General features: G+C 39.6%; 2 protein-coding genes across 2 annotated transcripts; both read left to right on the forward strand.

The window, feature by feature from the left end:
* Positions 1-36,806: 36,806 nt before the first annotated feature.
* Positions 36,807-41,544, forward strand: LOC134292131 (uncharacterized). The gene is made up of 2 exons (XM_062860895.1): positions 36,807-39,878; positions 39,997-41,544. The coding sequence occupies exons 1-2, from the start codon at positions 36,807-36,809 to the stop codon at positions 41,542-41,544; spliced, it is 4,620 nt and encodes a 1,539-aa protein (XP_062716879.1).
* A 1,633-nt stretch (positions 41,545-43,177) lies between these two features.
* LOC134292134 (uncharacterized) lies at positions 43,178-44,506 on the forward strand. The gene has a single exon (XM_062860904.1). The coding sequence runs from the start codon at positions 43,178-43,180 to the stop codon at positions 44,504-44,506; it is 1,329 nt and encodes a 442-aa protein (XP_062716888.1).
* The last annotated feature ends 27,583 nt before the right edge of the window (positions 44,507-72,089 follow it).

Consider the following 72,089-nt stretch of genomic DNA (forward strand, 5'->3'; position numbering starts at 1 on the left):
CTACCCGCGCGCCGATGGTGGCTGCTGCTGCCTGCTTCATCTACCTTTTTTTATGGTCCTGGCGTGGTAACGCAACAGCACCGGCGTTGTCATAAAGAATTTAAAAATGTGTCCGCATAATCACATAAATTAATATTATATTGATTTAATTATTTTTTGCGGTGTGGGGCTGTAGTTTGTGGTCTCTGCAGAGCGTTTCGGTGTGTGTTTTTTACCAGCGGTTCTCAACGTGTAAATTATAAAAAAAAAATAAAAAAAAAATAAAAAAATATAAAATTAAAATGAAAAATTGAAAATGACCATGAATTTAACGCAGTGGCCGTCTGCATATGTGTCATGCGTCAGTATATTTGGCTAAACAACCAACAAATTGAAATTGCAGTTGAAAATTATTCACAAAAATACCAGAATAACTAGGGAGAAGAACTACATTATTGATGACAATACACAAACAATGTAGAAACACTCAGATTTAAGAATCCCTGTCCATCGGACTTTCACAGCTAAAACCGACTGCTCGACGTCCCATAGCAGGACGTGCCCCTGTGACAAAGTAGGAGTCTCACAAGGGTTACACCGAAATGACGCCCAGTGCATGCATAATCAAAACACAGACAACGTTATCGCGTTTGGGGTGAATTTGTGGGGAAGAACCCAAAGCGGCCATAATGATTATTAGTTAGGGTTCCTGTTTGCGATCGTCGAGTCGGAGATGGGGACGTTGACAGTCGTTGTTGTTGGGACGGAATGTTAGTGTGGGAAAAATTAAATGCGCACCGAAACGGGGATGGAATGGCAAAGTAGAAGCAGAAGAGATTTTTTTGGACTGCAGCATACGTAGGCAGGGTTTAAACATTCGACCAAATGTTGTTGCGATATTTGAATTACCACTAAATAATTTATTGGAATGAATGTAATTGCATATACGCACAAATTAATACATCGAACAAGATTATATTAGTAGATATTTGTAATATGGGGTGCGTAAAAAAAAAAGAAAAAAGAAAATAAAAAAAATGCGATATTGAACTGAAATGTTACACCAAAAACACATTAAGTCATGTCTTAAAGTAAAAGGAGAGATTATGGAACATTTAGTTTATCTTCTGTTTGAAAAAAGTTTAGTTGTGTTACATAAACTCTCCGGGACCAGCCAACTGGTTCAAAAGTGGTGATTTTTTAAACATTTTAGTTTTGAAAAACTTAGATTTTTTGAACCATATATTTTTAATATTGGTTACCCTGATGACGGAATTCAAAACAAAAACGAGTCTAATCGTTTTCTATGAACTATAAACCCATCATGTATCACGACATTTGGACATCTACTACATTGATGTTCCATGGTATGGCTGAATAAAAAATAAATAAATATAAGAAAAAATAGTTTCCGCTGCATTCTATGGACGCTCTGAATATACTCCCAGAAACTAGTTTGTTTAGTGTCTGATCTAATAGAACGAGAAGCGAGTGAGAGAGCACCACAAGTAGAGGAGCCTGGTACGCAAAAATGAAAAGGGTAAGCTTGGGGATGACGGCACGAGGTTAGGATATGTTCGAGCGTACCCACATTGTATGTACGTAATGTTATTAATGCGACAAAAAGGATGGGACTGCTGGCGCTGTGACCCTCTGGATTGCAACCCAGTCGGTTGGGATTGCAGTTGTCATAGATATTTGTGTTCGAGATCTGTGTATGCTGCGAAACATTATTCGGTGAAAAGTGGAAGATTTATTTCGAAAGGGATTAGGAAAAAAGAAAAAAAAGGTAATGAATTAGTGCATATACTGGAAGAAAAAACCGCTTCTTTCTCGTGTTTGAATAAGTATTGATGGTCCAGTGCATTTTCGTGATATAGAAGGATGGGAAGGAGTGTAAATTGATTCAAGTTATTATTATAAATTTACTAAAAACTATTGTTGTAGAAGATTTGAACATTTACGATGCAGAAAATTGAATTTTAATTTTTTAATATCTCTTTCGAAAAATTTACACTTTGCCAATGCGAGGATAACTAGAAGTTCTGCGGTAAATGCTGTGGAGTTTTGAATTTTGAAAATGGAGCTACACAAGCCTTTTACCATTTTACAGTAATGTATGACAATTATCAAAAAAAAAAAAAAAAAATACTGTCACTAAAAAATTGAAATTTGCACAAAGTTGTTTCGCATCATCCACGCTGTAGAGCTGCGTGGAGGTATGAAGTTTGTAGATGTCGATCGAGATGCGTAGCAATTTTGTTAAGGATTGACAAAATTGCAGAGAAATTCGTGCTATAACTACTGTTTAGCATTTCCTGTGATAAAATAAGTATGAACATATTTTTAAACAAAGATAAATAAGCCTTAGAGGTTCAATGTTACGGCCCAACACTGATAAGTGGCCGGTACTTCTTTTAGATTTTCCCCAAGAATGGGTTTGCTGGAATTTCTGGGCTTCCTGCTGGATGTCCTCTAGGATTTCCTCCTGGTGCCTTCAGAGATTTTTCCAAGGATCCCTTCAGGATTTTTTCTTGTAATTTATCTAACAATTCCTCTCAGATTACGTCTATTGATTCCTTCCTGGCACTTCTCCAATTATTTTTTATGAGATTCATCCAACAATGCCACTTTTCTACGGATACATCACCCAGTGATTTTTTTGGGGTTTCTTCCAGAATTCCTCTTGGAATTCTTCGTATTGTTACTGGAAAATCCCAGATTCCTTTGAGAAATTCTGTTGACATTACTCCTGGAATGCTGGTGAGGTTTCTCCAAGAGTTCCTGAAGGACTCCTAAGAGCAATAAATGCTGAAATGATGGAAATGCTTGGGCAAATCTTTTGGTTGGAGTTCCTAAAGAACAAAAGGCAAACATTTCTGGGCGATTCCGAGAGTAACTCCTGAAGGAATCTTTGCAAAAAATCTCTACATGAATCATCTGGCGGAATCCTTGGAAAAATACACGGAGGAACCCCAGACAGCAGAAATTTTCAACAAAAACCTGTCATGCGTTCCTGAGTGAATTCAACGTGGATTTATCAAAAGATTTCGCCAGCAATTTCTCTTGAAATTTTTCTTAGGATGCCTGTAGGGGTTCCTCCGAATATTGCTTCTAGGATTCCATCAGGATTCACTTCTGGGGCCTTCTCAAGGGCGTTCTCTTGAAGTTCTTCCACAAATTCATTCTATGATTCCTTCATAGATTTCTTCAAGAATTTCTCTGGAATTTTTTCTTTTAATTCATCCAGTAATTACTGCTGGAATTCCTACAGGAATTCATACTAGAAATTCGTCTAGAATTCTACAGGATTTGCTGCAGGAATATCTGCAATCATTGCCATTGAGAGCCCTCCAGAAATTCCTGGATGATTCCTTGAAGGTTTCACATGGGAAGCCCACAAAAAAAAATCCTGGAGGATTCCTGCCAGAAACGTCTAGAGAAATCCCAGCAGTAGCTCCTAAATTAATCTCAAGAGGATTCCCAGTGGGAATACCGAATTTCTTTAGAATTCCATAAATAAATAACAGCGATAATTGCTGGAGCAATCCTAGCAAGAATTTTTTGTGGTGATGTCAGAAGATTCCTGCAGAAATTTCTAGAGGAATCCCAAGAAGAATTCCTGGATGAGTCCTTGGAAAAAATCTATGACGGAGAAATTTCTAGAAAAAACATTTGAGGTATTTCGAGAATAATTTCTGACGCGATCCCAGCAGGCATTGCTGGAAAATATCTGAAAGTTTCCTTGGATTAATTTTTAGAGAAATTATTACGGAAAGTTTTGGCAAAATCCTTGAAATAATTCATAAAGAACTTTGTGGATAAGTTCCTGGACGAATCACAGGAGGGATTTATGGAAGAACAACAAGTGGACTCCCCAGAAGAATTCAAGGGAAATTTCCTGGAGGATCCTTGAAGATATGTTTTTCTTCTGAAGAAATCCAAGTTCGAAATTTTTGAAAATCCAATCAGGCATTTCTGGAGGCGTTCGTAGAGAAGTCTTTGGAAAAACCTTTTTAAAATTCCTCCACAAATGCCTGATCAAGGAATCCAAACATTCTGGTTGGGATTGCTACAGGTTCAGAGGTTTCTTTATGATTTTTATTAGCAATTTATTTTAAAGTGTCAGCAGATATTTCTACTATGACTACATACTAAGAATTCCTGGTTCTTGTTGGGATTTCTCAAGCATTTTCAGCTGGGATTTAATCAGCAGTTGCTTATGGGAGTCTAACGATAATTCCTGGAGGATTTCCAGTAGGGATTGCCTGAGGAATCCCGGCAATAATTCTTGATGGTGAATTCTACCAGAAATTCTGAATAAATCACAGCAGCATTCCAGTGAGAACTTTTAAAGGAATCGCAAGTGGATTTGAAACTGGAATTTCTGATATTGAAATACGACTGTATGGTTGACTCTCTTGGTTAACGGCTACGCAGTCTTGGGATTTGAAAAACGAGTTGTTTTATTTACCCGACGTTTCTTAAAAAAAAAAAAAAAATTCAGAATCATTTTTAGTACAACGGTTTTTTGTTTTGTTGTTATTTTCCCCCTGATGAAGACACTACCCTCGTGCCAAAACGTTAACCGTTAACCAAGAAAAACTGGAATTATTGGAAAAATTGCTGAAGCAATCCTTGTAGAAATCTCAGAAGGAATCACAGCAAGAATTTTCGGAGGAATCTCAGCTGTTTTTACTAGCGTAGGCAGCTTTTCCTCGTGTGAAGAACAAAGTTTAGATTAATATTTACCAAAGGAAAAAAACAACAATTTCTTGTTTCTTACTCAATATCACTTAAGGAACCACTCATAAATGGTAGTGGTTCCTTAAAGCTAAAAGGTATAAAAGGGTGTGCACATTTCCATCGTATCGCTGCTTAATGCAGCTAAGTAAGACTCCACTTGCATTTCATGGAATTCTCCCCCAGCAGCCTACAGCACAGAAATAATCCTTTAAAATGTGCTGCTCTCGAGTAAGTATCAGCATATGCAGCATGCACACCTGTACTGAAAGCTAATGACGACGGGACGGGATGGTGCAATTCGCGCTTGAAAAGGTCAGCCAAATGGAACCCGTAGTCGGTTCGGTTCAGTTCGCTAAGTGCTGCTACCGCGATGAAACGTTCCGGAAATGATTTACGCGAAATGTGCGCTGGCCTGACTGGATGCAACGGAATCGCTGCCCCAATTACGAAAACCCGTGTGCCATACCAAATTGTTGACTGACCGACGACAGCCAGAAAACATGGGTTGCACTTTTGGAGAAAAATGTTGCGGAAATATTCGACCTCGTAACATTTTTCTCCACAAAAGTTCATCGGAAATTCCATTGGCTGGGGTTTTTTTTTACGCCGAATCGAAAATCACAAACACGTGTCTGTACTCTCTCGAAACGCCTATAAAAAACCTAGCAGCGCAAAACAAAAATATCAACCAGCAATGCAATGTCTCAGAATGTCTAATTAATTGGTAATTAATACCATCTCAATTTGTTCTGCTCCGACTTCGTGCCCCGCCAGCATGCCAGCAGCCAGCGCAGTGCAGAGCGGTCTCCAGGTCGGCAATGACACACGGCTTGGATGGAATTTCTCAGAGCCGCCGCACAGTAGGGCGATGCACTGTGGGGCGGTGAACGGGACGATGTGATGGCGCACCAAATCTGCGATTCTAAAACTCGACTCCACCGCTTCGCTCATGTTAATGACGCGGTGGTACACAGTGGGTCCACTGTGGAGAAAGACGGTCAAAACTTCCAGAAACCATAAGATGACATTTTTGCATATATATGTCTTAACCTTAGTAAGGTCTTGGGGTCTTTTTTGACCTTTTCCGAATTTCAATTCGCTATAGCTTTTGTTTCGAAAGGCCTAGAAATGTGAAATTTTCAGACAATTATTTTTTTGTGGAAAACTAGCATTTCCATTCATCCAAAACATTGGACGACCCCTAGGGGAGCTCCCATAAAAAAAGTTACAAATAAGACCCTGGGGTCATTTTTGACCCCAAACTTTGAACGGCTCTCAAAAATCAGTGGCAGGGCCGATTTTGATTTTCTTTGGCCCAAATGAAAGCCACACATGTCTAGTTTTCAAAACCCCCGGAGAGTTCCGGATTTGGTCACTGTGGCCACCGGGAACCTGCTTCAACTGAAAAATGCCGCTTTAGAGACCCTAACTTTGGCAAGCTATAACTTTGCAACCAAACAAGAAATCAGGACCGTTCAAGAATCGTTGGAAAGGTATTCACGTGGACTTTGATTAAAGACATTAATATTGACTAATTCTTAAGAACCGGTTCCGGAAATCCGGAACATCCGGAAAGTAATGTTTTTCACGATAATGTGCTAGAAAGCACATTCATATTATTTACAGGATAGAAGTTTTTGCATCAAACTTCTTTAGGCCATAATACAATCTGTCGAGAACTATTTCTGTATGTTTCTGGTTATGTCCCGTCCTTCTGGAACCGGTTCCAGGGATCCCACAAGATGGCCAACGAGTTGACTGTAACGAAATTGAACGGTTTTCCGCGCTAAACACATCTGCGTTGGTTAACTCATGATGAAATCTCAATAATTTTACATGCTCCATATTGTTGTGATATGTAAAAATATTGTTGGACATTGTGGTCTTATGTGGCCACCGGAGTGACCACCGGAGAAACCCGTATTGAGGGACTTCCATGTTTTTGCAACAAAGATAGGCATTCGACGGCTCTAACTTCATGATTTTTCATGGCCATGTGGCTTCTGCCATTAAATAGAAGAATTGACCATTCTGGTCTGTTTTGGCTACCGGAGTGACCACCGGAGAAATCCGTATTGAGGGAGTTTCATGTTTTTGCAACAAAGATAGGTATTCGACGGCTTTAACTTCATGATTTTTCATGGCCATGTGGCTTCTGGCATTGAAAAGAAGAATTGACCACAATGGTCTGTTTTGGCCACCGGAGTGACCACCGGAGAAACTCGTATTGGGGGAGTTTCATGTTTTTGCAACAAAGATAGTCATTCGAAGGCTCTAACTTCATGATTTTTCATGGACATGTTGCTTCTGGTATTAAAAAGAACAATTGAATATTCTGGTTCGCTTTGGCCACCGGAGTGACCACTGGTGAAATCCGTATTGAAGGAGTTTCATGTTTTTGCAACAAATATAGGCATTCGACGGCTCTAACTTCATGATTTTTCATGGCCATGTGGCTTCTGGCATTAAAAAGAAGAATTGACCATTCTGGTCCGTTTTGGCCAGCGGAGTGACCACCGGAAAAAATCGCATTGAGGGACTTCCATGTTTTTGCAACAAAGATGGGCATTCGACGGCTATAACTTCATGATTGTGTACTATTTTGACTATTCTGGTCTGCTTTGACTCCGATGGCCACCTGGAGAAACATACTAGGGAACTCCTATGTTTATTTTTAAACGCTCATATTATCTAGATTTATCACCAGAAGCAGTCTTTCGATAGCTCAATTTTCATGCTTCGACACGCGACATATTATCTTTATGCTCAGTCGTTATTCTTATTGTTCAACAAGGTTATTCTGTAGTAGTGGCCATTCATGTTAAAATATACTGCGATTCTTGTAGTCTGATACTGCACTGTCAATGGTAATATGGTTAGTTCGAGAATTGAGGATAGTTTTACTTCGGTTCACAAACAAACCTTTCATCGTATATTTTGGTTAACACCACTTAACGTTTTGGTCGTCTATGTTCACTGTTCTTGAAAATCACATCGTTTCTTTTCATTATGTTTTTAGATATGTTCACATTATTTGTTAGTACTTGATATGCTTTCTCCTTTCTTGCTGGCTCTATTTTCTTATACTTACGTGAAGTCAGCTTTTTCAGAATGAAAAGTTGTCTTAGTTGGTAGGAGAAAAGACAAACAATGTTTCACTTGAATGAGGGAATTATCAAGTTCTGCAATCGAGGAATTCAGTCACAAATATTATCCATTTAGTGAGTTTTATGAACACTTCGCAATTCTTTAATTTTTTAATAAAATTAATTCGTCTAGTAGTTTCAACTGGCATACTCTTAAAGTTCTACGGAGGATGCCTTTCGAGTCCGACTGACATCAAGGTATACAATTAATAAAATGTGCATGCTGCCCAGGGGCAGAATTTCAAACCAAGTATCTCATCAATGAAGAATACAGTCTCTCCAAGTTTGCAGAATTCTGAGCTATGAGATTTTTAAAATTTGCGTGTTTACTGGTGCCACTTAGAGGCAGAATTCTGTCACAAGTGTCCCATTTTGTGCAAGTCTAAGTCATACTGATCAACTTTGCCGAAGACACCATCTTCCTAAGTTATTAGGATTCTGAGCTATACAATTTCTAAAATTTGCAAGTTCACTAGCGCCACCTAATGGCAGAATTGCGAAACAAGGTTTCCGTTTTATGTAAGTCTATGTCATACTGGTCAATTTTGCTGAAGACACCAACTTTCTTAGTTATCGGGGGGGAGCGACACTAGTTTTGCTGAGCCGAAAAACTTCAAAAAAAGTCGACAAAAACGGTAAACGCCGCCAAGTGGCAGAATTTTGAAACAAGTGTTTATTTTTATGTAAGTTTATGTCATACTGATCAACTTTGCCGAAGACACCATCTTTCTAAGTTATCAGGATTCTGAGCTATGAGTTTTCTAAAATTTGCATGTTCACTAGCGCCGCCTAGTGGCAGAATTGCGAAACAAGTGTTTATTGTTATGAAAGTTTATGTCATTCTGATTAACTTTTCCAAAGACACCAACTTAATAAGTTATCGGGGGGAGCTACACTAGTTTTGCCAAGCCGAAAAATTACAAAAAAAAAAGTAGGAAAAAGACGAAAAAACGGTAAACACCACCTAGTGCCAGAATTTTGAAACATGTGTTTTTTTATGTAAGTTTATGTCATATTGCTCAACTTTGCCGAAGACATCAACTTTCTAAGTTATTAGGATTCTGAGCTATAAGTTTTCTAAAGTTTGCATGTTCACTAGTGCCACCTAGTGGCAGAATTGCGAAACAAGTGTTAATTTTTATGTAAGTTTATGTCATACTGAACAACTTTGCCGAAGACACCAACTTCGTAAGTTATCAGGATTCTGAGCTATGAAATTTCTAAAATTTGCATATTTACTAGCGCCGCCCAGTGGAGGAATTTTGAACTTCGCAACTCATCGTCAGTAAGTTATTGGCGTACCCAACAACTTTTCCGAAGACACTATCCTTTCAAATTATCAGGGTCTTGAGCTGTCGCATATCGTAACGTTTGCTTGACAACCTGATATGGTTTCTGTAGTGCAATTTAGCATCAAACTGTTGATGGTCCCTCTAGCGGCCAAGTTGAAAACTAATCCTATGAACCGAAGTTCTAAATGGTAGATCTTATCAAGCCCTAAAACTTTGCCGAAGAACTCTTAACACACCCGAGATAATATTCCATACCCCCAAAAGGCCGAAAACCTATAAGCTCTTAGTCTCCTATTAAGCGGATTCCTATTGCGCCCCCCGACCAGTGATCTTATAAGAGTCTCGACTGTATATACAAAGTTATAAAATAGGTTGAAAGAGACTGGCCAGGGCCAGGGATAAAACCCAGTGCCCAGGAGTAATCAAGAACATTAAACATCAAACCACAAAGTCCGTCAAATGAATCAGAGCCTTAATTCAATAAAGCTTTCAACCACAGTATAGTAAAATTTCCACAACTGTCGTATACACAATATTTGCGACGATAAATAAATAACGTATGATGAACATCTAGCTACGCCTCTGACAACATCACGATTGGTAACCCATAAAAAAATCTTGCGCCTCGTTGTTGATCATCATCATCATATGCTCGATCATTATCCTCGTTTCGTTCCAACTACTGTGCGTGGTCTCCCAAAAACCAAACTGTCGTTAATTTATTCTTCATCATCACTTCGTCGTCGTCGTCGTCGCCGTCGCCGTGGACCGAGCCAGTGCCAAAACGGACCAGAATGGTCAATTCTTCTTTTTAATGCCGGAAGCCACATGGCCATGAAAAATCATTAAGTTAGAGCCGTCGAATGCCTATATTTGTTGCAAAAACATGAAACTCCCTCAATACGGATTTCACCGGTGGTCACTCCGGTGGCCAAAGCGAACCAGAATATTCAATTGTTCTTTTTAATACCAGAAGCAACATGTCCATGAAAAATCATGAAGTTAGAGCCTTCGAATGCCTATCTTTGTTGCAAAAACATGATACTCCCTCAATACGAGTTTCTCCGTTGGTCACTCCGGTGGCCAAAACAGACCATTGTGGTCAATTCTTCTTTTCAATGCCAGAAGCCACATGGCCATGAAAAATCATAAAGTTAGAGCCGTTGAATGCCTATCTTTATTGCAAAAACATGAAACTCCCTCAATACGGATATCTCCGGTGGTCATTCCGGTAGCTAAAACAGACCAGAATGGTCAATTCTTCTTTTTCAATGCCAGGACCCACATGGCCATGAAAAAACATGAAGTTAGAACCGTCGAATGACTATCTTTGTTGCAAAAACATGAAACTCCCTCAATACGGATTTCTCCGGTGGTCACTCCGGTGGCCAAAACAGACCGGAATGGTCAATTCTTCTATTTAATGCCAGAAGCCACATGGCCATGAAAAATCATGAAGTTAGAGCCGTCGAATGCCTATCTTTGTTGCAAAAACATGGAAGTCCCTCAATACGGGTTTCTCCGGTGGTCACTCCGGTGACCACATAAGACCACAATGTCCAACAATATTTTTACATTTCACAACAATATGGAGCATGTAAAATTATTGAGATTTCATCATGAGTTAACCAACGCAGATGTGTTTAGCGCGGAAAACCGTTCAATTTCGTTACAGTCAACTCGTTGGCCATCTTGTGGGATCCCTGGAACCTGTTCCAGAAGGACGGGACATAACCAGAAACATACAGAAATAGTTCTCGACAGAATGTATTATGGCCTAAAGAAGTTTGATGCAAAAACTTCTATCCTGTAAATAATATGAATGTGCTTTCTAGCACATTATCGTGAAAAACATTACTTTCCGGATGTTCCGGATTTCCGGAACCGGTTCTTAAGAATTAGTCAATATTAATGTCTTTAATCAAAGTCCACGTGAATACCTTTCCAACGATTCTTGAACGGTCCTGATTTCTTGTTTGGTTGCAAAGTTATAGCTTGCCAAAGTTAGGGTCTCTAAAGCGGCATTTTTCAGTTGAAGCAGGTTCCCGGTGGCCACAGTGACCAAATCCGGAACTCTCCGGGGGTTTTGAAAACTAGACATGTGTGGCTTTCATTTGGGCCAAAGAAAATCAAAATCGGCTCAGTCACTGATTTTTGAGAGCCGTTCAAAGTTTGGGGTCAAAAATGACCCCAGGGTCTTATTTGTAACTTTTTTTTAGGGACTAAGGAAGGTTAAATAGTCATGTTCATGATGATGAACCTGCGGGCTTGTTAGTGGAATACCTGTAAATAAAAAAAAAATCGGGTTAAGTACTGTTCCTTTTAATTCCACTAAGAATTTGCATCCTTTAACAGATACGTATTTAGATCTCAACTGTAAGGTCGTCTTCAATGTCTTGTACTGGACTCGACTGTAAAGATCCATCGCATTCTACACGTTTTATAAATCTTAGGTAAACAGTAATAGGACACTTAATCTAAGTAGTTTGTTTTTTTTTTAATTTTTTAATTTTTTTTCTTTTTTTTTCTTTTTTTTTACAAATTCTTAGTGTAATTAAAAGGAACAATACGTAACCCGTTTCTTTAGTCATGTTCAGAAAAATCTTCTCCATTTTTAGGCATTTTTCCTGAACGATCCCACTGTGCGCTGCAGCAGAAGACGCTCGCTAAACGAAAGTGAGGCATTCAAACAATTTTCCTCTGCTGTAATTTTCCATTTTCCTCCTCATCCTTCTCCGCGTGGTTCTGGGCGTTCCTCACTTGGTCGTTGTCGCCGTCTAATTTCCCCTGTCGCTTCTCCGAACGGGGGAAATGTCTTATGTCAAGCAGGCAGGAGGCTAAATGAGACTTTTTGGTGTGGAAGGCGAGTTGGACGAGTCGAGCTCAGACGGGGGAAGTGTTCACTCCAGTGAAATTTAACACCTTTTGTTATTTTTGCCGAACATACCGACGCGGTGGAGGTTCAGAAGAAGTGCTGGGCTTACTGTTTCCTATTGTTAAAGGATTTCTGGAACGTATTTTTACGGAACAGGAAATCTTCATGGATTCTCTCGAGGTCGTTGAAATACAGATATACCTCGATTTAGTGGACCCTTAATTTAATGTATATTTTACCTCGATTTTATGTACATATATGCCATTCTCGTACACCGAAGTATACTGAAAGGCTATGTTCACTCAAAAACGAATTTTCGATAGAAGGTACGGAGGGTCAAGTCACATATACCAATCAACTAAGTTCGACGAATTGAGATGATGTCTGTATGTGTGTATGTATGTATGTCTGTGCGCAAAAAAGTTCACCCATTTTAAAAACACTTCCCATTGGCCGTTTTTTGAATTAACGCTCGAATCGAACCGGAATTTTACCGCATTGTTTCCTATTGAAAATGGTTCAAATCGGTCGAGCCGTTCCGAAGTTATGGCCATTTCAGTGATCCGGCCCAGCACCGGTGAAACTGGCCGTATAAACTGAAAAAAAAACCCTATCATGCGACACATCAAACTGCGGCGATTTTTGTAACCTTTAGTATGGTTGACGAATTTTATGCAAAAATGAACACCGGAGGCCAGAAATTCCACGATGTCGGCTGATATTAAAGATGGTAGCTTAATATTCAAGATGGCGGCTCTAAATTCAAGATGGCTGATGTTCAATAGAATGTTAGGCTCTTAAACCATTCAATATTGGTATATTTGGTGCGAGGAAGATGTCCGGAACCCAAAAATGGCAACGAGAATTCCCAAGATGGCGGTCTAAAATCCAAGATGGCGGCTAAAATTCAAGATGGCAACAGTTTAATGGAGTTTTAGGACCTGAAGCCATGCAATATGGGTATATTTGGTATGGGGAAGAAATCTGGATTCCAAAAAAAAACGACCAGAATTGCCAAGCTGCCGGACCTAAATCCAAAATAGCAGCTCAAAATTCAAAATTGCGACTGTTTTTCAAGAGTTTAAGGCTCCTCGGATGACATGAAATGGATTTCTGTTAAACATATGGAAGTGCGATATTCATAAACATGTCACTTGAGTTGGGTTCAAATGTGTTTTCGAAGGCACGAGAAAGGTGCCATCACCGCTAGGTGGATTGATTAGGGTTTATAATGATAAAATTTTCAATATCCAATCAGATTAAAACTTACAGTTTGTATTATGATGCCTTATAATGCAGGGATTTTCAGCCTTTTGACACGCGGAGCACTTCATATCAATAAATTGTTTTGTGGAGCACCCACAATAGCACGAAAAGCATACAGTATGCGGCAGGAAAAAATGCGAAAGTGTTTTTCAACTTCAAACCTCATTTTCGTCCATTTGACGTTAACCAATCTATATTTCAACGTTCCATGATCTCTAATAGCCTAGTTTTCTGAAAAGTAAATTAAAAAAAATCCATTTTGGTCACTAACCTTTACAGGGCGGCGCCTGAAGCTGAAGACAATCAAAATGTTCACACCGCAGAAAAGTACACAGGTCGCTAAATTTCGTATCTGGTAAAACCATTTTTTTTAATTTGCTCTACAATATCATCAAATATATGTACTTATTTCATCTAGTATGTGAAACTAAATGGCTCTGGATCAGTTTGGTCTGGTTGTTCATCGTATTTAAGCAAATTTTATTACTGTTATAGTCATTTTGTTTAATGACCATTGGGCGCGCAGTTTTTTGAAACGCGCTTATTAGGCTTACATTATCACATGTTAAACATCAAATATGTTTATTTTTATTTTGCAGTGCTAGAATATAGACATTGACTGATACACTGTCATGCAAAAATAGTCATATATATCCCATATTTAGCGTGTAATAGTGCCTTGAACTTTTCGCATTTTTTCCTGCCGCACCCTGTACCTCATGACATGCACAGTTCAAAATTGTTACATGGAGTTCGCTGTAACAATTTGACCTCCATCGCTTTCAACACAATTCTTTATCGGATTGTATCATTACAGGTTGTCTGCAGTTTGAAGCTTGCTTACAACTTTGCGTGCAAGATTTTTTTTAAACGTAAAATCGAATGAAATGAAATAGAAATTTAAACGTTCTAATATTAACGTCATGTGTAGTTTTCAGAATTTCATTATGTGTACTTAGTTTAATATAGTTACCTCAATCTCATAGTACTTCCCTTTCTGACTTATTGTTTTATGAATATCTCTAGCTTTGTCGATGATCGCCCAGGTAACCACGGTGCTGAACATTGGCGGAGTTCCTTTTTTCTTACTCATTCTCCTAATCATGCAAGCAAAAGAGCATGATGAAAGAGGAGGCAAGCTGCACATTTTTCCATCTCTTTATAATTTTACAGCTTGCTCTCAATATGAAGCTTGCGTGCAACATTTAAATGGAACAGAAATTTATGTGTCAAATTTGTTTACGTCGGGAGTAATTTTCAGAATATTTTGTTGTGCAGAAATTTTCTATTTTTTTATATATGGAAATAAGAAAAATCTGAAAACCGCTGTCTTAATGACAAACATAGATCTAAAATTGAAATTTATTTGGCATAATATGTGTTTAAATTGATAGTTATTGGAGACTGTTAAGTTGTGCTTCGAATGAGAGAGAGTTCGTTAGTGATTAATAAACTGTCATGTTAATTCATTTTATGTAAAACACAATGTAAAGGAATTTTTAAACCAATTCCCAGAGGAATTCGTGGTGCATTTTCAACTGAAATTTCGGGAGGAAACCCTGGGAGAATTCCGAAAAAGTCTGCTCTGTGTGAGTTCCAGGAAAATTTCCTGGAAAAATGTCTGGAAGGACTTCTAGCATGTAAGTACTTATATGTATGAAGTAAGTCACAATGACTGTAAAAGAATATCAGGATATATTCCTGAAAGAATTGCAGGACGAATTTCTGTAGCAACTCCTTGGGTTCCTGAATAAATCTATGGATGAACTTCTTAAACATTTCTCGGCGATAATTGTGGAAGAATTCCTTGAGGACTTCTCTTAACTTATATTAAGGTATTCTAATACAAATCACTGGGGGAATTCATACAGAAATCCTTCAAGTCATTCAAAAAATCTTCAGTTAATTCTAGAAAAAGTCTTGGGTGAATCCCTGGAAAAGATGATGAACGGATTTCTGAAATTTCTGACCGAGCCCCTGCATCATTTTTTTTAAGCTCCAGGATTTCGGAGGAGCCATATAGGGCCATGAGGGCCCATATAGCCGAGGCGGTAAACGCACGGGTATTCAGCATGACCATGCTGAGGGTGACGGGTTCGATTCCCGGTCGGTCCAGGATCTTTTCGTAAAGGAAATTTCCTTGACTTCCTTGGGCATAGAGTATCTTCGTGCCTGCCACACGATATACACATGCAAAATGGTCATTGGCAGAGGAAGCTCTCAGTTGATAACTGTGGAAGTGCTCATAGAAGACTAAGCTGAGAAGCAGGCTTTGTCCCAGTGAGGACGTTACGCCAAGAAGAGGAGAGAGGAAAGAAGAGGAGGATTTCTGAGGATATAACTGCAGGTATTCCTAGAGCAATTCCCGAAAAACTGCAAGAGCAATCGCTGACAGAATTACTGGAGAAATTCCTGGAGGAATTCCTGCAGGTATGTATGGAGTAAGCCGTGTATGAATCCCTGGTGGAATTTCTGGAAGTATACCTGAAGGAATCCCTGGATGAATTCCTGGAGGAATCCCTAGAGCAAATGAAAGGAATCCTCAGGGTAATTTCTGAAGAAATCGCTTGAAGAATCCTGGGAGGAATTCCTAGACAAATTTCTGGAAGAATCCTTGGTGGAATTTTTGGACGAATTCCTGGGGGAATTTTTAGAGGAATTTTTGAAGAAATTCTTAGAAAAATCTCTGGAGGAATTCTTGAAAAAATCCCTGGAGCAATTCCTAAAGGAATCTATGGTAGAAATCCTGGAGGCACTTCTGGACAAATTACTGGTGGAATCCCTGAAGAAATTCCTGATCGAATGCACAAAAAAATTTCTAGAGAAATCTCTGGACGAATCCATCGAGGAATCCCTGGAGGAAATTCAGGAGAAATTCCTGGATGACGTACTGCAGAATTTTCTGGATGAGTTCCTTGGAGCAAACCCTGGGAGACATCCTGAAGGCCTCCCTGGATGAATTCCTGGAGGATTCTTTGAAAGTGTTCTGGGAGGAATCCCTGATGAAATTTGTGAAGAAACCTATTGGGAAATTCTAGGAGAAATCATTAAAGATTTTTTTGCAGAAATTCTTGGAAGATTCACAGGGGAATTCTTGGAAAAATCCCTGAGGGAATTTCTAAAGGAATCCCTGAAGCAACTTCTGGATGCACCTCAGGAAGAATGCCCAAAGAAACTTTTGGACAAATTCCTGACGGAATTCCAGGATACATATCTAAAGGATTTTTTGGGATACTTCCGAGGAACTGAATGAAATTCTGGAGGAATTTCTTCAAAAATTTCTTCTGGGACTCTCCCAGAATTCCTCTGGAGATTCTGGGAGAGTCCCAGAAGAAATTTTTGTAGAAATTCCTAGAGAAGTTCTGCAGGTATGCCTGAGTAAACCCTATAGGAATCTCTGCAGGAATTTCTGAAATTATACCTTGAGGAATCTCTGGATGAACTCCTGGAGAAATCCTTAGAGCAAATATGGGAGGAATCCTTGGAGAAATTGCTGAAGAAATCGCTTGAAGAATCCCGGGAGGAATTCCTAAACAAATTTCTGGAGAAATCTGGAGAAATTTTTGGAATAATTCTTGGAGGAATTTCTAGAGGAGTTCTTGGAGAAATTCCTTTACGAATGCTTGGAGTATTTCCTTGATAAATTTCTAAAGAAATCCCTGGATGAATCCGTGGAGGAAACTCTGGAGGAATTCTTGGAGAAATTCCTGGAGGACTTACTACAGAAATTCCTGGGTTGAATTCCTGTAGCAAACCCTGGGAAAAATACTGATGAACACCTGGATGATTTCCCAGAGGAATTCTGGGAGGAATCCCTGGAGAAATTTGTGAAGAAATAGTTTGAGAAATTCCGGGTAGATTCTTTAGATACATTTTTGGAGAAATTCTTTGAAAAATCCCTGGGGAATTTTTAGAAAAATCCCTGGAGGAATTTGTGGAGGAATCCCTGAAGCATTTGCCGGAGGAACCATAGGAGGAATGTCTGGAGGAACTTCTGGACAAATTTCTGGCGGAATTCCAGGAGAAATCGCTGGAGGATTTCTTGTGGTACTTCCGAAGAACTATTCCTCGAAGAATTCCTGGCGGAATCCCTGAATGAAATTCTGGAGCAATCCTTAAAGGAATTCTGGATGAAACTACTGGAGAAATTTCAGAAAAAATTCCTAGAAAAGTTCCTAGAAGAATTCCCAGAGGAATTTCTGAATAAATTACTGAAGGAATCATCGGAAGAATTCCTGAAGGAATTTATGGAATAATCTTTGGGGGAATCCCTGAAGGAATTTCCGTTAAATTCTTTGAATTCCTAGTGGAATTTCTGGAGGAATCCATGAAATAATTCCTGCAGGAATCTGTGGAGTAATATATGGAGGAATCCATGGAGAATAAATGCTGAATAAATGACTAGAGAAAGCCCTTGAAAAATTTCCGGTGGAATCCTTGGAAAAATGCTTGAATGAAATCCTGGAGGAATACCTGGAATAATTCCTGGATAAATATCGGGAGCAATCCCTGGAGGATTTCCTGGGGGATTCATAAAGAAATTCTTGAATGTATATTCCTAGAGGAATCTCAGGAGGAATTCATGCAGGAGTCTCTGGAGGAGTTCTTGGAATAATGCTTGTATAAACTCTGGGAGGAGGATATTCTGGAGAAATTCCTAGAGAAATTTCTGAAGAAATTTTAGAAAGAATTCCAGGATCAATTCCTAGAGGAATTTCTGCAGGAATTCCTGGTGGAAATCTTAAAGGTATTCCTGAAGAAGTCCCTAAATGAAATCTTGGAGGAATGCCTGGATGAATCCCTGGAGAAACCCCTGGAGACATGACTGAAGGAATTCCTGGAGGAATCTCTAGAGCAATTCCTTGAGAAATTTCCAGAGGAACTCATGGAGTAATCCCTGCAGGAATCCGTAGAGAAATCCCTGGTGGAATTTCTGGGGGATTTTCTTGAAGAACTTCAAGGTAGAATCCCTGGAGGAATCCCTGGTGGAATCTCAAGAGGAATTCCTTGAGGTATGTGGAGGAATATCTGAGAATCTCAGGAGAAATCTCCAGAAGAACTCCTGGTGGAATCCCTACATAAATTTCAAGAGGAATCCCTGAAGGAATTTCTGGAGGATTTTCTCCAAGAACCACTGGAAAATCCCTAGAGGAATCCCCTAAACAATTCCTGGAGGAATTCCTTGAGGTATCTCTAGTGGAACACCTGGACAAATCTCCGGAAGAATTCTTGAAGGAATCTCTAGCGGAATTTTTGGAGAAAGTCCAGGACGAATTCCTGTAGGAATTTAAGGACGAATCCTCAAAGGAATTCACAAAGAAATCCTGGAACAATTCCTGAAGAAATTTCTAGAGACACCCCTTAAGGAATCCCAAGGAGAAATCCAAGGATCAATTTCTGACGGAATTCCAGAAGGAGTTTCTGAAGGAATTTTTGAATAAATTGCTGTAATCCTGAAGGAATCCCGAAAAAATGAGTAGAGGAACTCTTAGAGGAGTTCCTGAAGAAACCCCAGCAGGAATTTTGCAAGGAATGTCAAATGGAATACCAAAGAATATCTCTTAAAAGGAGAGAAAGAAATTCATGTCTGCAGTAATTTCAAGACGTATTATTGAAGGAACAATTGTTTTGTATATAATTCTTAAGGAATTCCAGGATAAATTTTTGGATAATCTCTAGTAATATTTTCAGAAAGAATTTCGGGAAGACTTTCCTGCAGAAATACTTTGAACGATTCCAGAAGAAATCTTGAGGATTTCCTTAATAATCTTTTGTAGCATTTCTAATGCCATTCTTGGAGAAAATCCTTTAAAAAGCTTCTGAAAAAATTTTAAAGGAGTTCTGAGTTTTTGATTCTTTAAAAAAAAATCCATGTAGTATTTGTGAGAAATCCCATGGAAAGTTTTCTAGATAAACGCTTTGAAAAGTTTCTGGAGGAAACTCTATCAAAAGTGATTTCAGGAACAAACTATGGATGATTTTTTAAAAGAAATTCTTGAAGAATTTTCTTAAGGAATCCATGCAGCATTTTTGTAAGCTTTCCTTGCAAGACTTTTTTCAGTTGTTCTTCGTAAAATTTCTGGAGGACATTCTAAAGTCTAAAGGCATCCCTAGAAGATTTCGTGAAAGAATTTTTGACTGATTTTCTTTAGGATGTCCTGGTTTTTTTTAGGTAAATCTACGAGGAGTTTCCAAAGGAGCCCATGAGTCCCTGGGAGATTTTTTCAGGAGCTCGTGAAGGATTTTTAAATGAAACCTAGCATGAATTTCAGCAAGGGTCCATGAAAGAATAATCGGAAAATTTGTGGAAGTTTTCTCAAAGTATTTGTAAAGAAATCTCTGGAGGAAAATCTGTTGAGATTTCTGAAGCAATTTTAAGTCAGAGAGATTTTCTGAAAGAATCCATTGAAAAAAAAAAATAAGAAGGAACCCCCAGGGCAGTTTCTATAGTAATCCCTGCAGAAAATTCCCGAATAGATCTCTCAAATTTGGTTAAAAAGTGTCCCTGGATGAATTTCTAAAGAAATACCAGGGAGATTTTCTGACAAAAAAATCTAATTTCCCAGGAAAAAAATCCCTGGAAAAACTTCTAAAGCAAACCTCGGAGAAAAAATTGGAATAAATCCCTGGAGAATCGTCAAAGGATTTTTCGGAAACAAAAATCTAGAAAAGTCACGACAAAAATAGGTTAAATCTCTGAAGGATTTTCTAAGAAAATCTCTGGAGGGTTTTTTGCAGAAACTCATCCACATTTTTTTTAATTTCTAGAGAAATCTCTTGTGGAATATCTGAAGAACATGGAAGTTGCTGTGAAAATTTCTTGTGAAATCTTTGGAAGAATTTTCAAAGTTACTCCAGTACAAATTTTTGAAGGAGCTTTAGGGACATTTTCTAAAAAAAAACTCTAGAATATTTTTTGAAGGTACCGCAGGAATTTTGATTGAAGGAATCTCTGGAGAAATTTCCGAATAAATATCTAAAGAAATTTCCGATAGAATCTCTGAACGCATTTTTGAAAGAATTCCTGAAGGAATTTCTGCTCACATTAAAGGATATTTTTTGGGAAAAAAATTGAGGAATTTTAGAAGTAAACCATACAAGCTGCTTAGAAAGAATTTTTTGTTGAATTTGTAGAATGAGAGGAATTTTCAACAAATCCCTGATGAAAATATCCAAATAAATGTATTGAAATTTGAAAAAAATTCTTGAAAAAAAATTTAAAACTTATTTTTTGTAAGAACTCTGAAGAGTTTTTTGATAGATTTTCTTAAGGAATCTCCAATAGATTCTCAAAACGAATGCCCAGAGAAATTTCTGAATAAATATTCAGAGGGGCTTCTGTAGTAATTCTCGGGCAAATTTCTCAAATAATCTCTGAAATGTTTTGCGATAAATCATGGAGGGATTGATAGAACAATTCATGCCAGATTCCACAAAAGAATTCTTTGTGCGACTTGTGGAGGACCACATGGAAGATTTTCTGAAATAATCTGTTAATCAGCATTACCAGTAACCACGGTCTATCAAGTGCTTGTCACGAGCTCCAAAATTTCCAAAGGAACTTCTTGAGGAATATCAGAAGGAATTCCTGAAGGAATTTCTGAATCAATTTGTAAAGGAATTTTCAATGGTATTCTTGAATGAACTTCTGATTTTTTTTTATTTTTTTGGGACCTCTATGCAAATAACGTAATTGTGTATGTTTATTGCTCAAAATATTGTCTTTTGAAACAACCACACATATTTTTGGAGACAAAAGATTTCCATTGTAACAAGCTAGAGAGATAGTAGATATATTTTTTTAATTTTTATTTCCGTGTTTAAGCGAGAATTACAAATGTGAGCCCAAACCTGCGAGCCTTTTCTCAAAAACTCTGTTTATATGCAGTTTTTATATGTTTTGGTTCATTTTGGTGTACAACTTTAATAAAAAGAAAAATAAAAAAATATTTGCTTCGATTTTATAAACATTTTGAAAATTTAAATGCCGATCAAATCAAAGTATACTTGTATTAAAATTTCCATTTCATTTTTTTTTTCATTTACATAATATGATCTAAACGAACCAGCGTATGTTGGAAACTAGAATTTCATATCATAAATAATCAACTAAAACAATCAATTTACTTACAACCTGCTCAACTTAGTCTGTTATTCCCATCTTTTTAATTTGAAAAAATTATTTGACTTCTGACCGCAAACGATCAGCAAATTTCTAAATAAATCTAACATGTGTCGCTGCCCGTAATTTGCTCTTAATTCCACAATCAATCTAAACTCGTAAATCAACTTGCTTGCCACCAACCCCACCATCCCGTTCGTTCCCAACCCACTTCATAAATCGCTTCCAATTATACATCACTTTCCAGCTCATTTCCAATCATCCAAAACGAGCTCATTTAGCGCCGCCACGGAAAACATCGCTTTCACGCTCGTAAAACCATCAATCGAATGGGGAGAAAAAACGCCACTTTTCCTCACACTCTAATGCCCCACCGCCGATAAGTCCATTAGGTGAAAACCGAGAAGAAAAGATCAAACACCCATCATAACGGCCGACACCGCAGCCGCAAACAAATTTATTAACATCTCCGGACGGCCGGCCGGCCCTCTTCACGCCTGTTCCTAAATGAAACGGCGATCCTCCTCGTCGATCCTCCGAAAGAGTGTAGTCGAGCGACGACGAAGACGACGACAGGCCCTGAAACCACTCGAAGTTTACTCTTCCAGAAAAGTGGAAAAAATATCTAAAACGGCTTCTCCACTCGCTTCCCAGCGTTGTTGGAATATTGACTCCGACTGTGTTTGGGAACGAGCTGGTGACGGGCAGACTGTTTACAAACGTGAATTGAGATACTCCTGCTTGATGCTCTTTTCTTTGAGTTAGATGATTTTTGATTTTTTTTTTCATTATTCAGAAAAAACTGTTAAATAATAGATAGTATTCTAGGACCAGCATTTTTCCTTTAATTCTACTAATGTTATAATGTTTATCTTTGGACAGACAGGTCTATTTCGCCTGTGACTAATGGACTTGTATCCAGTATCGAGAGAAGATATTTTTGTTTTTTTTCCCAGACACCAAAATAAAAAAAAAAAAACAACTTAAAGCTAAGCTTCGAAGTAATATGTATTTTTTTGTCATTTTTTTTCTTTATTTTTTTTTGTAGAAATGGAATACGGAATACCGAGTAACGAATAAAGTTTTTTACGGCATTTCGTGTTTGACGTGTTTGACGAACAAATTGAGATTTGAATTATAAAAAAAAACACGTGCTCCGGTGAGAATCCAACCTACGACTCCCAATTCGCTAGACGGGCGCTTCTTTCCTCCAAGCTACGGAGCCACTTGGCCATCTACGTCACCTCCTGAAGGCACGGAACTGAACTTGATTCTTCTAATGCACATGGTTTGTTACTTCAAACAATCCAAAACCCTTTCGGATGTAATTAAATGAACATCTACACGTCTCTGTTGTGTGCAACAGAAATAAAGTTCTTCACGGTATTTTCACCGTAAGGAAAGGTAGTAAATGAAGGCCAAATGAAATTATGTCAGAGCTGACGAAAGGAGAAGGATTTGCTTACGATAGTTTTGGTTTTTTTTTTTGCGAATTTCAAAAAACTTCGAACGAAGTATTGTTTAATAAATATTTTCTTTCATTAAAGCGTAAATTTTATTAAAATGAAAAAAAAAAAGATGAAATGGTTGGGTTTGCAACGGAAATTAGAAAAATTGATCCATGAACCGAAGAAAAATTCTTTAAACACTAAACTAACAACAACAACAACAATGAAAAACTGTTTTGTTTCTGTAAATCTAATAAAATTCTGTTTTCACTTGTTAATTTTTCGACAAAAGTCCGGATGGAATTCTCTGAGAGGATTCTGTTTGAAATTCTTCAAGAATTATGCTTGGAATCCTTCAAGAATTCAGCGTCAAAATCGTAGTGAACTCCGTTTGAAGTTCTGAGGGAATTCCGTCTTAAATCTGCGAAAATTCCATTGGAATTTCAAAAGAATTCCATCTGGAGTTTCGAGAGAATTTCAGACGGAATTCTATCAGAATTCAAGACGTAATACTCTCGGAGCTACAAACAGAATTCTCTCACAACATCTGAAAGAATTCTTACTGAATTTTTGACGGAATACTCTCAACTCCAGACAGAATTCTCTAAGAAATTTATACTAAATTCAAAATTTTAGACTAAGTTTCATTCTCTCGGAATTCAAAACAAAATTTTCTCAGAATCCTAGACGAAATTCTCTCAGAAATTCAAACGGAATTCTCTCAAAATTCCAGGCGGAACTCTATCAGAATTGCTGACAGAATTCTTTCAGGATTCCTGGAAACTGATTTGTTTTTCGGAATTCCAGTTGAAATTATCTAACTATTTCAGATGAAATTATCTCAGACTTCCGGACAGAGTTCTCTAAGATATCCTAATGAAATTCTTTCAGAACAGTTCTCTCAGAATTGAAGGCCAAATTCTCTCAGAATCATAGACGTGGTTCTCTCAAAATTCTAGGTGCATTTCCTCAGAACTTCAGGAAGAATTCTCTTAGAAATGCAGTCGGAATTCTCCCAGAATTACAAACTAGATTCTCTCAGGAGTTCACACAGATTTCGCTCTGAATGGCGGATGCAATTCTCTCAGAAATCCTGTCGGAATCCTTTCAGAACTCCAGACGAAGTTCTCCCAGAATACGAGATGGAATCCTCTTAGAATTTTGAACTGAATTCTCTTTGAATTCCAATTGACATTCTCTCAGAGCTCCAGACGCAATTCTCTCACAATTTCAGATAGAGCTATCTCAGAATTCCAGTCGGACTTCTTTCAAAATTTCAGAATTTCAGAAGGAGTTCTCTCATAATTCTAGACGGAATTCTCTTGAATGCCCAGACGGAATTTTCTCGGGACTTCGGATGGAATCCTGTCAGAATTTTCAAACAGAATTCTCTCAGATCTCCTTAGGCAATTATCTCACGATTGCTTTCTCAGAATTCCTAACAAAACCCTCTCACAACTCCTAAAGGAGGATTCCAGACGAAATTCTTTAAAATTACCTGACGGAATTCTTTTGCACTTCCAGATGGAATTCTCTCAGAATTAACGGACTTCTCATAGAATTCCAGACGGAATTTCTTCAGAATTGCCAGAGGAATTTCCTTTCAGAATTTCAGACAGAATTATCTGGGTATTCCAAATAGAATTATCTCTGCACTGCAGGCGTGATTCTCTCACAATTTCAGACGGAACTCTCTTAGAATTTCGATCGACCACACCGAATTCTTCTAGATTTCCAGACGGAGTTCTCTTTGAACTTCAGACGGAATTGTAGTCAGAATTTCAGAAGATATTTTCTCAGAATTTCATACAGAGCTCCAGACGTGATTGCCTCACTATTTCAGTCGAAACTCTCCCAAAATTTCGGTCGGTATTCTTTTAGAATTCGAGACGGAATTCTTTTGGGACTCCAAAAGTAAGTCTCTCAGAATTTTTAGATAGGATTTTTCCAAGAATTCTCTCGGATTTTTGAACAAAATTCTCTCACAACTGAAACTGTCTCATAATTTCAGACGTAGTTCTCCCAGAGCTTTGGAAAAAGTTCTGCTAGAGTTTTCCCGGAACTTTGGATAGATTTTCCTCGAAACTCCAAACAAAATTCTCTCAGAACTCCAGACACAATTCTCTCTAAAGAGATTTCTCCGAATTTCAGAAGTAAATCTCTCAGTATTCAAGATAGTATTCCTTCTGCTTTTCAGGGTGGAATTCATTCTTTAGACAAAACTGTTGCATAAATCTATACGGAATTCTTTCAAAATTCCTGATGGTATTCTCTCCAAGTTCCATGCGAAATTCTTCAAACACTTCAGGCATGAATGTTTCATAATTATAGGAGGTAACTAACTTGAATTCTCGTAGAATTGAAGGAGTGTTTTTTTCCAGAATTTCAGGTGAAACTATCTAAAAACTCAAGCTGAAATTCTTCAAAACATCCAGGAGAAGGTCTTTCCGAATTCTGGGCCAAAATCTACTAATTTTCTAGACAAATTTGTATTCTCACAAAGAAAACTTTTACCAACTTATGTTTTTATGAAATGTGATTGTTTTAAGAAACTTTTCATTTGCCAATTTTTGATCTATTTAAAAAAAACCGGTATAAATCAGGAACTGAAACAAATGCATCCAATATCAGAGTTTAAAGCTTATAACCTTTAACTTTACGTCAACTCTGGCATTCTTAATGCACTTTTCCCGGAAAATGTTTATTATCGTGAAATACATCTAGGGTCGTGAAATATATGGGGTCTCCAGTTAGTCTAGTGGTTAAGGCTATGGATTGCCAATCCGGAGGCGGCGAGTTCGATTTTCATTCTAGTCGGGAAAATTTTCGCATAGTGTATCATTGTCCTCACAATATACAAATTCATGCAATGGCAGGAAAAGAAAGCCCTTCAATTAATAACTGTGGAAAGCGCTCAAAGAACACTAATTTGAAGCGTGGCAGGCCAAGTCCCAGTGGGGACGTAGAGTCATTAAGAAGAATAAGAAGAAGAAGAAGAAGAAGAAGAAAAAGAAGAAGAAGAAGAAGAAGAAGAAGAAGAAGAGAAAGATCATAAGTTGCAGGCCTAATTCACTCAGAATTCCAGAAGAAATTCTTTGACAATTTCGGGTGGAAATTCATCAGTTTGCCCGACCAAATTCTCTCTGAATTTCAGAGGAAATACTTACAGAACTCCAGGCAAACTTTTTTGGGAATTCCAGACGTAAATCTCCCAGAATTATTTCAGAATAAAACACACAATTTCCTCAGAGCTCCAAAACCTCTTGAAACTCCAGGCAGGAATCTTTCGGCACATCGGCATCAAGTTTTCCTCAAAAATGTGTTTAAAATACATAATTTACAGATGTTCCAAAATAAGTTTTCCTGAAAGGAATTCTAAAACCGTTTTTTTTAGAATTTTAGGCGTAGGCAGAATTCTTTCTGAATTATATACCTCTCCTCGATTTCTCTGCGGAATTCTCTCAAAGTTGCATGCCAAATTCACTCAGAATTTCAGAAAAAATGTTTAATAATTTTCGGTATCTCATTAGTATTCTCGACCAGTTTCTCTCTGGTTTTTATAGGGAATACTTCCAGATTTCCAGGCAAACTTTTTTCGGAATTCAAGACACAAATCTCTCAGATTTTTTTTCAGAATTAAACACCGAATTTTCTCGGAATTCCAGATGGAAGTCTCTTGAAAATCTGAGTAGGAATCTTCCGGCACATCGGTAATTCCTTTGGAAACTGCTTCAACAATTCCTTCAGTATTGACCGTTATTCTTGCGAATATCATTTGAAAACTTTCCGAAAGTTGTTACGGGAGTTACTTTGCCTATCATCAAAAGAATTTCTCTTGCTTTTTTTCAAGTTGCTAAAGCAATTCATTTGATTTATTTTACAGGATTTCTCAACCTAGAGGAATTCAAAACGACTGGTTTTGTATTGCCCAATACAGTTGTTTTTCTTTGGCTAAAAAAGCCAGTTAAATAAATAAAAAAAATCCAGTCGAAATTCACGGTGGAATTTCCTTGGTTATTTTCTTGGGAATTCTTTTGGCAATTTGTTGCTAAAGTTAACACAACCACTTCTAAAATTGTTTTGATAAAGTCTTGAGTAATTAGTTCGGCAATGAATCTGAGAATTTATTTGGATTTTTTTTTTCTGAAAATTCTTCGACAGTTCCTTTGCAATTTTTTCAAGCTTATTTTCCGCAATTCCTTCATCAATGCTTTTCGGAATCCCGTCCGTAGTTTATTTGAAGAATCTATGGGTAATTCCTTTAAAAAATCTCTGCAAAATGAATTTGCAAAGCTCTTGAATGGATTTCTTCTGCAATGCTTTTAAAAATTCATCAGTAATTTCTATGAAAATTTCTTAAGTATACATCTTTGATTGTTCTTTGAGAAAATCTTCGGCAATCCGTTTAGCATTCTTCCGGCAATTTCTCCGGAAATATCTTCAGATATTCATTTGGAAATGTATTTAAGAATTTCTTCAGATAATCCTTCAGTAACTCACTTCACTTCAGACTTCTCAAATAATCCTTGAACAAGTCGATTGGGATTTTTTCTAGTATTCGTCTTTTTATTCAGATTCCTTCGATTGTTTTATTGGAAATCGCAATTCCCTCGTGAATTGTTTTGAAGGTTTCTCTAGCAATTCAAATTGGAAATTTCTGAGTTTACAAAGAGGATTTCACAATATAATTATGGAAGAAATTTGTAAAGAATATGTGGGAAACATTGAGAAAAAACTTTTCTATATTTTTTAAGGAAATTCGAAAAAAATAATCGAAGTTTTAGGAATAAAATTGTCGAAAGAATTTCCAAAGAAATTGTTATGCATGAACAACTTTTCGAAAGTATTTTCAAGCAGGTTGGTCAAGAAATCCTTAAAGGAACGGCAGAGCAGGTATTAGGGGGAAAAATATAAATATAATGAAATACAAGGATATTACAGAAGGAAAGTTGCCGAATATTCTTAAAAACATTACAAAAGGAATTTCTGGAAGAAATAACACAAATAAAGTTTTTCACGGCATTTTCACCGTCTAGAAATGTAGTTCATCAAAACCAGATGAAATTACGTCAGAGTGCATGAATAAAAAGCATTTCCATGCGATATTAAAAAAAAAAATTCCGCGTTTGAGTTACAGTGTGGATTACATCCATAAGTGCCGTTTAATCGGGGTACTTAGACATCCTCGAACAAAGTGTTGTTTAAACACGTTTGTAATTTTTTTAAATGAAAAATAAAAAATAAGATGAATTGGTTGAGTTTGCAACGAATTTCGTAAAATTGTTCCATAAATCGACGAGACGCATTTACGGCAATAGCAAAGAGTTCTTTCGTTATCTATCTGAGATCTTATTTTTCTCAATTTTTCAAATTTCAAAACTCCAAACGGAATTCACTCAGAGACTTCAAATTGGAATTCTGTGAACATTCTGTTTGGATTTCTCCATGAGTAATGTTTGGAACTCTGCAAGAATTCAGTCTCAATTCAGGAGTTCTGGAATTCTGAAAGAATTTTAGAAGTAATTTTGAAGGAGGACGTTTTTGAATTTCAAAAGAAGTCTGTTTAGAATTTTGAGTGAAATCCGTCTCAATTCTGCGAAAATTCCGTGGGAATTTCAAAAGAATTCCGTCTGGAGTTTTTAAAGAATTTCAGATGGAATTCCATCACAATTTCACAATTTAAGACGTTATGCTCCCAGAATTCCAAAAAAGTATTATCTTAGAATTCAAAACGGTTTTCTCACACATTTCTTGGTCATATTCTTACAGAATACTTGATGGAATCCTGTCATTTCCAGATAGAACTCTCTCAAAAATTAGACTGAAATCTAGGAGAATTTCAGAACCTTCTCTCGGAATTCCAAACAGCATTTGCTTAGGATTCCAGATGAAATTCTCTCCAAAACCCATACGGCTTTCTTCCAGAATTTCAGAAGGAATCCTTTCAGAATTTAAGCCGGAATTTTCCCCGAAAGCCAGAAGGAATTCTCTCGGAACTTAAGATAGAATTCTCTCAGAATTCCAAACTGGATTCTCCAAGAATTCAAAACAAAATTTTCTCGAAACTTCAAAAGCAATTCTTAAAATTACACAATTCATTACAATTTAATTTCAGACCTCTCTCAGAATTTCGTACGGAATTCTATAAGAATTTTGGACGGAATTCTCTCAGAATTTCAGATTGAACTCTCTTGGAATTCCAGACGAAATTATCTTATAATTCCAGGCGAAATTCTGTGAGAATTTAATACTGAATTCTCTCAGCATTCATGACAAAACTCTATCAGAATTCCAAAAGCAATTCTCAAAGAGTTTCTGACAGATTTTTTTTTCGGAATTCCAAATAATATTCTCTGGGAATAAGAAACGGAACAGAACTCCAGACGCAATTCTCTAACATTTTCAGTCAGAACTCTCTTAAAATTTCAGACAAAATTCTCTCAGAATAGTCAGAATTCCAGATTAAATTCTGGATTTTGTAGCTGTGTTTGACTTGCCCACAATACATCATCATTCGTTTCTGAATCATCAAGCAGAACAAACGTCTCTACAGTAATTTACTTAGAATTCCAGGAGGAATTTTCTCAAAATTCCGGACGGAATTATCTCAGAATTTCAGACTGAATTCTCTCTGAACTCCAGACGAAATTCTCTTCGAATTCCAGGCCTGAATCTTTAAGAATTCCAGAGATAATCCTCTCAGATATGCAGACGGAATTCTCCCAATATTCATGACGGAATTCTTCAACAATTCCAGACAAGTTTGGTTTCTCAAAATTGCTGGAAAGTCTCTTCAAGAACTTCAGGCGGTTATCTTCTTGAATTCCAGGTACAATTCTGGAATAATTAAAGGAGTATTTTTTTTTTCAAAATTTCAGGTGAAACTATCTAGAAACTAAACGTGGAATGCTTTAAAATATCTAGGAGAAAGTTTTTCTGAATTCTGGGCGGAAATGTGCTAGAATTACAGGCATATTTTTTTTTTAAATTTCATGCAGAATAGCAGAACCATTTCAAAATTCCAATTCTCAATTAAAAAATCTATCCAAAACTTAAAGGTTTTTCACATTTTATAGAAGACTTGTTTGCGTTCTGAGCACAGTTTATAAATTACTTTGGATTGAAGTACATAATAAAATGATTTTATCACGCTTTTCGCTGTCTCGTTCAACCTCAAACCTCAACAGTGCAACAAACAATATTTATATTTTATTAATCCTTGCAGCACCAGATCCGGAACGAAAACTGACCCAGCCAATGAGCAGTGTGGTGAAGTGGCTCTTCTCCGTTCCCGTCCGGCATTTAAATTTCTCAATTTTTCCACGACAACTTTAAATCGAGGTGGAGAACCGACCAGACCAATTCTTCTACCTGTTACTATTTTCGGTTCCCAGAATTTGCAGCGAAAGGCATAGTCGCCGAACGAGGCGCCAGAAAAATATGAATTAAGAGTGCCGAAAGGTTATGAATCTCACTAGTGGAAGAGGAAGAAAGTGCCCCAGGAAATGCGAGAGAATAAGCTAGGAGGAAGAGATTTATGATTTGTTGTTGGACAAACAGACGACTGCTCTTTTTTTTTTTGGTGAGGAAGACCACCACTAGTTCTGTTGTTCTGTTTATATTCGGCAGGATTTGGTGTGGTATCTCTTGTCGCTGAGATGTTTCACAGTTTGGCCATTGCTGTTTTTTTTTTGCTGTCCGGGGATGACTGCATGATCCGTAGTGTAAACATACAAGGAACAAGCGAGGATAACGATAAATGTCCTGAAGAGAATGATTATGCTGAAACTGTGGAATTGAACTGTCTATGAGTGTATTGTGGATAATTGCTTATTTAATTAATCTATGTAAACTTATTTATTACCAGGGGCAGGCATTCATCGGAGGTAAAAGTTTATTGTTGCAATGGCAACTTGAAAAATCAGCATAGAAAATCGGAAAATGCCCCATGATAATGTTCACACAATTATAAGGTCCTTCGAATTAGTGTAATCAGTTTTGTACCTTTTAATTCTGCTCTCTTTTGCTTATCCTTTGACGGATACGCGTATTTTGACTACCACTTTAGGGGCCCAGATGCAAAGGGGTGTAAGTGACCATTTTGTCGATTTTGAGCTGAGCACATCAAAAAATTCTTCAGATTTCAAGCATTTAGGAACTTTTTTAAGATTGTTTTCACGATGATTAGAAAAAATACAAAAAATCGGAGAATATTGGGCTGATATTGAAACTCCATACATTTTGTATGGGATGGAAAATTGGTGAAAAACTTTCAACCTCGAAAGTGAGTTTTTGTCACTCACACCCCTTTGCTTCTAACCCCCTCACTTGCGATCTTCCTTCCAGTGTTCCACAGTGTCAGTCATCCATTGGATAATTGCATTTAATAACTGTTGAAGTACTCATACAGCGCTAAACTGACAAACATTATTTGACCCCGTGAGAACGTCATCTCAAGAAAAAAAAAAAGAAAAACAACAAGATGTGATTTGGATCGGAGAACTTATATTGTTTGTTTCACCAAATAGTGAATTTGTATATATCTTAGAAGATTCCCTCAGATCGTTTCAGAAACGGTCTATTACTAAACCTTCCTCCCCTCCTATCTTCCTGTTTACCTCTTATTTCCTACATACCTGTCTGCTATCCTATCTTCCTTTCAACCCTATCTCCTGCTTTCTTCTTCTCTTACTTTTCTCCTTATTATCCTTCTCAGGGATGGAAAATGTCATGGAAAATATGTCATGACATTTTACAGTTCCCATCTTTTCTATCCGTAAGCATCACCAATTGAAAAAACTTGTTAGTTATGGAAAATCTATGTAGCATGTTGTCGATAGACATTTCTTACTAGAGGTAGTAGAAATATAAAATTACAAAATTGCATTTTCAGAACATTTCCTATCTCTGAACTTCCATTGCATAATTATTTCTTCTAACTGCTTCATTTCTTTTCCTAACTTAACTTACATCTTTCATAACCTTTTGATCAATTTTACCAAAGAGTGCACATTTTTCTCCGAAAAAACTCACAACGAACGGGTACGTCGTCCGTCACCAATATCAAATCCGAAGGTCAAATAGACGACTCAAAGCAGCAACAGAAAAAAGAAAAACTCGTAAATCAATCCCCTTTTAATCAACTCGCTTCATCTCCGCCTTAAGAGTCCCGCCGTGAACAAACGTCGACGAAGACGCCGAAAATGATGATGGTGATTCTTCTAGTCACATTACCCCGCCACCATCATCGACACACATCACGCCGTCGTCGTCAGATAGTGGCCGAACATTGCGGTACAAACCGTGTGATGGAAAGTCGCGAGTCAGATTCGATAATTTCCCTCGCTAGTACTTCTACTAGGTGTACTAAATAAACGGAGCAGGTGGTAAAGAAGCGTGCGACGAGCGACCCCTAGAGCAACGACGACGACAACGACGAAGATGGCAGACAGTTTATTGCCGAAACAACGCAAACGTGACAGATGGAAACCAAAAGGCAAATCCATAAATTCTTGAATTGTGTACCGGGGGAAGTCGGAGTAAAATGTAATCTGACTTCAAAATACTTTCGACTGTGCTTCCTTGCAGTTTTTCCTTAATTCTATATCGTGCATTTCACCCTACCTCCCTTTCTTAGCACAATCCACGACGCTAAAGGAGGATTGAGGATCGAGGAAAAGTGACGAGACGAGTGACAACAGTAGCGACTAAAACAACAACTGCCGAAACTAATACCAAGCATGGTGAGAGCTTGAGCCAGTGAATTATGCAAACAACAATGGCGCGCGGGTGCCGAGAAGTTTTCGGTCTTGGAAGTTTCGTCACCTTTTTGGTTGGATTGTAGTTAACCCCTTTTGCTAACTCGTGGAGTCATGTCGACAGGAATGTCTGTAGATCTATTAGGTTGAAAATTGGGCTAAATTTGGTTCGAAATATAGGAATAGAAAAATATGTAGAGAAGAGAGGAATTTTCTTTTTGAAACTGTTTCATTGCATGTTTTTATTCAATATTAGTTCATTTGATTAAAAAATATAAGCATATATATGGTGGGCAATAGAGGGCGAAGACATATTGAAACTGCAACAGGTAACAATAAGGTGACCCTTGAAGGAATTGAGGACCACGAGAAATAAGGGTGGCTCCAATGAGGCATAAAGGTGGCTCCATCTCTTCCAAATTTAATTTAAATATAGAGTGAACCTTGAGGTATACAAGGATGGCGGCAACGCGACACTATTTTCTATCCCAGATAGTAAATGGGATTACACATTTTGAGAAAATAAGCACTTTACCACAATATGCCAACTCATAGAGAATTCGATTCCACAGTTTCAGCATCGGCATTTTCTTCCGAACATTTTTATTGTTATCTTTGCTAGTGCCATGTATACACATCGGATCAGCCCTCGACAAAAAAAGCCATGGTTAAACAGTGAAACATTTCAGCGACAAGAGATACCACACCAAATCCTACTGAATATAAACAGAACGCCAGAACTAGTGGTGCCCCCATCACAAAAAAAAACAGAACAGTCGTCTGTTTGTCCAACAACAAATGAGAAATCTCTTCCTCCCAACTGATCCTCTCGCTTCTTCCTGGGGCACTTTCTTTCTTCCACTACCACTTGTGAGATTCACCACTTTTCGGCACTCTTAATTCATATTTTTCTGGGGCGCCTCCACCAATTCTGACAACCGAAAATAGTTACAGGTAGGAGACGTTGTGGTCGGTCCCCCGCCTCAGCGAGAATTGTCGTGGAAGAAAAATGAAAAATACAGCAGAATTTTGAATGTCCGACGAGAACAGGGAAGAGCCGCTTTACCACTGTTCATTGCATTGGCTGGGTCAGTTTTCGGTCCGGATCTGTTGTTGCAGGGATTATTCAAATGTAAATACTTGCATTACCCTGTTTCTTCTTTTGATTACCTATCTCTTTTTTAAACAAATTAATATGTCTGCTGAATAACAAAATTTCTTGGTGAAGCTTGGAAGAACTTCTCCAGATTAAGTATCTTTACTTAGGGCGAAACTCGATTCATTTCTTATTTTTTTGGGTTTGATGTTCTGTTAAATAACAGAGTAACATTCTCAAAATCGGTTTCCATACACATTTAGAAGAAAAATCATGGTATCTTGGAGTTTTTGCTATGGTAGAAAATGTTTAATGGTTCTTCAATGAATATTTTCTTGAAATTTCGTTTAAAAATGGTTTCTGTAAAACTGCAAAACATGTTTGACCAGGAAAAACAATCAGGAATTACCTTGAACCTTCCTCTAAATGTATATGAAAATGGATTTAAAAAATACCAGCATTTATTTTATAAATCAAAAATTCAAATTAGGATTAGGAAATGCATCCAATTTTGCCCAGAATGACTGGTTAGGGATATTGGGGACCATGAGATATAGAGGTGGCTCCAAAGAAGCAATAGGATGAAAAATAGGTTACTTCCAAACAACACAAGATAATAAAACATTTCTCCGCAATAATTTGGACATGCAAACAGGCCAGTAACTCCGAAAGAGGGTTCGAAGAGTTAATGGAAGCTTTTAGGGTATTTGGATTGGTTCAGAGACTTCCAAAGGGTTTTCAGGGGGTTTCAAAGTTTTACAGTTTCGGAGAAATTCATGGAGCTCCAGTGCCGTATCCGAAGTCCTTCTGAAACCAACTGAGTCTTCTCGAAATGCCAAAGGCATTTCCCTTGCAAATGTGTGATACCCACTGAAACATCCCTGATCCTAACCTGTTCAATCTTCTAAAATTTCTCGAAGCCCACTAAAACCTCCTTGAAATATCCTTGAAAACTCGTTGAATTCTTCTGAGACCCTTTGAAGCAACCCTTAAATGCCACAGGAAACCTCATGAAAATCTCTGAAATATCCCTGTCATTCATTCCTGCCTGAAACATTCCAAAAAGCCCGAGAAATGGTCCGAAAATTCCTGGACTGACGTGCCTTAAACCTTCTGAATCCTACTGAAACCCTCAATGACTCCCCAAAACTCCGTGAATATTTCTAAATACCCCTGAAACCTCCTGATACGACCCAGAACCTGAACGTTCATGAAACCCTTTGACCTTAGACCTTTCAACCGTTTCATGTGGTTACTATCCTTGGATAACCCTCTGGAACCCCCTGAAACGGTCTTGAAACCCCTTGACACGCTCTCAAACAGCTCTTAAATGCCTAGAGTTCCTCAAACGCACATGCTGCCCCATGAAATATCCCTGAAACGCCCCTGAAAACTCTTCATTGTCCTTAAGACCCCCTAAAATACCATTAATCATCCTAAAACTCCTCAGACCCACTCCAATGCCCCAAAGGCTTGAAAATCACTGGAAACGACCCTAGAAGGCCTTGAAGCGCATTGAAACACTCTCTCTGAATACCTCCTTGAAACCCGCTGAAACCTCTCTGAATCGCATTAGAAACATCATGAAACCTCTAAGAATCCCCTGAGTCTTCCTGCCTATGAAAACTTTTTTTTTGTGAATTTTAACTAAGGCTAATGCTCCACAACCTATGAAAACTCCTTGATACCCCTGAAGTGCTCTAAAACCCTCCTGAAGCTCATGAAACGCCATTGAAAACTTCCTTATTTTCTTTAAGACCCCTCAAAACACCCCCCAAATCTGGGGAAATGCCTTGAAACCTTGTAGAAGCTCCTGAGACCCCTCTGGAACCCTGGACCCTCTGGAATCATCCTGAAATCCTTTGGAACCTCCAGAATTACCAGTGAAGACCATCAGAATTCCCATTGAAATAATCATGAAATCTCATAGAATTTTCTTAAGTGATTTTTAGAAGCATTAAGTGATGTCTCCAGCAGATTCTTTTCCCGGCAGAGTAGTTTTTTTTGGAGATTCCTACAGGATTCCTTCGAAGATTGTTTTTGAAACTCCTTCGAAGGTTTCTTCAAAATTCCAATAAAGACTTTCTCCAGAAGTTGATTTAGACGAAGCCCAGAAATTATTTTAATTATTTCAACTGTAATTTTTTCAAGGAACCCTGCTGCAACTCTTTCAGGGGCTCCTCTTGGACATTTTTTCAGAGATTATTTAAGTTTTTTTTAAGCAATTTCTCTAGGAAGTTTCTGTAGGGATTCAGGAATTCCTTCGAAGATTCCTGCAGTGTAGTATTTCTTTCAGGGATTGATCCAGAAGTTCCTTCAGTGATCGCTCCTGGAGTTTCTTCAGGGATCTCCCCAGTAGTTCCTGGAGGATTTAGAGATGCTTCCAGATGTTTCATCATTGATTTATTCAGTAGATCTCTCAGCTATTCCAACAGGCCTTTCCTTACTTATTCTTCCAGAAGTTACATTCAGAGATTTTTAAGAAGGATTCAGGGATTCCTCCTGGAGATCCATCAGGAATTTCTCCAGAAGTTCTTTCAGGTTCCTTAGAAATCAGTCTGTTACGTTTGTAAAGTAGTTGTTACCACCACTGCTGGGCACAACTCTAACTGGCCTGTCGAAGAGTGACCAGACCGATAAATGTCACGGTAAAGTTGACAGCGATGCTTGACGTTCGAAGAGGAGAAAGAGAAGGTTTAAAAACAAAAAGAAAATTGGATTACTTGCTAAAATTTGTGGGTGAACTAAAAGTGCTATTTTTATAACTAAATTGAAGTGAATTTGAACTTAAAGTTAACATAAAGAATTCGGATTCGTAAGTTGTACTAGATGAAATTAAAATACCTGCGAATTATATAAAATTTATTAAACTATAGGCTTGATCATACAAAGGAGGAAGATTTGTCAGGTCATTGAAAACCACATGAAGAACATCAGTGATGTAAGTTTCTCGTTAAATTACCTTAAAACTAAAACTTAAATAAATTATTTACAGTTTTGAGCCGTATGCTACTACTGCTGCAAAAACCGGTGTATTTCTTCTACGTGTCCTGAACAAATTTCTCAAAAATCACTGAGATGAAGCCCGGAGAGGAGGAACATAACCCCAAAAAGACCGGGTATGATTGTGCGCACTGTGAACAACCGAACCATGCAGATGATAACATGGTGCTCTGCGAGAAATGCCAAAAATGGTTTCATTTCATGTGCGCCGGCGTGACGTCCGACATTAAGAAGGTTCCCTGGTCGTGCGTTAGTTGCAGACAAGCTGCCACAACAGCAAATAATACTCGCGGTCAAGTCGAAGGTGGCACAGTTCTGGAAGTCTCCGATTCGATGGAAAAGGACCAACAGGAGAAAAGTGACCCGAGGACGTCGGCAGACGACGACGATGAAGAAGAACGCCAACACCAGAAGGAGCTGCGAATGATGAAAGAACGTTTTGACCGTCAATTCCAACGGGAAAAGGAGAAGATGATGATGCAGATACGTTTGGAACGAGAAATGCTGGAGAGAAAGAAAGCGGAACTACACAAGATGCGGAGTGAGCTGTATGAAGAGTTCGAGTATAGCCCCGATCACCTGGATCAGGAGAACGGCGCCGTAGGTGGTAAACCAGTACCAAATCAGGAGCAAACAGATGCGGACTTGGAGAAGATGTGGAGGGACAAGCTAAAATTCCCGTACGAGCAACGCAAACCCATTGCGGACCCTCGGGGGGCTTTTCCCAAATGTTCTACGCCCAAAGAAGTTTCAATGCAACTGGGTACCATCAACAACCATCAGGGGCCACCGGAAAACGATCCGAAGGAAAACACACCGCTGAGGAACCCGCAAATACCAACAACGAAGGTAAACAAACCAGGTTTGCCATCTCTACCAGTGCCTTCTTTCTGTCCACCGGCGGCTGTTCAGCCACACGCTCCAACGCTCCATCGACGTCAAGGACTCCAGCCCGTCGCACATGCGAACTTCTCTGTATCAGACGCGTTGCATGACAGTCGTGACCAGGCTCCAATCCTTCCAGAGCAGGAGTTGACAAGAGCGCAGCTTGCAGCTAGAAAAGGTCCCTTCGCTAAGCTGCCAGTATTCACGGGACGGCCAGAGGAATGGCCACTGTTTATAAGCAGTTTCAACAACGGGAACGCAGCCTGCAACTGGACCGACCTAGAGAATCTTGGCAGGCTTCAAGAAAGCATCAAAGGGCCAGCACTGGAAGCCGTGAGGAGCAGGCTGTTGCTGCCAGAATCGGTCCCAAGAGTGATCGAAACGCTTCGCCACCTGTATGGCAGACCGGAACAACTTCTTCATTCTTTGCTGCAGAAGGCAAGGAAAGCTGACCCCCCGCGTGCCGACCGCCTTGGCACATTTATCAGCTTTGGCATGATCGTCCAACAATTGTGCGACCACCTGGTGGCCTCAGGAATGGTTGAACATCTCGTGAATCCCATGCTCATTACAGAGCTTGTTGAGAAGTTGCCCCCCACCACGAAAATGGAGTGGGTTCGGCACAAGCGTCAGCAGGCAGCAGTCGATCTCAGCACCTTTTCGGATTTCCTTTCCGAAATTGTTTCGGAAGCAACGGAGGCCACACTCTATGCAGAGCCTCGAACCGATAGTCGTTCAAACCGAGACTGGAAAGAAAAACGACCGAAGGGCAAAGAGCATCAAGGGTTTCTGAACGCACACGTCGGCGTGGAGCATTCGTCGCATCAGTTGAGCGACCAGCGCAAAGGAGGTGACCAGAACGTCAATCGTACGCCATGTCGCGGTTGCAATAGTCTGGAGCATAGGACCCGTGGCTGTGAGGATTTTCGTAGACTGGTCTGGAACGACAAGGTGAAAATAGTAGAGAAGTGGAAAATGTGCAAAATGTGTTTGAATGAGCACGGTGAGGCACGCTGTCGGTTTAAAGGGCACTGCACCGTCGGAGACTGCAAGGAAAGGCACCATTCCCTTCTTCATCCACCGAGCTCAAGCACACCTCTGTCAACGAACTGCCATGTGCACGACTCGGAGCAGCATCCCGTCATTTTTAGGATGGTTCCGATCAAACTGCACCACGAAGGACGCACCTGCAATGTCATTGCCTTTTTGGATGAAGGGTCCTCGTATTCCCTGATGGAGAGCAACGTGGCCGAACAACTCAAGCTAAAAGGAGCTTGGGAACCGATTCTCGTGAAGTGGACAGCTGGGATGAGTCGGCTTGAACGAAATTCTCGCCGTGTTGACGTGTCGATCTCGCCGAGCGGATCCAACGAGAAACTTCTCCTACGAAATGTCCACACAGTCCAAGAGCTCCAACTGCCGGAACAGAAGATTCGTTTTGCCGAGGTTGCCGCCCGTTTCAAGCACCTTAGTGGGTTACCTGTGGCTGATTGCTTGGGTGGCTCTCCAAAAATTCTTATTGGACTGAAACACCTACACGTGTACGCACCATTAGAGTCACGAGTCGGCAACGCTGGGGAGCCAATAGCGGTTCGCACGCGGCTTGGTTGGACAATATATGGCCCTCAAGGTAATAACGTCACCGGAACCGGGTTTTCTGGGCATCACACAGCTGTTGAACTAGCAGATTTGGACCTCCAAGAACTTCTTCGAAAACATTTCACGCTAGAGGAGTCTGGCTTACTAGTCAAGGTACTCCCAGAATCTAACGAAGATCGTCGAGCGAGAATAATGCTGGAGCAAACAACCCAGCGCATCGGAGACCACTTCGAGACCGGCCTTTTGTGGAAAAACGACGACCCTCAATTGCCGGACAACTACCAAATGGTGGTAAAGCGACTGAAGAGCCTGGAACGAAAGTTAGGGAAAAATCCAGAACTGGCGCTGAACGTGGAGAAGCAGATCGACGATTATCAGCGGAAAGGATACGCCCACATCGCTACTAGCAGAGAGTTGAAGGAAGCTGAACCGGGTAAGATCTGGTACCTTCCCTTAAACGTCGTGCTCAACCCCAAAAAGCCGGGAAAAGTCCGGTTGGTCTGGGACGCTGCTGCGGCCGTGCAGGGGAGATCACTCAACACCGAATTGTTAAAGGGCCCCGATCTTCTGTCAAGCCTTCCGTCCGTCATGTGTCCCTTCCGTGAGCGGCCTGTCGCCTTTGGCGGCGATATTGCTGAAATGTACCACCAGATACATATACGGGCAAGTGACAAGTCGGCACAGACGTTTTTTGTATCGGACAACTGCTTCTGGACCTCCAACGATTTTTGTAATGGATGTTGCCACCTTCGGCTCAACCAGCTCACCGTGTTCTGCGCAGTATATCAAAAATCGAAATGCTCAGGAGTACTGCGAAGAATATCCAGACGCAGTTGAAGCTATTGTCGGCAAACACTATGTCGACGACTATTTCGACTCCACGTTCACGGTACACGAAGCAGTCAAACGAGCAAAACAGGTCGTTTTCATCCATTCAAAAGCTGGATTCCATATGCGAAACTGGGTGTCGAACAGCGCAGAATTTCTCCGGCATTTCAACGGGCAACCGGATAATCGCATAATACACTTCAACTGCGACAAGTCCAACTACACGGAGAGAGTCTTGGGTATGTCATGGAACACCCAGGCAGATGTTTCCGTGTTCGCGGTTGTTATGCATGACGACCTGAAACCTTACCTCATGGAAGAGAAGCTGCCAACGAAACGAATACTACTGAGAATCGTCATGAGCTGCTTCGATCCCCTCGGTCTGTGGACGTTGTTCACCGTTTTCGGGAAAATGATCATCCAAGATCTCTGGAGAAACGGGTGTTCGTGGGATGATGTTGTCGACGACAATTCTGCGAAAAAATGGTTCAAATGGATTGAGCTGCTGCCACGTGTTCAGGAGATGAAGATTCCACGCTGCTATTTTCTAGATACGAAACCTTCCGACTACCAGAATTTAGAGCTTCACGTGTTTGCAGACGCAAGTGAGGAGGCCTATGGATGCGTTGCCTATTTCCGAGTCCTAGTGAACGGACAACCAAGAGTTGCACTAGTATCCGCAAAATCGAAGGTGGCTCCACTACAGTACATGTCCATCCCCAGAATGGAGCTCCTCGCCGCTGTACTTGGTGCTAGATTAGCTGCTGCAGTCAAAGCTAACCATTCTGTAGAAGTAAAGACTGTTATGTTCCATATTGACTCCGCAACCGTACTTTCGTGGATCCAATCCGATCATAGGAAGTACAAACAGTTTGTGGCGTACCGTATCGGGGACATTTTGAGCCTCACTAGCCCACAGGAATGGAACTGGATCCCAACGAAATACAACATAGCCGATGTGATTACGAAGTGGGGTAAGCATGGTCCACCAATAGAGTCCGATGGTGAGTGGGTACGCGGTCCTGAAATACTTCGCAGACCAAAAGAAGAGTGGATTCAACGACCCCTACCAACTCCAGGCGTTAAGGAAGAGCTGCGAGCGTATCACTTGTTCCACGAAATTTCATTTTCCAATAACTTGATCGACACTACCCGATTTTCGCGCCATACTATCCTGGTTCGAAGCATCGCTTGCGTATTTCGATTCATTTCAAATTGTCGCAAAAGGGTTAAAGGACAGCCGATCGAAACTCTTCAAGCTACGCCAAAATTGGAAAGGTCGATCAAAAGGGTATTCCTGTCGAACAAAACTCCGCTAAAACGTGATGAATATCGACTGGCTGAGAACTATCTGTGGCGAACGGCGCAGCAAGAAGGTTTTGCTGACGAGCGGAAGACATTACTGAAGAATAAGGAACTTCCTCAGGCAAAGTGGCACTCCATAGAACGATCCAGTGTGCTCTACAAATTGGCTCCTTTTGATGAGCATGAGCATAGATGACCGCACAATTCGTAGTTGCTACTCCGTGATTGACCAGAGCAATCGAAATTGCACAAGGAACCAATGAATAGGGCTTGGGACTAGCTTACTATTCTCAATGTACACAGGTCGAGAGCTCTCAACTTTAATAAGGTCAATAACGGCGCCGGCCACGTCCTTACGGTCATCGAGGATGGAAGGGAATGTTAGTAAGACAAACGTTGTTATAAAGACCGCGAATCGCTGCATCCCCACGTTTGTCTCAGGAAGGATTTTTTTGTTAGTAGGGTAAGGTACATTGTCAGTCCGGGAGTCACCTATGGTTGGTGATATGATTTGACAATGGATCAATATACACAAACCGCCGTTAACAACCGACCACTTTTCGACGCAAGAACTAGCCAAAAAGAAAATTCTATCGCGCGTCTCCACTCCACTAGGGAGCAGAAACCTTTAGTCTATTCCACACAGAAATACACTGAACGCGACTCACTTGTCGGCGCCCGGATTTTTTCTCGACCGGCGAACCCGAAGTAACATTTGTCACTCTTTTGTGTAAATGCAAAAAATGAAAGAAAATATTTATTATCAACTAAAAGTGTATTGGAAACTAGCGCCGAAGGGAAGCGAAAAATTCGGAACCGACTCGAACCACGGCGCGCGCACACTCGTCCCGTCTTCGGAGCCCCGCAGAGGGAAGAGGAAAAAAAAAATCGCAAAAATCTAGCAAAGCGAGCGCGCGAAACTTTGCTGCTGCCGAACTACCGCACACTACTGACTGCTTGGCGTCCCGTCGTCGGAGCCCCGCAGAGAGAAGGGGAAAGAAAATCGCAAAAATCTAGCAAAGCGAGCGCGCGAAACTTTGCTGCTGCTTAACTACCGCACACTACTGACTGCTTGGCGTCCCGTCGTCGGAGCCCCGCAGAGGGAAGAGGAAAAAAAATCGCAAAAATCTAGCAAAGCGAGCGCGCGAAACTTTGCTGCTGCCGAACTACCGCACACTACTGACTGCTTGGCGTCCCGTCGTCGGAGCCCCGCAGAGGGAAGAGGAAAAAAAAAATCGCAAAAATCTAGCAAAGCGAGCGCGCGAAACTTTGCTGCTGCCGAACTACCGCACACTACTGACTGCTTGGCGTCCCGTCGTCGGAGCCCCGCAGAGGGAAGAGGAAAAAAAATCGCAAAAATCTAGCAAAGCGAGCGCGCGAAACTTTGCTGCTGCCGAACTACCGCACACTACTGACTGCTTGGCGTCCCGTCGTCGGAGCCCCGCAGAGGGAAGAGGAAAAAAAAAATCGCAAAAATCTAGCAAAGCGAGCGCGCGAAACTTTGCTGCTGCCGAACTACCGCACACTACTGACTGCTTGGCGTCCCGTCGTCGGAGCCCCGCAGAGGGAAGAGGAAAAAAAATCGCAAAAATCTAGCAAAGCGAGCGCGCGAAACTTTGCTGCTGCCGAACTACCGCACACTACTGACTGCTTGGCGTCCCGTCGTCGGAGCCCCGCAGAGGGAAGAGGAAAAAAAATCGCAAAAATCTAGCAAGGCGAGCGCGCGAAACTTTGCTGCTGCCGAACTACCGCACACTACTGACTGCTTGGCGTCCCGTCCTCTGCTCTACAAATTGGCTCCTTTTCTGGACGAAGAAGGGGTGATTCGTATGGAAGGCCGCTCGGCGCATGCAGAATTCATCCCATTCGAACAGCGGTTCCCAATTGTGCTTCCAAAGGGACACGACGTCACATCGAAGCTCCTTTTACACTACCACGAAAAATTTGGCCACGCAAACCGGGAGACCGTGGTGAATGAACTACGCCAACGTTTCTACGTCCAACACGTTCGAGCAGCGGTTCTGCAGGTCATGAAGGATTGTGCGCGGTGTAAAATCATGAAGTGTCGTCCGGCAATTCCTAGAATGGCACCACTCCCAGTACAACGTCTGACTCCAAAGCTACGACCATTCAGCTATATAGGGATAGACTACTTTGGTCCGGTGGTTGTGACAGTTGGTCGCCGTGCAGAGAAAAGATGGGTCTGCCTGTTTACGTGTCTCGTTTCCAGAGCGATCCACATGGAAGTGGCTCATAGCCTAAGTAGCCAATCCTGTATTATGGCTATTAGGAGATTCATCTGCAGAAGGGGTGCTCCACTGGAAATATTTTCAGACAATGGCACCAACTTTTTGGCGGCAAGCAAAGAGTTAGTTCAACAAGTTCGATGTATTGAATTGGAATGTGCAGATATCTTCACCGATGCGAGGACGCAATGGAGTTTCAACCCGCCAGCCGCACCGCACATGGGCGGGATATGGGAACGGTTGGTGAGATCAGCAAAGGAAGCGTTGAAATCCCTACATGAAGGCGGAAGGTTGACTGACGAAATCCTGCATACCGTTTTGGCTGAAGCTGAGGATATGGTTAATTCCCGACCACTTACGTATGTACCTCAGGAATCTGCAGAATCCGAGGCGCTCACACCGAACCATTTCCTCCGTGGGTTACCTGCAGGAGAGCGAGAGGAAGTTAGGACGCCGACGAACTCAGCCGAAGCACTCAGAGATAGCTACAAGCAGTCCCAGAAATTGGCTGACGTCTTGTGGCAAAGGTGGCTGAAGGAATATGTGCCTACGATCAACCATCGCACCAAATGGCTGGAGGAGCAAGATCCGGTGAAAGAAGGAGAGCTGGTGTACATAGTCGACGGAAACAATCGCAGAACATGGATAAGAGGCATTGTGGTGAAGGTGTTACGAGGCATTGACGGAAGAGTGCGTCGGGCACTAGTGAAGACTTCGAAAGGAGTGTATCGTCGTGCTGTTTCCAAACTGGCGGTGATGGAGCTTAGGAGTAAATCTGATTCTTCTTGCGAACGCGGACCAGATTTACGGGAAGGGGAATTGTTACCACCACTGCTGGGCACAACTCTAACTGGCCTGTCGAAGAGTGACCAGACCGATAAATGTCACGGTAAAGTTGACAGCGATGCTTGACGTTCGAAGAGGAGAAAGAGAAGGTTTAAAAACAAAAAGAAAATTGGATTACTTGCTAAAATTTGTGGGTGAACTAAAAGTGCTATTTTTATAACTAAATTGAAGAGAATTTGAACTTAAAGTTAACATAAAGAATTCGGATTCGTAAGTTGTACTAGATGAAATTAAAATACCTGCGAATTATATAAAAAATTTTAAACTATAGGCTTGATCATACAAAGGAGGAAGATTTGTCAGGTCATTGAAAACCACATGAAGAACATCAGTGATGTAAGTTTCTCGTTAAATTACCTTAAAACTAAAACTAAAATAAATTATTTACAGTTTTGAGCCGTATGCTACTACTGCTGCAAAAACCGGTGTATTTCTTCTACGTGTCCTGAACAGTAGTTGTGACGTATGTAACATAGTTTTAAGAATTTTCCATGAATTGGAGAATGCAATTCATGGAAAATTCTTCGATTGTTGCATGGAGTGTGTTACGTTTGCATTTAGTCGTATTTTTGTATCGTATACTGTACTCTCACTAGTGAAACTGTCCCTAAATTTAATGTGCATTTGTAGCGCTTCAAACATTTCAGGAGCGATCTAGTATAAAACACGCAAGCCGTCCCCTATCACGGACATCAAATTGTAGACGGTCTTGTGTTGTTGCCCAAATCAAGATGCCCCCGTAGGATTAGAAATTCCTAGACCAAAACAAGCTATGAAATGCAGCAACAGATGCTGCTAACTAAAAGGCGAACTGCAAAACAAAATACAATTCTAGGATGACTGATGGACCAAGAACAATTATGAAACCGCGTCATCCTGGGTTCGGACTTCGTTATCCATATGGATGACTGGGCACAAATTAATGTTTAACATGTTTAACACATAATATGTGTTGTATGTTTGTGTTTTGTGCATTTGTAATGTTCCATTTTACTTTTCGTATCCCACTAGTTTCAAAATGTGGGGCTCGATGCGGAAAATAAAATGCGCATTTGTAGGGTTCTATTAGCAGTTGTCTACATTGTGGTACCCATCGGGAGCACAATGCATTTGTAGTGTTCCGCAAAACTTTTGTTTCCGTTACAAGTCTAGGAGTTCTTCCAAGAGTTCCTTCTGAAGTTCTTCCAGGAATGCCTAGAGAAGTTGCTACAGGGATTAGTTCAGAAGTTCCTTCAGGTACCTCTCCAGAAGTTTCAGGAATTCGTTCAGATGTTTCTCCCTCTGAATTTTTTCAGCAATTTCTCCAGAAGTTCTCTCCAGGACATTCCTCAGAGATTTCCACAAGAGAATCCAAGGTTATCCTCAGTAGAATTCGGCGATTCCCCAAGAAGATTTTTCAGGGATCCCTACAGAAATATACTTGCAGGGATTAGTTCAAGAGTTCTTTTTATGATTCCTCCAGCAGTAACCAAAGGGATTCTTTCAGAAGTTCCTTTGGGGATTCTTCCAAGGATCCCTTCTGAAGTTCTTTCGGATATTTTTCTAGCATTCACTGATGCCCCAGAGTTACATCAGAGATTTCTCCAGAAGTTCCTTCCGGAATCAATGCAGCAGTTTCTTCCGGAATCTCTGCAGAAGTTCCTTCTTGGGTAGTTCTAAGAGCTTCTTCAAGATTTTTTTTAAATTATAATCAGGTATATTTCCAGGATTTTTGTGGAGGATCTCTCATGAAGTTCCTACAAAATTCTTCCCATCGAAATTTATTCAAGAATTTCCACCAAGATTACTCCACAAGTTCCAACTAAGATTCTTGAAGAAGTTTCTTTAGGGATTTCTGCAGGAGTGTCTTCTGAGATTCTGAATTCTTTTGGGAATATCTTCTAAAGTTTTTGTCTGAGGGTCAGCAATACCTTCTGTTCAAATAAAATCCCAATTGAAGCTATTGGTATAAATCTAGAAAGTACTGGAGAATTGCTCACAAAACTGCTGCAGGAAATTTTTGTGAAATTGTTGAAGGAACTCCTCAGGGAGTTCCTGCAGACATTCTATAGAAAGTCATGGAAGAGTTCTAGATGGAAGTGCTGGAGTAATTTCATAGGGTTTTCTATGATGTACTGATGAAGGGATTTCGTGATAAACTCCTAGAATATTTTCATAAGGAACATCTGAAGTAATTCCTGAATAACCTTGGGAAGGATCTGCAGAAATTCCAGGAAAAGTCGTCGATAAATTTCCGAGAGAGTTTCTTTTGAGATCCTCATTATTAAGAATTTCTTCTTCTGGAATTCAAACAAGAGTTTTTTCTGGGACTGCTTCAGGAGTCATTTCTAGTATACCCCAAAGAGTTTTATTCTGGGATTCTTCAAAGTGTTCCTTCTGTTATTTTTTATCAAGTGTTTTGTTTCATGGATTCATCCAAGAAATTATTATGATATTTCTCCAGAACTTGCTACCAGGATTCCTCCATTACACTTCTTCTGAGATTTGCCGTGAAACTCTTTCCAGGATTACTCCTGTAGATTCTTTACGGGATCCTCCTATAGTTCCTTTTGATTTTATTCCAAGATTTTATTCTGAGATTCATTCCAGAAGCTCCTTCTTGGATTTCTCAAGGAATTCCACTCATGATTCATCCAAAAGTTCTTTCCAAGATTACTACAGGAAGTCGTTCCAGGATTCCATTTGGATTCCCTCAGGAATTCCTACCGGAATTTCTTCAGATTTTTTTCAGGATTTCTTTAGTTTGTTTTCCGGGATTCCTTAAGGATTTCTCAAGATATTCCATCCGAGTTTCCTCCAGGAATTTCTTCTGAGACTTCCCATGAAATTCATTTAGGGCTCCAGGATTTCTTCAAGAACTTCCTGCATAATTCCTTCAAGAATTTCTTCTGAGTTTCCTCCAAGAACTCCATCCGGCAATCTTCTAAAATTCCTCCAAGATTCAGCATTTCCATTCGGGTTACGTCGAGGAACCCCTTTTGGGATTGGTTCAGGTGCATCTTCTGGGATTTCAACCAAGAACTCCTTCCACCAGTGGTGCTCGGGCTGGAGGATACCGCGGGCCAAATTTGCAATTCGGGATCGACCTGCGGGCCGCATAAAACATCGATGCACAAAAACAACAAAAAGAACAATTCTAAAGCATATTTATTAAAAATCTGAACTGTTCAGAACTTGTGTAAGGGTCAAACTTTATAATCTATTGCCCTTTGTGAAGTTCCATTTAGATTCTAAGTTTGGTTGAGAAAAACGTTTGAGCTTCAAATTGAAATTCAAACAAATAATTTAGTAGTTGCCCCTAGAATTGCCTTGAAGCCACTTCTAGAACTTGTTAAGCAACTTTTACAAGAATTTTTTTTTGAATCGCTCCTAAAAGGTTTGCTGGATTTTCACCTGAAATTCCTTGTAGAGTTGCTCCAGAAGGTTTTCGAGAAATTTCTTCAAGTTTCTTTTAGTTTTTCTAGAATTTTCTTGGAACACCTCAGAATTTCTCCTAGAATAGCTTCCGGATTTTTCCGAAAATTTTCCAGGAGTTGCTTGAAGATTTTAGTAAATTCTTTCCATAAGCCTCTTCTAAAGTTGATGAAATACTTCATCATTAAATTTCTCCAAAAACTAGATTTTTAACAATTGTTTCTGGAAGTTTCTTCAACATTATCTTCTAAATTTGCTGCATAAGTTGCTTCAAATTTATTGTTCAAATTTTCCTCAGGCGTTCTAGGCATCTTTGTGTCTTGATGCAGTTGGTCCTGGAATCTTGTTTGTAGTTACTCCTGAAAATTCTCTTTTTGTTGTTTGAGGAATTTAGTCTAAAGTTGTTTAAGAAATTCCTGTTAGAGTGGCACCAGAACATTTTTCTAAGAGATGCTCATATAATTTCCATGCAGTATCGCCACAACTTTCTCCTTGAGTTTCTTCAGGTTTATTTTCTCCAGAATGATTTGAGTTTCTCCATATATTTCGCTTAGAGTTGCTTAAAATTTTTCTCCAATAATGTTTCCTAGAGTTTCTCCAAAAATGTATCCAAAAGTTTCTCCAAAAGGGCACAGGAGACGCTTTATGAATCTCGCCTGAGATTTTTTTCTTTAAGTTCGTTCAGAAGTTTCGCTTGGACAATTCAAATTGGATTCGTAAGTTTAGTTTCGAAAAATGTGTGAGTCTTAATAATAGAAATTTAAACAAGCAGTGAAAATTAAACAATATTGGCAACTAAGTTGAGATTTGTTGAGAATTTTGTCAAAAACTTCAAGATTGCATTTTTAACAAACTTTTATTTGATTCGTACCACTTATAAATAACTATAAGCTGGCTTCGCGACTTAGCTGAAATGCCGAAATATTTCGGAGTTGCGATTTCGAATCTTACCAGAACGGATTGTTCTTTTTGTTTATTTATCATTTAATTTGTGTTCAACACTGTGAAAAATGATCAGCATTTTTTTTTGTTTGATTTCTTAATACATTTAAGTTATTTCAAATAATCGTTCAAAAATTTTGATTCGCCCTAAAGTACTCCGCGGGCCGCATCTTAAGGCATGGAGGGCCGCATGCGGCCCGCGGGCCGCAGGATGAGCACCACTGCCTTATACGATACCTTCGGAACCCCTTCCGGGATTCCCTGAAAAGCTTTCTTTGGAGTTTCCTCTAGGACTTCTTTATGGAATTCCTGTCAATCCTTTCGGAAGTTCTCCCAGATGTTTATATCGGTAATCCTCCTGAAACTTATTACGGAATTCCTCCATAAGTTTTAGAATTCCTTATGAAGTTACTCCAACAGTTCCGTACAAAATTTCTAAAGGACCCCTTTGGACAATGTCTTCAACAATTTCTTAAGGAACTGTTCAGTAGTTTTGTAAGCAATTCCTCCAGTTCCTTCTGGGTATTCTTCAATAGCTCCTTACATTTGTACATGAATTCCTTCTGGTAACCTCATAAACAAAAAACTTCTGAAGACATTCCAAATAGAACAGGAGCAATCTCAGAAAAAACTCTTTACTAAATCCTAGAAGAAACTTCTCAAGGAAACTCAGAAGGAGTTCAATACTACTTAAAGAAGGAGCGAGTAGCGAAAGTAATGAAAGAAACGGTGGATAGAATCGCAAATGTGCGACTAGAGAAATTGAATAGAAGTTGAAAATTAAAATTATGTTGTTTAATTAAGGCTCTCCGTTCATTTTCAACTTCTATTCAATTTCTCTCGCAAGTGTGCGTGTGATTCTATCCACCGTTTCTTGCATTACTTTCGTTACTCCTTCCTTCTTAGAATAGTATTAAGTTCACTGAAAAAAGCCAATGAAAATTAATAACCATAAAGTCATGCGGTGATTAAAACAAGTAAATAAAAAGAAGGAGTTTATGCAGGAGTCTCGGATAGAATTCTTTGAGGAATCTCGGTTGTGCTTTGTGGGTGTTTTGAGGATTATAAGGGGTGTTTCAAAGCGGTTTAGAGGTTTTAGGAGACTTCAGGAGCTATTGATGAGGTTTTTATAGAGTTCCTGAAAGTTTCAAGAAAATATCAGGCAAGTTTCAGGACAATCGGAAAGGCTCAAACCTTTGAAACCTGTTTGAGATAATGCATTACAGAAATATTTCAGTAGCATCCCCAGTAACATTTTTTGGTCAAATTGACTAGAAGAGATTCTTAAGACCATCTTACAAGCAAGATAGAAGATATTAGGTTTTATGACGGTTCTCATAACCTCTACGAGACTAATTGGCCATCAAAATGTTACTTGGAATGTAAAAGTTTCAGGAGCGTTTCAGGAAGTTAAAGTTCGTAAGGGATTTTGGGGGTGTTTAAAAACGCTTCGGAGACTTTAAAAGTGGGCTTCAGGAAGTTTCAGGGCGCTTGAAAGGCGTTTTGGAGATTTTGGGAGAATTTCGGGGCGTTTCAAGTGGTTGCAGAGTTGTTTCCATAGCCTTTAAGGGCAGTAGTGCTGCCCCTTGGCTTTCGTATCCCCTTAAAACAATAGCTGTAACTGCTCTGAAATTACCCAAGAACTTCCCTGAAACCACCTTAAATCGCTTTCACTGCCCGGAAATCCTTTAGAAATGCTTCTTAAACACCTCCTAAAACTACTAAATACCCTTCAACCCTCTGGAGCCGGATTTTGTGCCTCTGCTGCCGCAACTTTGACGGCCTCGAACACGTTTCTTATGCTTGGTTTTATCGCCGAGGAATTAAAGTTCACTGAAGCCTCCTGCATCGACCACTTGGAAGCCTTGAAATGCCCGTTAAATCTCTTGAAACCACCCAAGCAACGTTTTCATAATCATTTAGATTTATGGAGGTTTTGCGAACCATCATAAAACCTTATACCTTTTATTTTAGTTTTATGATAGTTCAAAGCACTTCTTATAGTCTGTCTGACTGTAAAATGTTACTTCGGCATTGAAACTCCGTTGACACCACCTGGGATTATCTTGGATACTCCATGAGGTTCTTTGAAGTCCCCTGTAACGCCCCTCAAAATCCTTGAGACCCATGAAACATATGTGGAATCTCTTGTAACACCCTCAGTAAGTCCCACAAAACCTGCAAATCATCTGAAATCCTGTCTATCTCCGTAGAACAGAAGCTAGGAAGCTTGGTTAGATGGAAGAAGGATAGAAAGAAGAGATGGAGTGAAAGCAAGTAGGAAGGAAGATAGAAGAGAAGTTAAGAAAAATAAAGATAGGAAGCTAGGAAGGAAAGCGGCTAGGAATGAAGGCAGGAAGGAAGGCATTAAAGATAACAGTAGCTTGTCCATAAACTACGGAGACTCTTAGAGGGGGGAGATGGTGAGCAATTAGGAAGTAATGTTTGGAGAAAAGTAGGAAGGGCGTTAGAAATTACAAAAAATAGCAAGAAAGAGCTGTAGAACTTGAAAAATAAAAGTAAGAAAAGTTTGGATGCGATGATAAATATGGGCAGGAACTACGAATCAAATCATGGTTATATATTATGAAAAACGGCAGGCATGTTCTAAACTGTTGAATTTCGATTGCGATTTTAAATATATTTTTGTTTTTAAAGCTTAACAATAAACTTGAAATCTTGTTTTAGAATGTTTCTCATAATAATTTGTTTTATCCATTTCTTCTTCCAGAACATTCACAACATTCACCGATAACCCACTGCTGACAACCAAAACCCCTCGAATCTCGTCTAGTCACACCTGTTTCGTCCTGCAACCATCATCCACCTTGGATCGCCATCAGCATCATCCACCCTGCCTCCACAATAGGACATCGAAATGGCCGCTGTAAATTCGGTAAGTGCCGTCCTTCTGTTTTTGTACCGCTGGCCGTACTTTTTCCCATGGGTTTTTAGAGGTGCGAGCGAGTTCGCGTTATTCGTCAGCAGTCAGCATTATGGGTGTCATAACAGGGAGGGTTCCGCCATTCACATTTGATGGACTGTTTAATCTCTCTCCAACTATATGGGGCGGCGGTATGGGCCCATAACCCAGTCGTAATGATGGCTACGTGCGTTCCCAGCTAGCCTCAGCTGGGTGGCACACATTTTTAATTACATGAATCATGAAGTTTTTTTTTTATTATTATATTCCCAACGCCCTTCTGTTCTTCGACTCCAGCGTCCAGCTTCCCCTTCTAGGTCCTGTATTGGGAAAAATCCTGGAACTGGGCGGGTGCTGCTGAGTGCGTTGAAAAATCTGCTGCTCATAACAGATTTTCCATTTTCCCATAATGGGTTCATTAAATAGGCGGGGTAATGAGCGGAGATTATGGGATTTTTTTTTCATTCCGGTTGGTGATTATAACTTGAATTTTTGCGCGGAAATAGAATTAAAATGAGTGACCTCTCAGTCATAGTCGTGTCACACGGATATCTCTTCGAAACATCGTATTTGCATAAGACTTTTTCGCCTTTGTCACTACGCCTTTTGATAATCATCTGTATCATGATATTTATTTTGTAAGTGACAGATTACGAATATGAGGTGTTGGCTATGACATTCGGTGATTAAAGTGAACGGTGATGGTCACAATTGGTGATACTGGGCGGTGATGATCACGAGCATTGATGGTGATAATCGATAATAATGATGATCATTTGTTTTAGACAATGATGTTGATGCTAGTCAGTTTTAGATGACAGTTAGAGATGACAATAATGGTTTTCATCGGCGGTGATATTTTCGCATTGATAATTTTCAGTGATTGATTATCATGATATACTCATTGTCATGACTTAATTTTAAACAATAGTGATTTTCAGTGACTGCTTATGACGACATTCTCACTGTCATGACCTATTTTTTTACACCAACTGGACATTTTTGAAAACTGTGAAATTTTTTTTCTTTTTGAATCTCACAACATGATTGATACTGGACAATATTCTTAATGTGATTTTGGTTCATTGAAATTAATTGAGGCGAATCTCGAGTGAGCCTAACTTGTAAAGTTTCGCAATTAAGCAGATCGTCTATAGAGAAATCCGTCAATCACAGCCCCAAAGCTAACCCCCACAACCTATTAACGGCTACCGCGTGATTGTGATTAATATTTCAAAAGCCACATTTTCTCACCTCAACCACAAATGACCTCCAACCCACGTCCAAATCCATTCACAAATTGATTTATGAATCCCTCCTGCTCCACCTCCTCCAAGCCATCAAATCGTACCGCGCCCTACTTGACAGCAGGTGCCACACAGTCGTCAGCCGGAATCTCACATTCGCACGGAGCACCTCTTCCAGCATGCCTCCCCCTATACCTTGGTGTCAGTCAGCGTCAAAGTCCGCCGCGGCGCGGCGTTATGATGTGTTTATTGCCGTTCTAAGTTCCCTCCTGGCGCGAATTCCGATTAGAACCTACCCGGGCATCAACCGGTCGCCCTCAAATGAGTGGGGGAGAGAGGAACGGGAATCAATAAAATTTTCATGTGAGTTTTCTTTTCCTCCCTCTTTAATGGGTCGGGGGTTCAGCTCCAGTACTTTGTCGATTACACTGGATTACGAAATGAAACGAAAGTTTTGAATTTCTAAAAACAACCAAAAGAAACGATTTTTTTTCGTGTATTTTAGCTCATGTTAATTCTACACTAAAGAAACGAAATGAAATGAACGGATATGTAATTGAAGGAAATGAAAATAAAAGAAATTAAGTAAAAGAAAATGGAAGGAAATGAAAAAAAAATCTTAAAGGAAATTGAAGTAAGTGAAAGTAAATAAAACAAGTAAAAAAATGAAGAAAAAAAAAACAAATTATCGAAACTTAAATTAATGGAAATGAAAGATAATGAAAGGAAATGAAAGGAAATGCAAGAAAATGAAAGGAAATGAAAGGAAATTGAAGAAAATGAGGGGAGAAAAAAAGGAAAAAGAAAACAAAAATAAATATTAAATGAAGGGAATGGAAGAAAATTAAAGACAATAATGGATGGGTATGAAAGGAACTGAAAGGAAATCAAAGGGAATGAAAGGAACTGAAAGGAAATGAATGGAAATGAAAAAATAGGAGGAAATGGAAGAAAATGAAAAAATAGGAGGAAATGAAAGGAACTGAAAGGAAATGAAAGGAACTGAAAGGAAATAAAAGAAACTGAAAGGAAATTGAAGAAAATGAGGGGAATGCAAGGAAATGAAGGAAAAGGAAAAGAAATGATAGGAAATGAATGAAAATGAAAGAAAATGAAGGGAAATGAAAATAAATGAAAGGAAATAAAAGGAAATGAAAGGAGAAAAAAGGAAAAAGAAAAAATACTGAATGAACATTAAATGAAAGGGAATGAAATAAAATGAAAGACAATGGATGGGTATGAAGGGAACTGAAAGGAAACCAAAGGGAATGATAGGAACCGAAAGGAAATGAATGGAACCGAAAGGAATGGAAATGAAGGGAAATAAAAGGAAAGTAAAAAATGAAAACAATGAAAACAAAAATGAAAATTACTGAATGAAAAATAAGTGAGAGGAAATAAAAATAAACAAAATAAATGAAAAGATATGGAAGGAAATGAAAGGAAATCTTAAGATGTGAGAGGAAATTAAAAGAAATGAAAGGAAATGTAAGGAAATAAAAGAAACTGAAATGAAATAAAAGATAATGAAAGGAAATGAAAGGAAATTATAGGAAATAAAAGGAAATGAAAAGAAATGACAGTAAATGAACGGAAATGAAAGGAAATGGAAGGAAATGGAAGGAAATGAAAGGAAATGAAAGATAATGAAAGGAAATGAAAGGAAATGGAAGGAAATGAAAGGAAATGAAAGGAAACGAAAGGAAATGAAAGGAAATGAATGGAAATGAAAGGAAATGAAAGGAAATGCAAGGAAATGAAAGGAAATGAAAGGAAATGAAAGGAAATGAAAGGTGATGCCGATTAGAGTTAATATTTCTTAACGTGGCTCAAAACCAAACTGTTAGAAACCTAGTAGCATAAAATGTATTTGTATTGGCAAAAGAGCTAAAGAGCCATGTGAATCTCTTCCAGTCGAATTCATCTCTCGCTCTCGTTATCAAAACGGTAGATAAGTTTGAGTTTATAGGCACCAGATAATTAATAAACGAGTCAGTACTCAGCATGCATCGAATGTGATCGGTCTATTGTCGCTCGTCATTAGAATAAAGTTTAGTTGGAATAAAGTATCCAGTTTTTTGCTAAACCGCGAGTGCGTGATTTCTATCGCTTAAGAAAGTGAACCAGTGCATCATCGAAAATCCAACATTTGGTCCTGAACGACCCGGATTCAGGGAAATCACGCGGGTCAAAGAAGCTGCCACGCTACGTGGTCGATTGATTGTTCGCCATCATCGAACAATAGGAGACGGAACATCAAATCGGAACGGGAGCTGGATCGGGTGCTGTTGCTGCTGGGTTGCTGCTGTGGTGCTGTTGCGAGGAAGTTCTGGACGCTGGGAAACGTTGCTGCCATCATCATTGCCACGAAGGTCTACATAGAACTTGGAATCTGTACCCGAGGACTGTACTCGAGAAAGGGGACAAAGGCTAAGTAGAACAAAAACGTGTGTCTGTTGGGTGGTACTGAACTGCATGATCAGTCCGCCATTGCAAAAAAAAAGGTGGTACAATGATGGTTGTGCAAAAGTAATCAAATTATACATTGCTTGCATGCTTACAATAAAATCAATTGTGGCTTTTAATACTTGTCGTCTCTGCTGAATCATTTGAGTTGAGCCTTGGGTTGACTTCTTCTAGTCTCGAAGTCTTGATATCAATCTCTTCTGTCGGTGGTGAGCGTAGCTTCTGGGTTGTAAGTTCGTACTGTCAATCGCGACGTCCATTGAAAAATTCCGCGCGCAGTCAATGAAATACACTTAGAGGGTGGTACAGTGAGTTACAGTGTGGTGAATATGGGGAAAGGCGATCATCGGATCTTGGCGAAACAGGAGCGTACACTGCGCCAATCCCTGGAAAACTTCCAGCTCTTTGTCACCAACTATAGAGAGCAGCAAGATCGAAGTTCACTGGCTATGCGATTGGCAAAACTGGACGAAGTATACGACAAGTTTTTGGATGTTCGTCTACAGATCGAGGTAATTACCGAGGACCTAGAGGAAGCTGATTTGGTGGAACCGGTCGAGTCCGAAGTGGAACGCAAGGCTCTTCGTGCATCTTTAACCCAGCAGCGAGACAAAGAAAATGCGAAAGTGATTCGTGAGTTCGAAAATGACTACTACGCTATAAAACAAGCTCTCTGTGCATTATTAACACCAGCAGAATCAAGTAGCGCACCCGGACAGTCTAAACTTCGAGCTACGACTAGCTCAGAGGTACAGATGAGAGTCAAACTTCCAGAACTCAAATTACCTTCGTTTAACGGAAAATTGCGTGAATGGATTACCTTCAGAGATTCATTTGTCAGCATGATCCACGATAACGCAAATTTAGCTTCAATCGATAAGTTCACGTACTTACGGGCATCCCTAACTGGTGATGCACTCCGGGACATTGCATCAATTGAACTGACAGCGGCAAACTACCCTATCGCCTGGAAGACGTTGCAAGACAGTTATGAAAATAAGAAGTTGATTGCTAAATCATACATTGATGCATTGTTCGCGGTAAAGCCTATGGAAAAGGAATCATATGATCAGCTAAATCGTGTGGTGGGAGAGTTTGAAACCAATTTGATGATGCTGGAGAAACTCGGCGAAAATTCGGAGGGAATGAGTACCATTTTGCAGCATATGGTTTGTCAACGTCTGGATCCAAACACATTGCGAAATTGGGAAAACCACTACAACTCAACGGATATTCCGAAGTATAAGGATCTCATCCGTTACTTGAAGGAACAATGCATGGTGCTTCGCAGCATCGGTTCAGCAAGGCCAAGTCCAGGAGAATACAAAAAGGTAGTTCGTTCATCGGCCCTAAGTCACTCAGGAGTTCATCAAGTCGTATCATGTCCATTTTGTGGAGATCAGCCTCATTCTGCCTTCAAATGCAACAGATTTTTCAAGATGAAGGTCTCAGAACGAGCAGATGAAGCAAAACGGAAATCACTTTGCTTAAACTGCTTATCTCCTGGCCACATAGCCAAGTTTTGCACGAAAGGTTCTTGCCACACCTGTGGAAGAAATCATCACACCTTACTGCACTCGATACCCCCTTCAGTGTCACAGTCCAAATCCGCGCAGCCATGTGGTGCGCAAACAGCGAAGAAGAATCAGCCTACGCCAACACCCAACTCGCCACCACCACAGAATTCCTCTAAAAGCCCAGCGAACAACAACTCGACCGCTCCTCAGCAAACGCAAAACTCGAATGAGGCTAATAAGAGCCAAAATCGAGCGACAAGCGCAAGTTCCAGCCAACTCAGTACCACTGACCACGCTTCTACTAGCTACAACACAGTCCTCTCTTCTACCACACAAACACTTCCAAACACAGTTCTATTGTCCACGGCTCTCATAAACATCAGTGACGGTTATGGAAACACCACTGTTGCACGTGCCTTGTTAGATTCAGGGTCACAGCTATGCTTCATTTCTGAAAAGTTCGCTCAGAAAATGAAATTCCAGCGCCGCCGAGAATGCCTACCTATAAAGGGCATTGGCCAAGCTGGCACATGTTCCACGCAATCCATCACTGCTTGGATTCGTTCTCGTGTATCCCATTACACCGTTTTGATGCAGTTCTTTGTGCTACCTAAGGTGACTGCAGAGTTGCCAGTAAAGAGGATCGACTATAGCAGATGGTGTTTCCCCGAGGGATTACCCCTCGCTGACCCAGAATTCTACGACCCCAGCGCGGTCGATATCATAATTGGAGCGGAGATTTTCTTCGACCTTATAATCGATGGACAACACAAACTAGCAGAGGGAGGACCAGTTTTGCAAAATACACAGCTCGGCTGGGTCGTGTCGGGCAAGGTTTCTGAAGATCCTGGACCCACATCATCACTGACAGCTCTTGCTTGCCCGGAGGAGAAATTAGACGATCTTTTAACGCAGTTTTGGGAGTTAGAGTCGTGTCGAACAACTAGCACACAGTCGTTAGAGGAATCTCAATGCGAAAGGATATACAACGAAACAACGAAAAGGGACTCATCAGGAAGATTCGTCGTAACTCTTCCGAAGAAACCGGCCTTGATTGAGCGTCTTGGAGAGTCCCGCTCAATAGCTCTTCGGCGCTTCATTTCACTGGAACGGCGACTGGACAGCAACCCTGCCTTGAAGACAGCCTACAGTGAATTCATCCACGAATACCTGGAAATGGGACATATGCGAGAGGTCCCCGTAGATCCGAACAAGGTGGAGCATGCGCCGTTTCCATATTATTTACCTCACCATGCTGTATTGCGGCCCGAAAGCACTACTACTAAGCTTCGCGTAGTATTCGACGGATCGTGTGCTACAACATCTGGCATATCGTTAAATGACACCCTCCTGGTTGGACCAGTGGTCCAAGAAGATCTGCTTTCTATCGTTCTTCGTTTTCGTCTTCACAAGTTTGCCATCGTAGCTGATATCGCTAAGATGTACAGGATGGTCAATATCGCAGCCGAAGATCAGAGTTTGCAAAGAATTCTATGGAGGGATTCTTCTTCCGAACCAATTCGAACGTTTGAACTCACAACCGTTACCTATGGAACTTCATCAGCTCCATATTTAGCGACCAAGTGCCTCCAACGGTTAGCAGACGAAGGAGCCCAGGAATATCCTCTTGCAGCCATGATCCTCTCCAAGGATTTTTATGTGGACGATATGCTATCTGGAGCAAAAAGCGTAGAAGAAGGCATCAAGATGTACCACGAGTTATCGCAGCTACTGGAAACCTCAAAGTTCACGCTCAGGAAATGGAGTTCAAACAGCCAGGAGATACTAGCAGCTATACCCGAAGCTTTGAAGGACGACCGCACTTCTCTTGAACTAGATTCACCGAAAGCAGCCATCAAAACCTTAGGACTATCATGGGAACCTCGTTCGGACGAGTTTCGATTCTCTGTACCTCAGTGGAGCGAATCCACAGAGATCAACAAGCGTATTATCTTGTCCGATTTTGCTCGTCTATTTGACCCTCTCGGATTGGTAGGACCGGTAGTCGTCCAAGCTAAGATATTTCTCCAGGATCTCTGGAAGCAGAAATGTTCCTGGAACGAAGCCCTTAGCGAAGATCTCCAGCAATGGTGGTTAGACTTCCGACAGAGTCTAGCTGAACTCTCCAGTCTCAAGGTTCCTCGGTGGCTGGCCTTTGGCAGCGATACCGTCTCGGCAGAAATACATGGGTTTTGCGACGCGTCTGAGAAGGCCTACGGAGCGTGCGTCTATCTACGTAGCACGTCATTCGATGGCCATGTTTCGATAAGCCTCATGATTGCAAAATCAAGAGTTGCACCACTCGATGATGTTACACGAAGAAAGAAAAAGATGAGCATTCCCCGCTTGGAACTTTCATCAGCAGTCGTTCTCAGCCATGTGTATGAAAAGGTAGTCAACAGCTTGCGCATCAAAGCACAGCCATTCTTTTGGACCGACTCCACTATTGTAAAATGTTGGCTATCCTCATCTCCCTCCCGTTGGCAAATGTTCGTGGCCAATAGGGTGTCGGAAATTCAACACCTAACAAGAGCGGGGCAATGGAATCATATCGCTGGTTCAGAAAATCCAGCTGATGTGATATCTCGAGGAATGACACCAGGAAGATTAGCAGAACATCCTACTTGGTGGTCCGGGCCCGAGTGGCTTAGAAAACCTCGGAACTTCTGGCCAAAGGAGGTATCGACCAACGCAATGAAGTTCGATCAAGCGCTATTGGAAGAAAAACCAGTCGTAGCCGCTCCTGTCCAGCATCAACCGTTCAACGACTTCTTCAAGTTACGTTCAACCTTCTCGGCGTTAATTCGAGTAACGGCATTGTGTCGGAGATTCATTTTCAACTGCCAAAATCCCACGAATGTCAGAAAAGGCTATCTGACGTTTCAAGAACGTGAAGACGCTATGTTAGTACTTGTGCGTATAGCTCAGAATGACAGTTTTGCTGAAGAAAAAGAGGCACTTGTACTGAAGAGACAAGTCTCTCCGTCGTCCAGACTGAAAACTCTCTATCCAACGTTGTCAAATGGCATTCTCGTGGTCGGCGGCCGGCTAGCACATGCGCCAATTTCTCCAGGAAGAAAACATCCAATTATTCTGGACAATCGCCATCCGTTGACTCTGATGGTCGTAGAACATTATCATCGTAACCTTCTACATGCTGGGCCGCAATTGTTAATTGCCAGCATTCGGGAAAGATTTTGGCCACTTCACCTGAAGAACTTGACCAGAAAAGTGGTTCATAGTTGTGTTCCATGTTTCCGAGTAAAACCGAAAGTTCAGGAGCAACTTATGGGTGATCTTCCTCCAGAGCGCGTCGCTCCAGCCCTACCATTCGTTCGAGTAGGAGTAGATTATTGTGGCCCTTTCAAAATACGGTTTCCCCACCGCAAGACTGACATTCGTATCTGCTACGTCGTCATATTCATATGTCTGGTTACAAAGGCAGTACACATAGATATGGTGGCTGACCAAACGACTGAAGGTTTCATCGCAGCCTTGCGGCGTCTTGTTGCTCGACGTGGGCGTCCTGAAATAATAATGTGCGACAACGCAAGGTACTTCATTGGAGCTAAACGAGAACTGGATCAACTGCGCCGGTTGTTCAACTCCCAAGCTTTCACAAGTTCAATACCGCAAGCCGCAGCAAATGAAGGAATAAACTTCAGATTTATACCGCCCAGGTCTCCCAATTTTGGAGGCCTTTGGGAAGCGGCGGTAAAATCGCTGAAATACCATCTCAAACGCACTATTGGGACCAACGTGGTTACACCGGACGAATTTTATACACTTCTAACGCAAATAGAAGCGTGTCTAAATAGCCGCCCACTAACACCAGTCAGCAACGACCCTTCGGATTTAGAAATTCTTACACCTGGGCACTTTTTGATACACCGGCCATTGACAGCTGTATTAGAACCATCCATCGAAGATCTAAAAGAGAATAGATTGTCAAAATGGCAAAGAGTCCAGCGATACCTACAAACAATTTGGAAGAAGTGGTCCACGTCATACCTTTCTGATCTTCAGAACCGCACAAAGTGGGTAACCCGGCAAAACAACTTGGCTGAAAACATGATGGTTCTACTCAAAGATGACAATCAACCACCACTCCGGTGGCCCCTTGGGCGCATTGTAGCAATACACCCTGGGAAGGATGGAAATGTTCGGGTTGTTGAGGTGCGAACCAAAGATGGCTTGTATACTAGAGCTGTCTCAAAGATATGTGCCCTGCCAATTCAGGATAATGAATGTTCTTTGACATCTAGTCAAAGAGATGAATGATTCCGTTTACAACATTCGCACGGGGGTGCGCTAGCGGAGGTCAACCGACCTCCGCGTACCAGTTAAGTCGTTTTTGTTTAAAATTTTGATCAAAAAAGCCAAAGAAATGTTTGTACTCCATAGCTGTTCACCTCCTTTGGCGGTCGCTGACCGCCAGCTCCCCGATGACCCCCGTACCTCGTTTGATGTCAGCCCAGTTCAACCCACTTGTAGAGAAGATGACCTGTATTGCCAAGTTCTAACTTCATGCTGTCAACTGTTTGATTGTAGAGCGACCAGTATTTCGTGGAGGTTGAGGGACCTCCACGCGAGGTTACGTATTGATTCATTTCCAACTACTTCGAGAAAGCCATATCTTTGCACCATTGGCAGGAACATTGGACCAACCCACTCATCCCAGGCATAAGGATTTCATCTATAAGCACCCTCGCTCGATTGGATTATTTGAAAGAGTATTGCTTTTGGAGTCTTCAAATAGCGCTATAGCCAGTATCAACCAAATGGACATGTATTACCAACGAGAAACGTTCACGCGTGACGCGTGGAACGCGATGTCATCGGCGCAGGGTGCGCCCGTGGTGGCTCGAAGCCACCACACCAGGGAAGTCGTTTCTTTGTATTTTAAGATTGTTTAAAAAAACGCCTTTCATCTGATTCCAGAAAAAATGGTGTACCACTCGAGATGATAACCCGAAAACCTCTTCCGAGGTAGGACAGCTTCGACACACGCATGACGGCACGCGAGGCACGAAGGCCACATCTCATACAGTCCACATCACGTTCATCCGCACACTACGCAGAACTAGAGTCATCTACACGCAAGCCGTTTCGAGTGGTCCATACCGGTGTTAGAGCACGACTTTTTCCAAATTATATCCGCAAGAAAAACTGTGCATATGTTTGTAAATAGTGATAAGATTAGTATTTTGCATCGTTACTTTGTCTGTAAATAATTATCCGTTCTTTGTATTGAAATTGGTGCCGAATTTCAAGGCGGCCGGTAATGATGCCGATTAGAGTTAATATTTCTTAACGTGGCTCAAAACCAAACTGTTAGAAACCTAGTAGCATAAAATGTATTTGTATTGGCAAAAGAGCTAAAGAGCCATGTGAATCTCTTCCAGTCGAATTCATCTCTCGCTCTCGTTATCAAAACGGTAGATAAGTTTGAGTTTATAGGCACCAGATAATTAATAAACGAGTCAGTACTCAGCATGCATCGAATGTGATCGGTCTATTGTCGCTCGTCATTAGAATAAAGTTTAGTTGGAATAAAGTATCCAGTTTTTTGCTAAACCGCGAGTGCGTGATTTCTATCGCTTAAGAAAGTGAACCAGTGCATCATCGAAAATCCAACAAAAGGAAATGAAAGGAAATGAAAGGAAATGAAAGGAAATGAAAGGAAATGAAAGGAAATGAAAGGAAATGAAAGGAAATAAAAGGAAATGAAAGGAAATGAAAGGAAATGAAAGGAAATGAAAGGAAATGAAAGGAAATGGAATGAAAGGAAATAAAAGGAAATGAAAGGAAATAAAAAGAAATAAAAATAAATGAAAGTTAATGAAAGGAAATAAAAAGAAATTGAAGGAAATGAAAGGAAATAAAAATAAATGAAAGTAAATGAAAGGAAATAAAAGGAAATGAAATAAAATTAAAGGAGTTGACAACATATATGTAGGGAATTGAGTTCGAAAATGCTTCAGCACAGTGTTATCGACCATCCATCCCAGCAGCAGAAGTGAAAGCGAAACGTCCAGAATTGAGTACGTGATCGGCATTTCCACCACAGTCACAGTCAGTCGCTGTGGTCGCCGTCGCTGCTGCCACTTCTGCCGCTGGCCAAGTGGTCATTTTCTAAATTGAGTGGTCGCTCGGTCGACCTTTTGCCTAACCCGCTGGAATTGGCACTCACGGGTTTGACGGGTTGCGCCGGGTGGGCGGTCGTAACTGAAATGGGTTGCCTGCGGCGTGGCGCGCGGAAGGGGTGGGGATGGCATTATCTAATTAATTTGGCACTGGACGGGTGATACGGGCGGTGTGCCGGTGTACTCGAGGGGGTCTTGTGAAGGAGGAGTTTGCCGATGGACGTTCAGCGTGGTAGGAGTTTTGGTTGAGCATCTGAACCTAAAGATTAAACTCTGAAATCACTTTTGACTTTTCTTGACCGTTTGATTGTCAGTAAGTTAAGCAAGTTAGTTTGATAATGTCTTGTCATGCATCGCAACTCATCCATGTATTCTATATTAGAGCATTTTTGGCTCAAGACATAACACCATTTTTCCTCTCCTAAATTTTGAAAAAAAGGCTCAATGAAAAAAAAACAAATTGTCTTATTAAAAATTTACAACACAAAAACGGTTTGTTTGATCGGAATGATGTGTGCAAATATGTTTCATGCTTTTTCAAGGATTTTAAGACAAAAAAATACACTGAGAGTAATATACATCACGGATGTATGTTAGATGTCGTATAATTACAATTTTCCAAAAACCTTACCATTCGATTTTTTTTTATCTGTATTAACGAGATTTTTAGCCCTTGGCTAGTTCATCATCTCGGGACCCACGCTTTACTTCCCTTCCGAAGGAAGAACTCACATTTTGCGAGTTTGTCGGGAGTGGGATTCGATCCCAGGTCCTCGGCGTGATAGTCAAGTGTTCTAACCATCACACCAGGTCCGCTCCGACCATTCCAGAAAATTCCGATGATATCCTAGGAGGAACTCTGCAAGGAGAATTTCCCTTTGAATTTCTGGAATAATGTTTGATGGAATTGCTGGAGAAAAGTCCAATGAGTTTCCAATGATTCCCGAAAGACCGCCTGGAAGAATTCCCAAGGGGTCGTAAGTGGTACACTCCAACAAATCCCTGGAGAAATAAAAAAAAAGAATTTCTTCGGAAATTTTCGATAAAATATATGGAGAATTTTCTGATCAATTTCTTGGATGAATCTCTCAATGAATCTCTGTTAAAAAGTCAACAAATCTTTTGGCCCTTAAAGCAAAACTGGAAGCATTTTCTCATTTTTTTGGTTTTTGATTATTCATTAAATAACGAAGCAATCTTTTCAAAATCGGTTTTCGTGCACATGTAGAGTATGGATCAAGGTATCTCCTGATTTTTTCCTGGTTGAAAATGTTTTTCGTTTTTGCAGAAACCATTTTTTTTTTGTGAAATTTTGTTCATCATTTTCCATCCTTAATGAAACATCAAAAACCAAAAAAATGAGAAAATGCTTCCAGTTTCGCCTTAAGGGCATTAGCCAAAAGATTTGATGACCTTTTTCAGAGATTCAGATCCTAAGAAATATTTTAGATGAATTTCCTAAAAAAATCTCAATGAAAGATCTTTCAATGAAATCCATCACTGAATACCGGAAGAAATCGTTTCAACTCCGAAGAAGTCTTAAATAATATTTTGAAAGAGGGAATTCACGAAGGAATTAAAAAAATCGCAGTGGAAATTTATGAAGAAAAATCCATAGGGATTATTGTAAAACTCTCAAGAAGTACTCTTGAATCAATCGCTACAGAATATCAGAAGTTATCCCTGAGAAATACTCGAAGAAATTCCAGCAGGAATTTTGAATAACTCCCTGGAGAATTATCTGGAGAAAGTAATTGGAAAAGCCTCCGTTGGAATTCTTGAAAAAACTTTTAATAAAATTCTTGGAGATTTTTTTCTGGAAAAAATCCTGGAGAATACTTAGAGAAATGACTAGATTGGCTTCTGTGACGATACCTAGAAAAAGCAAATGAGATTTCTTTTGGGAACTGACTGGATTCACAGAAACTTTTTTTCCGGCAATGATATATAATAAACAATGCTTTTTTGCGAAAAATTAACAAGCTCTTTAGATGTTTCTGAAGGAATACCTGTGGAAATTCCTAGGAAATATTTCTAAATAAACTTCTTAAAGAATCCGTGGAGAAATTCTCAGCTATCCTTAGAGGAAATGCCGGAGAAATTTCTGGGGAAATACATGGCGTAATTTCTAGAGGAATATGTGAAGGAATCTGAGCATGAACTCGTGCAGGATTTTTTGATATATCCCCTTAGAAGTTCCTGGACACATTCTGGCTGGAATTTTTCAATGGAAGCCATGAAGCAATTGTTGAACAAATCTCTGGGTGACTTCTTGATGAAATATCTGTATGAAGCTGTCGGAGTAATCTTTGGAAGCTTTTCTGAAGGGTTCAGTGAAAGAATTTATAAAAAGAATCTTCGAAATAATTTCTGAAGTTATCCCTGTGGAGATTCTCGAATGTTTTCTTAACGAGTTCATAAAATATTTTTTTTTTTATTTATCCCTGGCGAAGTTTCTAGAAAGAAACCATGGAAATCTACATAAAATAATGTCCAGGCAAATTTCTTGACAAATTATTGATGGAATTTCTAAAGGAAACTTTCCTAACGAATCCTTGTGAGAATTTTGTAAGCAATCCATAGGAGATTTCTAAATGGAATTATAATAAAATTTATGCAAAAATATCATTAGAAATTTCTGAAAGAATCTCCAAGGGCTATTGTAGAATTTCTGTAGAAGATTTTCTAAAGAAATCCTTGTCGAATTTTCAGGAGGAGCTCCAAGCATTCTGAATATTTGATTTTCTGAAGACTTCGCTGGAGTAATTTGTGAAGAAATCCGTGAATGATTTCCTGGAAGAATTGTCGTACGGAATTTCAAAAAAGTAATTAAGGATTTTCTGAGGAAACCCATGAAATCTTTTCTAGAGTAGTTCTTGGAGAAACTTGTGTAGTGGTTATTCTGAAGGAAATTCTAGAGAAATTTCTGAAGAAATCCACGGTAGTTTTTTTAAAAGAACTTTTGAAAGGAATCAGCGGATGACATTCTGAAAATTCGAATTAATTCCTGAAAATACTAACCGTGAATAAAACAACTTGATTTGCTAACATTTTTTTTTAAATATTTGGTAAACACATAAATGAGGAGCCTTCGATTTTGCCTATTCCTTGCTGTGACTATGACTGATATTTTTTTTTTGTAACAAGACGAGTGCTAGTAATTTCTAATGGTGAAATAATATTGTTATTGCTACGACTACGTGAGGTATTTTTTTAATATGTTTCTCTAGATGTTTCTCCAAACAGGTTGAAGAGCAATTTCTCTAGCGATTACTACAAATGTTTCATCAAAGATTCCTACAGCTCCTTTTTCAGCAATCCCTCAAGATATTCTTGGATGAAATTCTCCATAGCTTCTCCTGCGGGTATTCATCCCAAAATTTCACTATCGATTCCTGTGGATATTCAGCAATATTGCAAGATGCTTTTTAAAAAATTTGTTGGTGTTCCGGGAGAGATTGCGTCAGCAATTTCTTCAGGGTTATACTCAGGAACTCCTTCAGGCATTTCTTTAAAAATTTCTTTAGAAAATTCTCATGAGATTCTTCTAGAAGTTTTTCCCTGGAAGTTTCCCAGAGGATCCTGAAAGTTTCCTTCCCGGGTTATATCATAAGTTCTCTTGAGATTTATTGGAACCTTTTTTCAGGAATTGTTTCCAAAGGTATTCCAAAGGTATTCCAAAGGATTCTTCAGGAATCCTTTCAGAGATTTTACCAGGAATACAAATCACATTAGGATTTATTCATTGGCGTTTCTGCAGCAATATCTTAAAAAGTTCTTCTTGAAATTACTGTAGAGCATTTTCTAGTTTTCCAGGAATTCCTTAAAAAAATAAAATAAAATAAAATCAAATTCTTTCCTTTAAGAATTCTTCCTGATTTGTTTTTATAATTCAGCTGCTAAAATTCCCTTCAAAAATTCCTCTGGAGATTATTTCAGAAACTGCTTCAAGTGCATTTTTGTCCAAAAAAATTCTTCACAAATCCCTTGCTGTCATTTATAAAAAAAAATCCTTAAACTACTACAAGAGTCTTAGGAGATCTTTCCAAAGAAATTTTTGAAGAAGTTCTAGAAGGAATCCGTTTCTGAAGAAATCCTTAGAGGTTTTTTTTCTAAATAAATCCTCTGTCTGATTGATGTTGAAATCCTTGGTGACATTACTTAAAACAATCCCTGGAATTTATTATAAATCTTAGAAACCACTGCTTTTTGTCGAACTTTGAGGCTGTGTTCAAAATATTTTCATAGGTTTTAAATTTCCATCATCTGGTAGAATTACCTCGTCAGTATATTTTAAAACGTGCCCATTTAAAAGTTGCAAATGCAACTTAATGATTTTTTTTTGCGAAATCGTGTTTTGGAATGTCTTGTCAAAACTAGGTATGCAACTAAAGCTTAAGCGGAATTCCTCCAAAGATTCCTACAGAAATTCTAACAGAGCGTCTTCCAGAAGTTCCAGTGGTAGTCTTCTGTATGTATTCCCGGAAATTTCCCCAGCATTTCTGCCAAGAATACTTCTAGATTTTTTTTTTTACAGTGACAGTAATTTCCGAAGAAAGATTTCCTAGGAATTTCTACAGCAATTCCATTGGAAGTTTCTCAACAGATTTTTGTTTATAAAATCCGCCAGGTACTCCATTGAAGGATTTCTCCAGGATTTCATCTAAAAAAGCTTCCTGAACAAATTCTCTTGGAGTTTCACCAAGCGTTTCCCCCTCGGTTATCTACCAGGAATTTCTTGAGAAATTCCATCTGAGATTCAGAAAATTTTCGTGGGATGCCTTCAAAAACTCCTGCAGGAGTTTTCACAGGAATTAGTCTAAGACTGGAGATTTCTCCAAAAAATGATTCATGGATTTCCTTCCAAAAGATCAACAGCACTTTGATATTTTCTAGGGATTTTATCAGGAATATTTTCAGGAACTTTTTCAAAATTTTGATGGTTTCTTTACACATTTTAGCCCGGGGATTTCTTCAAAAGCTCTTCTAGGGATAATGTTTCCATAAGATTTCCCTTTAGTCAATCCTGCGGATATTCCGCCAAGAGTTCCTCTAGGATTTTTTTTAGGATTTTTTACAAAGTTTCTTTTTGAAATTACTGCTGTGACTCCGTTAGAAATATCCCCTGGCATTCCGTCAAAGATTCTCACAGATTTTTCAGCAGTTTTTCCAGCAATTGCACTATAAATACTGGAAGAATTTTTGAATTATTAAAGCAATCGAATCCCGTAGAAATTTTCTATAAGAATCCCTGAAAGAACTCCTAAAGGTACTTCAGGAGAAATTTTCGAAAACTTTCTGCAAGGATTGCTGGACTTGAAACACTGATCCAAGTTTGAAGTAATATCTGGAGAAATTCCTGGAATAATTTTTGGATGACCTGAAGGAATGCACTGATGAACCTTCTCCAGGTACTCCTATTTCAAGAAAACATCCCTGAAAACTGCCAAGGAATAAAGCTCAGGCAAAAATTGCTGAAGGATCATCGGTAAAGTTTTGAAGAGAATTCCTGACGAAAGGTCTAAATTAATGAAGCATTCTTTGCAGGAATACCAGAAATATTTAAAAAAAAATCTAAGGAAGAACTTTTAGTAGCATTTCGTGAGATTTTTATAGGGTAATTTTCGGAGAAATGCCTAGGAATAATTCGTGGAGTAATTTTAGTAGCCTGAGGCAATTGCTGGAGATATGCTGGATAGTGTGCCGGGAGAATAAATAGAGGAATTTCGGCAAGAATAAAATAAAAATCATCGAAAAAAAAATCTGAAGTCACCCATAGAGGAATTCTTGAAAGAATCTGCGAAGGAACTCCTGCAGAAATTTCTGCAGGACATTTTTTATGGAATCTCTAAAGGAACGCCCAGAGGAATTCCTTGGGAAACCCCTAGATAGGATCCATCAAGAATTTCGCGAGAAATTTCTGGAGCACTTTCTGAAGAAATCCTTTCTAAGGAATGCTGGGGGAAATTTTAATAGCATGCAGATTTTTTTTTGTCTGTATTAACGAGATTTTAAACCCTTGGATAGTTCATCTCGAGACCCACGCTTCCTTTCATTTTGTCCTACATTACATCCTACATTTTGTGAGTATGTCGGAAGTGGGATTCGATCCCAGGTCCTCGGAGTGAATATCTTGTATTCTAACAACCACGCCAGGTCTGCTTCACAAATTTCTGAATGAATATATTAACGAATTTATGAAGCAATCTTTAAAGCAATTTCTTAAAAAAATCCCTGGAAAAATTTTTGAAGGAATGCCTGAAAAGAATCTCGACGAATCCTATGGGTTTGTTCCAAGAAGAATCTTTTGAGAAATTCCTTGAAAAACTGTAGAGTAATATCAAAGGAAATTCCTGGAGGAATTTTTGAAAGAATCCCTGGAGGAATTTACGAAGCAATACATTTATTTCTAAAACGTTATTTAATTCTAAAGTCAACCCCCATATTTTGATCGATATCCTGAAAGAAGTCACTGGACAAAATGGCAGCCAAATGAAACCAATTGGGTTGTTTAGTGAATTGAATATTGCCATTTTGTTTAGCCTTATCGAAAGAGCTCATTTTTATGAGTATTAGGTGATTTTATTGCGTTCTAATTCCTTTGATTTGATGGTTAAATAAACAAAACAGTTTTAATTTCCGTGGATAGAATGACAGTTCAATCGATAAAGTGACAGTTCACCCCGAACAAAAAATTTTCCCCATACAAACTTTAAATAAATTTTAAAAATAGTTCCCGGGCACCAAAAATGATGAAATTTTGGATTTCGACTAATTTTTGGACGGAGATTCCGATTATGCTATAATCTGGGTACCCCTAAAGAACCCAATTGTATGTTTCTTGAGTTCTGGAATTTTCAAAACTATGACTAAACAAATCTTGATGGAAAGTAATTTCTTTAACACAAATTGGAAGATATTTCTGTCTGCTACAAGTTCTCCGAACAAAGTACATCAATAAAGTTTAATTCAATACATATAACAGTTGTTTGCTTTTTTCCCTCTTTTGCTTTTTTCTTTTTTTCTTTTTTTTTGTTCTTGAACATCATAAGCTAAAAATAAAGGTAATTTTTATTTTTTTTACTTTATCTAGTAAACAGGTATGCAGTTAAGCTTATGTTTTTCTAAAAAATTAGACCGATTACCCACTATTTCATCAAAACGTGCACTTGAAAGAAGTAAGTTTCACTGCGTGGTTTTCTATGAAGACGTACCAGTATAAGGGGACTACAATTTTAAATCAAGAGTAACCAGTTTTGATTTCACCATACCAGCACTGTTTTTCATCCTTCCTAATAAGACGTTACCTGCCTACATACAACCCTTCTCATAAACTCTCCTCAACTTCCGCCCCCAGTTCCCCCAGTTTAAAACTTTCCAGGAAAATTCCAATTCCAACTGAACATAACTCGCCAAAACGCGAATCCAGCAAACTTTCCTTCCAGCTGGGGACCAGCAGCGATCGGAACACCGGAAATGAATCTTCGCTGCCCCACTTGTTCCAAGCCAACAATTCAATGGTGTGCACCTCTGGTGGCATTCTCCAATTTAGGACATGAACTCCCTACTGCCTACTGTAACGTAGGTGTATGTGTCGCAGCACTCAGCAGGGTACACCTCATCGAGGACCGTAATTGGGGAACGAAAGATAAACTTCCAGCATGATTTCTCCGTTCTTTTTTTGGTACTGCAAAATGGGGACTGGTTCCGCTATCTTTTCTTTTTATATACTTAAGGTAACGCTTTGGAATGGGAAGGGGATTGGTAGCTCGATTGAATGAGAATAACAAAATTATAACAGGCTGTGTTATTTTGTTACAATTATGTTTGTTATACGGTGTTTTGTAAAATAACAAAAAAAAAACATAATTAAATTAAAAATGAGAAAAACAAATTAGGTCAAAAAACTTTCATTTTAATAACAGAATTATAACAAGTTTTGTTATTCTTTGCAGAATACAACAGTCACAAATGTTGTCTTTTGACTAGAGTTATTTTTGAGTAACAAATTTTATTATAATTTTGCTATAATTTGTGAAGATTTTTGATTTGCAAAACAACACATTCTGTTACGATTTTGATATAAATGTTTCGAAAGGACAATTTTAAAAACCAAATTATCTCAACCTTAGTTTTTTTTATCTAATTTTGTTATAATTTTGTATTGATCCTGTTATGTGATTCTAGTCGGCTACGGGTGACGTAGCAGCAGTCGGTTGGGGAACAAAAGGGAGCCTCGAAATAACGATTGAAAACTTTATTAATAACGAGAATCAGCATGTGGCAAGAGGGGCCGATGATGAGGCTGTGTGGTGGCTTCTGTCGTCCTCAGAAGAAGAACCTTCGATTTGGTTCGCACGATTGGTTGAGAGCGAAGTAGCGGGAGCGATGGTAGGTTTCATTAAAGTTTAAAGAATTTCCTTCCAAGGTTCACAGTCGATTTCACCTCCTACTCTAGTGTGAGAAGGAGCTGATTAAATGCTTGTTACGATTGTGGTTGCCCAGGAAGATAAGTTTGCACTGAGAAAAAACGTCACTTGAAATCTAGAATTGCCACAATGTTCAAGTTGGAGATGCTAATTCTTGTAGATATACGTTGATTAGGAAGAGATGCATTCAAATGTTCATAGAAGTGTCGCTTCCACCTTTCAATACATGATGTTGCTTGTTTACGGTTACTGTGGCAGTCGTCGGTACCGTACTTAGCTAAAAATGGAGAAAATTATTCTTACGATTGCTTTTAATCTCCAGCTGTAGGTCGCCAAGAACAACGGGATAAATAGCAGCGATCTTTGATCTGATTTGTCTACGTATCGATTTCGTCATTGATCAAGGACACAGTCTAGTGAATTATACAGGACATATATCTTCAGTGTAGTGAAGGCCAAACGCCGAAGTAAATCTGAGAAAACTTCAGCCTCGTAAAAAGGAGCAGAATCGGTGCGACCCAGTGGTTTTCATAGACTGTTGTTGTAGGGCTCGATTAGGTTCGAG

This window comes from Aedes albopictus, chromosome 1 (assembly GCF_035046485.1).
Source record: "Aedes albopictus strain Foshan chromosome 1, AalbF5, whole genome shotgun sequence".
Taxonomy (NCBI): Eukaryota; Metazoa; Arthropoda; class Insecta; order Diptera; family Culicidae; genus Aedes; species Aedes albopictus.

Coding starts and splice junctions, on each gene's coding strand:
- LOC134292134 (XM_062860904.1), top strand. CDS start 43,178: ATGGAAGGCCGCTCGGCGCATGCAGAATTCATCCCATTCGAACAGCGG.
- LOC134292131 (XM_062860895.1), top strand. CDS start 36,807: ATGAAGCCCGGAGAGGAGGAACATAACCCCAAAAAGACCGGGTATGAT. Junction 39,879..39,996: donor ACCACCAGATACATATACGG/GCAAGTGACAAG, acceptor TGTTCTGCGCAG/TATATCAAAAATCGAAATGC.